The sequence below is a fragment of the Pollachius pollachius genome (assembly GCF_949987615.1).
Source record: "Pollachius pollachius genome assembly, chromosome: 16".
NCBI lineage: Eukaryota > Metazoa > Chordata > Actinopteri > Gadiformes > Gadidae > Pollachius > Pollachius pollachius.
The window spans coordinates 8837057-8895269 of record NC_136949.1 but is presented as its reverse complement, the minus strand read 5'-3'; the positions used below and the strand labels follow the sequence as shown (position 1 = coordinate 8895269).

The 58213-nt window shown below is 43.4% G+C and overlaps 2 protein-coding genes across 2 annotated transcripts; both read right to left on the bottom strand.

Moving 5' to 3' along the window:
• Positions 1–6490: 6490 nt before the first annotated feature.
• On the bottom strand, positions 6491–39318 carry LOC307088298 (low density lipoprotein receptor adapter protein 1; the record flags this gene model as incomplete). Its single annotated transcript, XM_079754150.1, has 9 exons — positions 6491–6536; positions 10086–10120; positions 12688–12815; positions 13300–13386; positions 14292–14364; positions 14708–14822; positions 21320–21432; positions 23941–24083; positions 39234–39318. The coding sequence occupies 9 exons, from the start codon at positions 39316–39318 to the stop codon at positions 6491–6493; spliced, it is 825 nt and encodes a 274-aa protein (XP_079610276.1).
• A 2693-nt stretch (positions 39319–42011) lies between these two features.
• On the bottom strand, positions 42012–53503 carry LOC307088045 (E3 ubiquitin-protein ligase RNF19A; the record flags this gene model as incomplete). Its single annotated transcript, XM_079753804.1, has 9 exons — positions 42012–42330; positions 42617–42890; positions 43306–43437; positions 45511–45625; positions 46043–46205; positions 48699–48846; positions 49967–50172; positions 51786–52279; positions 53351–53503. The coding sequence occupies 9 exons, from the start codon at positions 53501–53503 to the stop codon at positions 42012–42014; spliced, it is 2004 nt and encodes a 667-aa protein (XP_079609930.1).
• Between the last annotated feature and the right edge of the window lie 4710 nt (positions 53504–58213).

Genomic DNA, 58213 nt, shown 5'->3' with positions numbered 1-58213 from the left:
CTGTACAAACTAAAACAACTGTATTTTCTCTCATTTATCAATAAGCAGTTGCATGCTGTTTTGCAGATACCATGAGTTAAATTTTTATTTGATTAGTATTCTCTCTGATACACAAGTAGATAAATATGAAATACTTTCAGTCTGGCAAATATATTTATTTTACATTGTTTAACACTTTGATTCTTCTTTTACGCCGCTTTTGGAAATTGAATGTGCAAATAATTGATGAGGAATATACATTTTTTAATGTTTTGAATTAATTGATTGGATGATGGTTAGTGATTTTCCAACGACTGAAGTATCAAGATTGTATTGAATTTCAAATTGGTGACCGTGGTTTTAGGCAACAAGAACACTCTCACTCATTTAGGAACTTCATTTTCAGTGTGTGTCAGCCACAGCAGCAGCAGAAGTGGAACCGATGATAGAGTAGCCGCTCTTTCATTGCATGGTGTTGAATAGTTTTCCGAAGAATCATTTAATTGAATCTCAATCATTTCTTTTCTTGACTGTGAACCATTTTGCAAATATGACCCTGGTGGTACTAAAATAAATTGGGTTTAAAGAAACATACAACTTTGTATGCATATATATATTGGTATGCTTAAGATGTGATACGTTTATGAGATGAATGCTATAGTGTGTATATAGTGCATCTTTTATATTTTTTTGTAATCAAAAGTGATGTGGGCGATGACGGGATGAGTTGTGAAAAGCTATCATTGCGTACCTATTTGTTCACGAAAATAAACTTCATGCTTCAAAAATGAAAATGCGTTACAATGGTTTTTTTCGTTTATAAGCTCAAAAACCTTAAAAAAAAAGACAATTATTATACAGTCATATATACTATGACTATTTATGAGATTCTCAGCGGACTGAACTTAATCATCGTGTGCATAGTGACTACTTTTTTTTCATCGCTACAGCAGACACATTAATCTAAAGAGAATTTGGAGTAAGGGGCCAGCTTTGCTCCTACATTGGAGATGGTAATGGTCTTCAAAGAGCCCAAATTAATCTCCTGTGAGTTTTGGGCTTTTTGAAGACCATAACCACCTATGGAAGTCGTGTTATAGAGTAGTGGCTCCAGGCTGTTCAACTCCCAGCTGAAAGGCCCGGAGTTCAATCCCTCATGTCTGCAATCTGTCCATGTAGGAGCAAGGCTGGCCCATTACTCCACATTGATCAGATTTCACTAGGTCTCTTTGGATAAAAGTGTCTGCTGAAGTGAAGAAGTGTAAATATTATATGCACACACCACTTGACAGATCCCACTTTCTTCAGAATGATATATATAGAGAACAAAGTAAAGAATATTAAATATTAACTGAAATAGATGTTTAAGTTCAGTCCACTGAGAATCTCATGAAAGAGTCTGGAGCCTAGGAGTGCCTTTGTGGGAGCCAGGTTGGATGGAGGGTTAGTTTCAGTCTGCAGTCTCATCAGGGTTTAGCTTTTCTCACTCTTTGTTTAACCGGATTGTAAAATGGTTCTTAACTCCTAACGGGTGTATTAGCCATGTCTGCTTCATGCTTAACAGCCATTTAGCAATTAATGAGTCACTAATGAATCCAAAATTAGTAATTCAATCCCACATCCAGGGCCACAGCTGACAAATTTGACTTTGATACTTGACAATTTGCCCCATAACCAAATGAATGTTCCTGAATTAGAATAGACAGAATTTGTGCAGGGTTTCTTGTATGGTGTTCTGTATCCAATCCTATTATCACCATAATCATCATAATAAATGTAGTCGTGTCATCATGTCTTCATCATGGGTTTTATTATCATTACTACTGTAATGCTTTTGATGGCATGAATCCACTGACACAACAAGCCTGCGACCCAGAAATCTATTTTGGTCACATCGACATCAAGGTGACACCAAGCAATTCCACTGGTAGCTGCCGACCTGCATGTGAAAATAGTTCTTCATTTACAGGGTAACTTGAGACAAGGAAGAATAATAAGTAGAAAAGAAGGGAGTTGACTATCAATAGATATTTATAGAGGCCAGGAGTTACTGAACAATTGAGCTCCTGCAGGGCTATAGCTGCGTAGTTAAACCATGTTTACTAAAGATGAATTTGAGAACCATTTTAGACAAATGGTGCTTAAAATAACCAATTATTCTGAGCACAAATATCCTCAAAAATATTTGAGGTGAAGACTCGACAGTACGCATAATTCAATGAGCTGAAACGTGTGGGGGATCAGATTCCAATAAATGGAAAACATTTGAGTATATTCTGCAGAATTTTAAGATATTATTGTGACAGGCCAAAAAAGAGATGATGCAATACATAACAGAATGGAGGAGGAAATAAACAACGAAATGCTTCAATTGGTAGACGTAACAATCCACGGAGGGATCCACGCTTGACTGAACAGGAATACACTTAAAGGCAGGAGGAAGGATCCTTTCCCTGCAATGCATCTATACCAGCGTGTCTCAGGTGTGTGCTTCAGACTGCAGCAATACAGTTACTGTTGCTGATCCACTGAAGTTTGATGAAACATCCCAATGTATATGTAGCACAGAGACGTGTCTGTTATTCCCCTCCATCACCACAACAACAAGAAGGCTGGTGTTTGGATCTTCCATGACCATGAAGCATGAGCATTGAAGGTGGGTTCCATTCCTCATATGTTCTGGGTTTAATCCCCAGTGGGGACTGGATGTCCACAAGTATTTTATGCCCCAAACCCTACCTGCTATGGATGAAAGTGTCTACTAAATAGTTATTCCGTATGAAGCACTCTAGGAATCCTTTATCAATGCCGAAACCAGATCTCTTTAACACATCAGTCAAAAGTCTATCTGCATTCAGGGAATGTTATATCTGCCTCCCCCACTCACACAACCTGGTACTCATTTCCTTGTTACTTCAACTTTTGTTTCTCAGATTGGCTTGCTGCCATTGGGCCTATTTTGAGGCAACGATTGATCTACTCCATTTTCAGATAACACATTTACATTTCAGATAACAATTTAACCTGCAGCAGTTGGTCCTGAATAGTGCTTCAGCTTTTCGCATGCAGAAATTCAGACGTGAAATGTCTACCGACCTCTTTTGGTGTTTAATACATATTTTATGTTTTATAACGTTTTCCTCTCCTCTTGTGTTTGCAAGACATATTTTCAGAGACTTAAGATTCACATCCACGGGTTTTGTCCAGAATGTCCTTCCTTTGTATTTAGTCAGTGGGAGGGTGTAGGCCTACAGCATAACAACCAGATAATAACTTTTGTGTGCCAGTCGTCTGTATCTTGTTAATCCTATGTTTGCTTTTTTCATACTGACTAATACTTTGACTGGAAATTGCTTGTTAAAAGCACAGTCAAAATAAATTAGATGTGACTTCGGCATTGTGTGAAGAGAAAATAATGTATGTGTATGGAATAGGAAGGCAAACCAGTTTAAACGTCTTGCTTATCCTCCTTGAGATAATTGCCAGCCTCCGTTTGAACCTCGCTGGAAGCTTTTTACAAGGAAAATGTTTACAGAAAATAAATGAAAGGGAAGTACTCATGGAATATTTTATGTACACAGGAGGACACTTTCGGCTGAGAGCTACTGCTGATTGCACCGCAACTTGGTCAAATTCACAATCAAAGATGTTTGCTGAGGGCATCCATCTGCTCTTATAAAGGGAATAAAACTTAATGGCACATAATACTGAAATGAAGCTGCCCTATGCAGGGTGACAAGGCCAAGTAAAAGCAGCCCCAATAAGTGAATGCTAATGCATATACAAAGTGTTCAATTCAGCCTGTGACGTAACAATGAATTATTGTTATTTTCTTGATTGAATGTTAATTAACTCCCAAGTGCCTAATTTATTTATTAGTTATGCAAAACAACACAATGCATTGTTCCATTTAGCATCAGTGTTGGTGTAAGTGCAATGAAGTTATATTTATTAATAAATCAAGTCCATCTAGATATAACTACATTCATTCACAAAAATAGCCCTCTTCCCTTGGACAGTCCCACGGACAATAAATTTTGATCCGTTGATTTTTAAATGGTAAAATATAAGACCTTCAAAAACTCGATGACTATATCCAAGCTTTGACAGACAAAAACAGAGATTATTCTGTCTGTACATCAACTAAATATGTTTTATTCACAAACTGCTCTCATAATAGTTCACATATCCAACAGTTGCATAGGTATCAAATATCAAGCACCCTCTTTGACAAACGACAACATTGTTCTGTTGGTTAGCCAAGATGATTAAGAAATATAAACATTTTAAATAGTTGTTACTATAGTTTACATGGTTACCCAAAATGTATTTGCATTTCTTGACTTTGTATTGGTGTTTCCTAATATTGATTTGTACTGCATCTAAAGGAAAACAGATGCAATTTGAATATAAATAATTTACATATATTTAAATAAACAAAAATGTAAATAATGAACTCTTAAACAAGAAAAATAGATCATTTTTTCGGAATATAAAATGACATCTGAGTTTTTGTCTCCGGAAAGAAGTTGGACAAAATAAAATAGTTTTACAACATCCAATGATTTTGTTGAAATGTGTGTACTACTCATTTCACTTCTTTAACCTATCTTCCTTCAACGTGTTGTGTGGGTTAGTTGGAAGTCTTTAGTATATCAATAAAACCAAACTAGACAATATTAACATCCAGGCATTAACTGTAAATAAAAAAACTTAAATGATAGTGATTAAATAATCCCCCCCCCCCCCCCCCATAAAAAAAGATCATGGAGCAAATTTTGAGACAAAAACAAGTTAGATGATACCAAAATGGTACAGAAATTAAAATAGAATTTAGGTAAATCTCATAACAATACCAACAAAAAAGAATCTGGAATCCCACACATTCCCAAGTCCTCATTATAATCTAACAGGACTTCTGAATGTGAAGACAGTGGTGGTGGTGTCCCACCCTATCGTCTCTCTTTTCCTCTCGCTCTCTCTCGCTCTCTCTGGCATTTCCAATGGCGCAGAAATGAAATGCAATTAAGCCCCATGGTCTAACCTGATAAGCCATCCAATTATTCTAGTAGTGGGTGTCATGACGACGACACACTATTCTATTCCACACTATTCCAATATTCTATAACCCATAACCCATAATACAATTTGAGAAGAAAATAGTTCATAACATAATTATTAAATGTATAACCAAATGAAAAAAACAGGCATTCACGTTTTTATTTAAAAGAGTAATAAATGTTGATACAAAAAGTATAACCCTGATTGTATTCAGACTACTTACAATGCTATAATATGTACATAAATAAAAATACACATATTGAAAAAATACAGCATATGCAAATAGTGTGGGAGTTTTATCTCCAACGCTGTAATTAAATATTTCTACAACCCCTTAAATTACCCAGCATGTTCAACAGTATCATTCTATTTAGAGGCAAGTAATTTGATAAAGATCTAGAGACAGAGAAAATAGGGAAACAATTTAGTTGTTTTGATTTATAACCTTTATAGACGTTAATTGAATACCATTAGACAAATGAGTGCTGATTTGACATTTCAACTGACTGTTTTTTTAATAATGAATGCTGTAGAAGTATTAGTGCAACTCTTTGTTGCATTAGTTGGCTGATGTATTCAGTATTAATGGAGACCGTTTGGATAGGGACAGTAAATGGACACAAACAATGATAAAATGACCTACGATTTAATCTATGATGCCAATTTTTGAAAGTGTGATTTTAAATGTTTGAAAAATAAACCAACAAGATATTTTAAATAAGTTGATATTGGTGTTATAAAATATATTTGATATCACTGATTCTATACTGAATTTAAGATGTATATGAACCTTTGAGAAATGACTTCCCTCAGCTATATTGGTTTATCTTGACTGTATGCTTTCACATCATTCTGCCTGTTAGTCACACACTTGTATATTTCTAAACTCAAACTCAAATCGCCAACACACCACCAACACAAAGAACACAAAGGTTCTACAATTTCATTACACAACCGCCCTCTTGTTCTTGGCAAACAGCAGAATACTCATAATAATAACACAAAATATAAATCCATAACACAATCATGAACTGTGTCCAGTGACTGTGAGAGCATTTTCCACCGTTCAACGGATGACAACAGTGCATTAGATAACACATGTGCTTGAGGAGAGAATGGTGGACAGTTGTCCATGGATAGTTGAAGATGAAAAAGAGTAAGAAAGTCATAGTTTGAACAAGGTAAACATGGATAACAAGAATCGCTTTACAAATACTTAATGACTGACGGCTGGATGGTGTTTGATTATTGAGAAAAAATAAGACATTTCTTATCATGAAGGGCGATTTATCTTTGAGTAGTGTCTTATGTTGGGCCTAACATGGTCTGTTGTTGCACTATGTGTGCAGGACGTTGCGTATGGCAGGAGTTGTGTCCATGTTTCTGAGGACTGGGGCCATGCCAGACTATTGGTTCCGGTGTTGGGCTCCCGACCAAAAAGGTACTGGTTTCAAACGCACGACCAGACTGTCAGACGCTGTTGGCGTGAAGCCAGTCTGTGAAGAGACGGGGAGAGAGAGACAGGCAGAGACAGAGAGAGAGAGACAGACAGAGACAGAGAGAGAGAACGGTAAGAAAGGTGATGTCGACTAGATTACCGTGATGGATGAGGAGTCGTCTGAAGTCAGAGGATTTAACCTATAGGTCACTGCTCTGACCGCCAATCAGGACATTAATGAACAGACAACAGAGACAAGGCCAGCATTGTGATTGGTTACGCAGGTCAAACAACACAATCACCGGCTGACTATCGAACAGGGTATATTATGCACTCAGGACAGGAAGTCGATTTTTCAAACTGTTGTTCTCTGGCTCCAACACGGTATGTCGGACACACACACACACACACACACACACACACACACACACACACACACACACACACACACACACACACACACAGTAAAGACAAAGGAGAACTACTTCAAAGTGAATGTATAGTATGGCACCAGCCTCCATGCTTGTGATGCAGGGGTTCTCCCTGACTTTGATTCTCTTTTCCAGGGTGGCTTCCTTTGTTCCGAGACGGCTCAAGTCTTCATCAAAGTAAAACCAACACGCCTATGTTTTCCAGCACTACTAAGAGAGTAGGGCTTCATTCCGTGCAAAAGTTTGACCGTGGGGGGCTGGGGGCTCACCGGGTAGAGCGGGTACCACATAGGCTCGATCCTGAACACAGCGACACGGGTTCGAATCCTGCCCATGGTCATTTTTCGGCATGTCCTCCTCTCTCTCCCATACTATCTCTCTCTATAATAAAACATTAAAATGCCAAAATCTTTAACAAAAATAGCTGGGCCATTGACGTCATTTTTCGGAATACCACCGACGGACAACGACGATCCCGGACCGATGGCGTCAGCAGTCCGACTATCCTGCGATTGTGTTTTATTTGCAGAAGCAGAGCTGATATTGTTGACGTTTTGTTCTTTTTTTAACGAGACACGCATTCTCCTCTGTTACTAAATAAGCATAGCGGGACGACCCCCATTTAAATATTGGTACTATAAATATAACGGAGCTGAGCGGGGCGGAGTCCTAGAGACTTCCCTCGCTAGGTTCACTGTAGCGAATCGGAGGGGGTCTGAACCAATAGAGATCAGCTTTACGGGGGGGGGGGGGAAGCTGTCACAGCCGAGGTAAGACGCGACGCTGGGGAGCCCCTTGCCGATGGTATTGTTAGTAAGGTTGGAGAAATACATCGGAATAGACTCGTGGTAAAGCTTGAATATAGAGAACCCTGGAAAAAGTGACAAGGCTGTTCCGCCATGTTGGTTCTCCACAGCACCGCGGCAACAGGCCAAACGGCCAAAATATATCACTGGTTAAATCATAAGACAACAGAGAGAAGAGGAAAAATATGTACTAACAATGTTAAGTAGAGGGGGCTGGGACCATGATATGAACAAAATAAGAGTTTCATGACACATGTTGGACTAGAGCATGCAGTTTGCAGGACACACACATGTACATAAACACACACACTCTCACCTCATTTACTGTTGTCTAACTCCTCTACATCCATGCTGCTGTAAGGTAGGTGTGTATATAGATAGGAAGGAAGGAAGGAAGGAAGGAAGGAAGGAAGGAAGGAAGGAAGGAAGGGAGGAAGGAAAGAAGGAAGGAAGCAAGGAAGGAACAATATAAGAATATTGAGTGTTGGTACCACAAGGGTATACAAATAGCATTTCTTTATTTATAATAATGTAATGCAAAAAAAAACAGCAGACTCGTATTCAAATTTCTCAAAATCACTTCCAACAGTCTTAGGTTCCCTTCTAAGCTGCTTAAATCCTCATATTCAGAATATGATTAAAAATGACATTACAAGGATAGGATTGTTTACGTCCAATACGTTTGGTACTTGGTGGTTTACTGCAGTGCATGATGCAACAAACAAGATGTTCTTCACTGCATCCCATTAACTACGGATGTGCTTGTATGGTGTGTGTGTGTGTGTGTGTGTGTGTGTGTGTGTGTGTGTGTGTGTGTGTGTGTGTGTGTGTGTGTGTGTGTGTGTGTGTGCATGTGTCTCTGGGGACCAAGTGGAGTCGTGCGATGGGGGAGTGTTCAGAGGAAAATAACATTAAATTCGATTCATGCGTTTCTCTCCATTTTCAATGGAAATCACTCTCGGCAGAATTAATAATACTCGTTATACTGTACACGAGCATGTGACTATAAATGCATGAGTTGCAGGATGAGTTGACAGCACACACTATGGTACAAGTTACCAACTTATCATTCCCCAACCTAATTTTCGTAAGTATTCGTGAACGATTATAACCTTGGTATATGTGTGCGTGGCATTCTGCTCTATAAATCCATGTACGTCCGCCTCCAAGCATATTCATGAGGTGTCAACACATACAAATCAGGATATACATAATCACAGCACATATATATTGTGTTTATTAGAGTTAAATAACATCCTTCACTATAAAATCCTTCTATGGTGGAGAAGGTGCTTCTGGAAACAGCTGATTGCAGCGCAGAATCAGGCTTTATTGGAAAACCTGTAGCACGTTTGTTTTGAAAGGCTTTTAAATGGTTAGATGTTAACCTTTATATAATCTGTTTATTCAAAGAAGCCTGCCTTGTTTTTCTTTTCTGGATTAGATTTTGGTTATGAGAATTTATTATTATGCAACGATAAGGAGCAACAAAATGTGATAGATACACACATATTAGATATAAACACAATGCCAGAGCTGCCAAATCAATGCTCTTGATTGCATAACATCCACTACAACAGGTGTTCTCCACCCTGCCAATATGACTGCGCCAGGCAAATGAAAGCTAGATTGCAATACACCCACTGTGTGTGTGTGTGTGTGTGTGTGTGTGTGTGTGTGTGTGTGTGTGTGTGTGTGTGTGTGTGTGTGTGTGTGTGTGTATGACTCCGGGGTTTTGCAGGTGCTAGGGAATTGGACATTCATCATTTATGAGGTCAGAAGAGCACGGTGAATGTTGAAGACAAATCTCAAGAGTAGGTTAGCGGTCCTCTACGATTAGTATCAAGTGGGTGTTTTAATGTTTAGAGAAATATTTACACAGTGATATTGAAAAGGTAACCAGTGATACTGTACTTCATCATGATTCAGGTGGTCGAAGGTTTAATCTGTATTTGCAGACGAGAGAAAATTTATTTTGTGGTTGATATATTTATACATAATTACGCTCTTCAAATAAGTCAAACCACCTAATGTCATACAATGACAACGTTTTAAATAGTTACTTGCCAGTGTGTCAGATTAAGAAATCAACGGCATATAATATGGAAACTGGGCTTTCAATCATATAGCCTTAGAAACTTGAAAAACGCCAAATGACCAAAAACTGTTTAATCTTATACTGACTTAAATGCATGAGAAATTAAATGTCAGCCTATAGAAATCATTGAATATATTTTTTACAATATAAAAAATATAAAATCAGTTTGCACTGTACATCTACAGACTGTACTGGGTAGTGTTTGGGTAGTAGTAAGCTTTTATTTCCTAGAATAACACGCATACACACTACTACATTCTCACATACTCTACCTTGAGAATGCATCTTCAAGGCCATCCTCCACGTCCTGTGACACAAACAACAATCACCATCAAACTTTATTTAGTTTGCACTTTAAAGCAACAAAAAATGCTTAAATAAATAAATAAAATACATCTCAAGGAAACAATTGATTTTTATGATGAAAAATATTACAATCTACTGGATAACATAAATATTAAGATTAATTATTCACGTAACGTTTCTTGTGGCCAATTATAAATGCAAATAATGTAGAATATGTTACTTTGCATTATTGGCCCTTCCAGGGCCATACATCTCGTATCTCTCATGGTGAACATCGTGATCTAGTCTCCCTGCACCACCACTGTAACATCCGTCAAATGGGGCTGCTGAAAGTGTTTCAAGGAGAAACGTCTTCGCTTCAACGTTGAATCGATACTTCACACGCTGTTTCCACGGCGATGTTCCATCACTGCACTTGAGAAAACTGCATTGATCGAGATATAGACCGCTGACTAGCATTCTAGAACGAAACAGGAGGGGCCCGGATATCATTGCTAGGCATTGAAAAGAAGTGTCTGCTTCTCCTTCGGTAACCGAGCACACATGTAAGGAATATTCATTTAAAAAGGAAAACAAATCAATGGAGAGACTGCTGAGGAGGCTGTACACGCATGTACGATCTAGCTGATGAGCTCGGGCTTAATCAGAGCACATTGTCCCGAAGGAGTTTTAAACTACGCTACCTTACGCCTCACCATGTTCGGGAGATGGAGGGGAGTAGGTGATTTGAAAGGATATATGGCGCCACCTTGTGGTGTGCAGTTGTACATATAAAAACAATACTTTACAAGTCATAAGTTAACTTTACTATTAAAGCTAGGGTGGGTAATTTTGGAGAAAACAGCCGTTGAGATTCCGTTGTGTTCTCTCTGGTCCCTCCCTGCCACGCTCTACCTGCCGTAGCTCCTCCCTCCGAACGTCAGTTATGCGCGTTCATGTGAATTCAGTTACATTGATAGGAAGACGAAACACCATGTCAGATTCCGAGGTTATTAAACATTAGTGCAAGGCTGCTGCTAGCTTGCAACAACGTTATAACAATACATGGAATATCATATGCTACACTTCCCTCGCTGTGCTTATCTTGGCAGTTGTGTCAAAGTAGCTTTGACACAAACGTGACTCGGACATTATCCACAGTTGCGTTGAGGCCTAGGTGACGTGTGAGCACAATCTCTGTGTTATTCCGACAGGTTAGTGTGACCATAACTAACATATAAAACGGACCGGAAAAGAACCATGGGCCGATGCAAGACATCCTACGGAACCGTATTGAAACGGTTACATTACAGAACCGTAATGTAACAGTTATCGTGGCTCTGCCTAGCAAAAAAACATACCAGCCGACACTTTACATATTCTTCACAATATACCATGGAGAGATATCACTATTCCTTACCTGTCTATAAGAAATGTAGCCATCTCAGCGTCCGATTTTACGTTTCTCAGGTCACGTAACTCTCTCCATCGCTCATAAGCCACGCCAATGTTTACTCTGGTTTTATTTCGAGCTCTCTCCGCCTCCCTTTTAGTAGCTGTCCTTTCAACAAGTGTCTTTCCTCTTTTTTTCGCTTTCTTAGCGGTGTTAGTTGTTGGTATCCGGGGAATGGGAAATTTAGGGGCCGTTGATGAAGACATTGCTATTCATTTGTTGTCGCCGTAGTAGTGCAAAACTGTCAGACTGCTAGGCTCGTGAACGCTCACGCAGGGACGCACCAACGTCGTTGCCAAGGTGAACGGACAGTCCCACAGCCAATAAGAACGGAGAATCAGAGCCTCGCTCTGATTGGTCAAAGTGTACATGAGCGGTGGCAATTTTTGGGGGCGGCACACAGAGGCAGGGGAGAGCAAAGTAATGGGCAGATATTCTCAGAGCACTTCACCTACATATAGCTGCCAAATATTACAGTAAAAAAATTACCCACCCTAGCTTTAACAGTAAGAATAAAAAATTACAATTGATACAGTTTTAAACTGAACCCAAGCAATTAAATGTGATATCTTTACTAATAGCAAAATAGACATGAAATCCATGCAAAGAAAACCGAGCAGCATTTTCCACTGGGTGTGTAAACTTCACATATGTGAAAGTGCTTTGTTCAAGGTCATTAGTAAGCACAAACAGATCTCTTTATAGATCTTTACAGATCTCTCTATATATAGAATAAATAAAATACATACAAAAGGAAAAACAGCTCAAGAATAGCCATGTAGGTAGTTCCAGCCACCCATCAACTCGACCAAGTACTGTTCATAATTTTCTGATTCTTTCAACCAAAACAACCGATTGTGAATTGAGATGCATGTCGTCATTGAGCAGGCAGGGGTCAGGATGTCTACAGGGAGTATTGGGGATCAAACCCAGAACCTTTCACCTTGAGAGTCCAACACCCTTAACAACTAGATCATCCTGCCCCCTTCCCCCCTAACCCCACACACACCCCCACCCCCCAGCTCTAAATCAAATCGCCTGACACCTGGACTGTGAAATGAGACACAATCCCTAGAACCCAGGAACTCTGGGTCAGAACCAAGCCCCTGCCCCAGAGGGTTTTATGCCCTACATACCCAGGAGTCGTGTTTGATTGGCCGTCGCCGTGCAGGGTTGCTACGTGGTGAGAGCAGACTCAGCGAGGCGGAGAAGAATGGCCGGCGAATTCTCTCCTCAAGACTGGCTGGTTTGATGTTCTCTGGGTCTGAGAGAGAGAGAGACACAGAGGGGGAGCGAGAGAGAGAAACACAGAGATAGAAAGAGAGAGACACACACAGACAGACAGACAGCCAGACAGAGTGTGTGAGAAAACCTGTGCAGCAATACCCGAATGAGAGCATGGCAGTATAAATAGTGTGGGAAAAAATGCATGTCTTACGGATACGCACCACCTACCTAGAGATTATTCCAAGGTCATAACTGCATTAACTTTTACAACCGTGCCCGTAAATGGGTTAAGTCATTAGCGAGCCTCAAAATGTAATTAAAACAGACAATTTATTCAGCAGCATTTTCCACTGTGGTGGAAGGAAGGCGCCTTTAATCTGTATTTTCTACTGAAGCCAACCGACAAACAACCCACCATCCCTCCTTGTGTAGCTTTTGTCATTGTGGCGATTGATTTTTTCTTTCCGTATGCCTTGTGCTGATTGCGGTGACAACAACAACAACAACAACAGGGGGCCTACCTGCTGAAACACAGTGGGGTTCTGACGGCGCCATGGCGGCGTCACGGGCTGGACAGGAACAGCATGTTCTGGCCTTCTTGCTTTTGCCTACGCACAACAAACAGGGTGAGACAGGACAGCGCTCAGGCGATCCAACTGAAGCAGACTCAGATTCTTCTGAAGAAAACAGACATTTGGTCTTCGGAGCGTTTTCATTCTATTAAGAATGGTCTCGCGTGTGTGTCTCTCTCTAGTTCCCCACCTCTCTCTCTCTCCCTGCATCTCTATATGTCTGTCGCCCTCTCTCTCTCCCTCTCTGCATCTCTATATGTCTGTCACCCTCTCTCTCTCTCTCTCTCTCTCTCTCTCTCTCTCTCTCTCTCTCTCTCTCTCTCTCTCTCTCTCTCTCTCTCTCTCTCTCTCTCTCTCTCTCTCTCTCTCTCTCTCTCTCTCTCTCTCTCTCTCTCTCTCTCTCTCTCTCTCTCAAAGGGCTGTACAATTATTGTGTCAAGTTCACAGATTCAAACACACATCGACCTCAGAGACACCTCAACCTTCAGCTAGGAGGAGCCGGGGATCGAACCATCCAGACAGCCCGCTGTGCCTCATGAGCTACTGCGGCAGATGTAACTGATCTGTTTGTGGATTCTAAAGCTATGCCTGCATTCACACAGCTTAGCATCACCCTCCCATAGCACAGGTGTTAATAAACCCTTGTCTCACATTCATTCATAATTTAACAGGTTTAAATGTCAACTCCCGAAAGAAAGCTGATTTCAGAACCAGGGGTGATAAGGTAGCCATTAAAAGTAATTTCAAACCGCTACCTTCCAGCCTGTACCCAACAACAGACTGTATGACCTTGTAAGCTGATCGATCCATCGATACATCGGCGTTGCAGATGATCTCCCACTTGGGATCATGTCATAGGGTTCATTATAAAGTGTCTTGCAATCGTTATTCAGAATCACACCTGGTGGTAAAACAGGGGTCCATTAAGTGGTGGTACGCACCTTCCTGAGCGACTTCCCACAGATCGAGGGCCACTTTAAAAGCCTGGGCTACGGTTAGCGTCACAGCCTGAGCCTGGATGCCGCAACACAGAAAGAAGGAGAGGGGGAGGAGGGCGTGGTTTTGTTATATTGGTTTTAGTTAATTTGTACTAAATGTGTTATCATTGCCAATATATTATCAGGTAAAGCAGGCGGTTTGGATGGCACAATTTCAACTATGTTACTTTTATATTTATAGGGTTGAATCGTTTTTAAGTAACATCGATAGAACAAACACAAGGAGCTCCAAGACAGTAAAGCCCTAGTTCCACCAGATGGCGCCATAAACCATTAAAATAAATGGAACTTTTTTTGACCCCAGACCTTTTTGTATAGTGAGTAATTATAAAAAAAATGCATCACGCTAAAACACTTACAATCTTCCTCTTCTGGCAGAGGAAGGCGTGGCACTCCAGGGTTTCGTTAAACGGACTCTGAGAGACGTAGGCAAACACCTTGTCCTGAGTTTTATCTGCAGTGCAGTAGGAGATTCTGGAGCAGGGGGGGATAGAAGGCACAGAGGGGCTTGATCAGAAATCTATTGTACAGACACATTAAGGACTTCCGATTACCGGTTCAGATAGGAGGGTTTATCAGAGTATCGTAGTAGTTAAAAAAATATTAACTTAACAAAAAAATGATTATTAAAGAGCTAGGAAAAATTACTTGATTAGCATTTTCTTGGCACAGATAAATGTGAACCATTAATCATGTCAACCGATAAAATATGATGTTTTTATTGGATCCAACAAACAGTCTTTACTTCATCATATGACGAGAACCAATAATTACATCAGATCACGACTCAGTATTCAGCAATGATAAAGTAGGATAATAATGTGTACTTTATCATTACCACCAGGCAGGAAATTCATGGCGTGATCTAAACCTCTCAACGCATAATAATCAGGGATAAACGATAAGAACTCCACAAGCATTAGTAATTAGCATGCAGAGCCTGTTGCATTACTATATCCAGGAGCAAATATATTCAGAACAAGCTGTGGGGATAGGTTATGGATAGGACGCAGACTGAAGGAGGATGGACAGATGGACGGCACCAGAAGAACCGTCCCATCTTGGCCTTCTGAAGGGCTGATGCGTCAGCTTTCACTGACAACCGTTTGAAAGTTAATCAGTTCAGAAACCCACAAAAATCCCTGTTTAGAGATAAGAACAAATCTATAGATATGCCATTACATATGAACTATGTTCACGCCATTAAGGCAGACAAGTACATTTAAGGTATTTCTCCGACAACCTTATCAAAAGCATCTTAGTGATTTGAGATGCATGCGATAAAGTAGAAAGTAGAGGGCTGTTGCCTGCAGGGTAGTTGTGGACCTGAGGGATTAACTCCAATAGCATTCAGCTGGGGCGTCAAACACCCTATCCAGTACACTATCCTGCCCCGCGGATAAACAAATATGAACACTAAAACGGCCCACCGGTCTTTAATCATGTTTGGTGGGGGAAAGATTTTTGATGACATATCTGGTTGTTTACAGTCAGCTCCAAAATGGAATATGAGCCCCCCACCCCCGACACACACACACGCACACACATACAAACCCACTCACACGCAACCATGCCCAATATCCACAGTGAGAATCTAATATCTTCTGTTAAAGAAATCCAATTATGTGTATTGCCGCTGACAGCCGTGGCGGTCTGCGTGTCCAATAGCATTCTGAAAACCTAATCTCCACAAGGCCTCCTCCGCCAGGACAGCTGCAGGTGTACTGGCCACACAGAGAAGAAGAGACGCCATCTTTATCTATCACTGTCCTTCTCCGACAGGGCAGCTGCAGGTGTACTGACCACACACAGAGAAGAAGAGACCTCATCTTTATCTATCACTGTCCTTCCTATCACAAGGAGCCTTGGCAGAAACCTAGGTGTATTGAATCGGTGGTAAAACTCCACCTTTTGAGACCAGAAGAAGTTAAGAAATTGTTTTACTTAGTCGTTTTCTGTAGTTTTAAACAGGGAAACAGGTCATGGCATCACTGCCTGGAAAGGCGCTACAAAAAAAATTGCTCACCCTGTAATAAGGATTTGAATTATTATGTATCAAAGGGCATACTAAAAATAATGGTTAAATATTACTAATATAGATTCAACTCAAAATAAACAAACATAAAACATCAAAGCATCCAAGTCACAGGTGGTCTGGCTTCTCATTATTACAGTATAAATAATAGTTATTTTCATACTAATTCTACTGGGAGTTCGCCTGCCCTGGTTGGTTGCAAATCACATGCAAATAATCAAAACGGTGATTCATAGTCATATTCATCGATATACCAAAGCACTCACATTCAATGACCCTATTCATGTTTTGTGCCCAAACCACACTCAAATATTAAATACAAATCAAGTAAGATATTCTAATGAAGCCACTAGTGGGACACAACCAGCCCTCATATGTCGAATTATTAAATGCTGCTGGACTGCACAGTGTGTAGGATGCCTGACCCACATAGAATTTGAATACCCGTTCTAACACATCTCTGTTTTTAACCATGTCTGTCAAGTTAGCTTTTAAAAATGCTTTCATATTCCCACCCCCAAATAAGAGATAGGGCAAAGGGTGACCTATTTAAGCATTAGCTGTCGATTTTATATAACTTGGGAACTTTTTTCGCATACAAATAATATTGACTTGATAGACTTAAGGGTTATGTACAAGGCAATGCTTTGCAACTATAAGGCATTAAATGAAAAAGGGTCCTTTTTTTTATCAATTATATCCATATGGCCTGTGTTTTGCGACTGAAAAATTAACTTTCAGACTCAAATATCTACAGCTGTAACAAGGTGATGGTTTATGCCTTCATTCCTAAATGATTATGAAAGCCAAACCTCAAATGTATTATTATCAATATAATAGTGGCCATGAGAAGGTACAGCTGGCATCTGCAAATTTGGTCCAATCTAGAATCTGTCACATTTGAAATGTGTTGTATGAGAAGGGATATACTGTTGAATGGTATATTACACACGGGGCATGAAATACATTAACCCACATCATATTAAAGCATGGCAGGGTTGTCATGAATATGAAGTCACTGAAGAGTGGCTGTTAAACGGGTTGCTGAGCAAGCTTTTAGTGTGAATGGGGATTTTGAACGCAACTTTATATGGGTAACTTAGCTTATAACAGGGCTTTAATTGAGGGAATACATGGTGTGCTGTGTGTACAGCGAGGACATTTGGAAAGGAAAGAGATGAAAAATGTGCTTTTAAGACGTGACATTTTGCAAACTAACAAAAAAGAAAAAGACAATATTTACCGTTTGACAGTTTGGTTCCCCCCCATTTCTAGTGGCAATATTTCATGAATTCCGTGTGAAGTGTGTTCGCCCGAAGATAAAAACATACACACAAGCAGCAATTCAAAACACAACAGCGATTCTATTCACACCCGACGCCACTTCAATGGAATTTCGGGTGACCCGAGTTAAAACGCAATTATTCAAATCAATAAATATCATGAATTATTGATACGTGGGACAGCAGGAGTTGTAGCTCAGCTGGTGGAACGGAACATGAGCCGGTATTCATCATAACATGTGAAAGGAGGGCCCCTTTGATCTCAAATCTGAAGTGGGGGGGGGGGCTATGATCTCTTGACTGCATACAGTGAACACCAGTGACTGCCAAGCCAAGGGAAATCATTATTGTACCCCGTTTTTGATTTCAGAAAGGCAACCTTCTACTTCACAGAACTGAGGTAGAAGGATGCGAAACCAAATGGATGAGGATATAGATATTTTTTTGGGGACGTGTAGATGTTGTTGTTGTTGTCACTTTCGACCAAACAAAGAAGATTTGTTGTTGTTTTTCTGCTTCTCTCTGAAGTGACAGTGATGGAATGCATTATTCAAAAAGCCACACACAAACACACACACACACACACACACACACACACACACACACACAGACACACACACACATTGAAAAAGAAAAAGAAATACACTTCATAGATTAGAGCGCGAGAGAGACAGCCAGAGCTTTCTTTAATCCTGTTGGTCACACTGTAACACTGCTTATAATAATTGGGGGGAAAAAATAAGTTAGTACAGGCTGGGTCTGCTAGCCTATCCTGTGTGTGCGTGCCTTCCTATTATCACATAGGTCAAAGCTCAATTGAATTGATCTTCATGTTGGCCTCAGTTAATATTCAGAATACTCCAGAATACTATTCATATTCATAGTTCCCTGAAAATGTGTTCCATGGGCCTTATACGCCTAGTGGACATCTAGGTCCTTATTGGTGCTGGCCAAGATGGCCTCTCGGGGAATAAGGCCCATTCAACATTACTCACCATCACAGTACACCTCATATGGGCCTGGGCTTAGTGTGTTGTCAAACCACGCTGAAGTGCATCTCCCCGCTTCAATTACTGCACACATTTGATGTGCCGTGAAGACATTAAGAATGTGTGTGTACGTGTGCGTGTGTGCGTGTTGTTGGGGGGGGGGGGATCCTTCCCATTGGTTCTCTGTCCAATAATAAGCTCTAACCCTCTGAAGGAGGGTTCATCTGAGTGTGAACGTAGACGAGGCTAGGGCATAGGCACACATGCATGGCCCCCACCCACACACACACTCACACATACAGCTTCAGCCATGCATGGCCCCATGCTCACATTCTGTCTGATCAGATGTTCTCTTTTTAATACCCCATCCATCACATGTCGGATTCTATTGATCTCTCCATCCATCCCCCATCTGATTTTATTCATCGCTACATCTGTCCTATATCTGATATCCTAACACTGTGTCAGTGTAGGTGATTGATGTGTCTGTGCTTGAGGTGAGACTGAATCAAACTCCTAGTCCATCCAATCTTACTCTGTGGCTGTCTCGCACCATCCTATATAAAGGTGAAGCGTGTTTACTTATTCAGCAGGGCTTACAAGCACAAAGGCCAAAACCTCGCAAAGGAGATGGCATAAGACGGTCAGAGAGTAAATAAACCAGTGCAGACCTACATATTAATTGAAACATCTGCAGCAAGCAGAAAAGTTTTCAATACTGATTTAAAATGATTAAGTGCTGATGCAACTTCAGATGTTCCCGAAGCTTGTTCCAGATATTTGGTGCTTAAGAACTACAAGCCTGAAGCCCTGGGAATAGCAAGCAGCAGTGTTGCCAGATTGTGCCAGATTTCCCACCCAATCTGGCAACACCGGCTACAGCGCGCTGCAGCCGGTGTTGGGCGGGTAATCTGTCCCAATCTGGCCACACCGGCAAGCAGGCCGGGCCCTCATGAACCTGAGAGCTCTATAAATGGGTCCATACTTTGATGGAGAGAGAGAGAGAGAGAGAGAGAGAGAGAGAGAGAGAGAGAGAGAGAGAGAGAGAGAGAGAGAGAGAGATAGAGAGAAGCAGGAGTAGTGGGCAAGAATGAGAGAGAGCAGGGATAATGGGCGTGGACAACTCCCCTCGTTGATGGTCTGTTAGAACTGATAAGGTGGATCAGAAATGGGGCCCACGCACGCACGCACGCACGCACGCACACACACACAGACACATCTTTTTCTGAATAGCTTAGCCGCTAACACACACACCTCACATGAAAATTCATTAAGACCTACCCCACATACGAATACACACTCCCTTCTTATCATAAATGGCTTAGCTGCTTGCACAGACGCACACATCCTCACAAAATTCATTAAGACCTAGCCCACACACAAACACACACACACCACACACACCTTATTCTGAATGGCTTTACCAGACACACACACCTCACATCACGCACCTCACACCACACAAACCCCAACACGCACCTATACATGCACACACACATCAACTTTTTCTTATGTTACTATATTCAATACCACACACAGCACTATGTCGTCAGGACTGTAATCCTCACTGTATTGAAGTCTAATCTATATCACAGAATTGTGTCCTGCAGCAGCGAATCCTCCCCAAGGTCCACAAACACGCAAACACACTGGCACACACACACACGGGCACACACACGCACGCACGCACGCACGTACGCACGCACAGACGCACACCTCGATGTTCAAGGGGAATCCTATAGTGTGGGCTCCAGCAGAGTTTGATCATTCAAGTTATACAGCGAGAGAACAAAGAGGCGCCCTCACTGATCTACCAAGATGTGTTTGCTCACACTATTCTTACAGGTAACAGCAGAGCACAGCTTTGTTTTTTTCACAGTGGCCCAGATTGAACCAGAGTTGACAGAGCGCTACAGTGACTAACTGACTGACTCACTGACTGACTGAGTGACTGACTACTGTTGACAAGGTTATTATTTCATGGAGCACCATATCTTAGGTCATTAGGAGGATAACTACCATAGCGTTCCATTCACAATGACCGCTGCCTGACAGCTCCGTATATCATGTATATGTCACGAGAGGTAGCCAATGTCACACACAACTATATGTCATCATTAAGACATATTGACTCAAAAACTCTTACTCATCATTGCTTAGAAGGGCATGTCTTCACATTTCCAAGAAACTATTAAGATTGTCTATAAAATAGAAGGAATTGGAAATAAGGGTGAACAAAACTATTGAATTTCAATAATTTGTTTTAAAACAGATATTTTGAGGTGAAAATAAATTGTCACACTTGCGCTAAACCCCCCATCTGCTCCATAATGACCCGTTTCGTGTAAGTCGCTTGTGGTTAAAACTCGCTTCTAAATATATGGCTTATTACAAACTGCATCGTCTAAACAGCCAATATGTAGTGTTACTCAGTGTCTCCTGTACATAGAGATGTCCACTTGGGGTCTGTGTTCTCTGAGGTCTCACCTGTATATGGAGACGTCCTCTATGAGGTCTGTTGTCTCTGTTTCTCACCTGTATATGGAGACGTCTTCTATGAGGCCTGTGGACTCACCTGTATATGGAGACGTCCTCTATGAGGTCTGTTGTCTCTGTGGTCTCACCTGTATATGGAGACGTCTTCTATGAGGCCTGTGGACTCACCTGTATATGGAGACGTCCTCTATGAGGTCTGTGGTGTCCGTGTCGGTGAGGACGATGCCTTTGGGGGAGACGGTCAGAGTCACTTTACGAAACTTCTTGGCACTTGCTCTCGCCTGTGGATGATGAAAATACATGTAAAACACACACACATACATAGAAACTGATTTGCAGAGTTTTTTGTCTCGCACATCAGCAGACACACACACACACACACACACACACACACACACACACACACACACACACACACACACACACACACCCTTTCACGCATCAAATATGAAATATGTCAATTGATTCAGGCCGAAAAGGGCAGCCTGTCAACTCAAGTCAAGGCAGAGATGACATTACTTTGAAGAGGCGGGGGGGGCAAAATTCTTTTAATCACCGATTTCATTCGGGCGAAAAAATAAATAAATAACAGTTTTCTCTGGGAAACGTGCCCGGTAACGCTGCAAAAATTTGTCTGGGGAAGCGGCTGCGCAGGGGGTGTGCCGTAGAAGAAAAAAGGAGAGCAGGAATGCATAGCCCCAAACACCTCCCGCCCCCTCCATTCCCCTCCGTCCCCACCCCTTCTGAAGGCGCCTTGTGCAGTGAAACTGGCAGCAGGTGAATGTGCTGAGCTCGTGCTATGAGATAGCAGGTCCCTGGGGGGTTGGAGGGGGAACAATGGCACTTGACTTTCAGTCCCCCCCACCCCCCCAAACTGATTAGCCCCACTCGATGAAACCCACCCCTCACACTCCCCTCCCCCATTTTGTTTCCGTTCTGCTGACGCTCTCCTCTCTCCAATCAATTTATTCCTCAGAAGGCATCGAAGCGACACAGCGAGACATTAGTTACGTTTGGACTTGGACGTGGTGAAACAAAATTACAAAAAACACAAATCCTTACCTCGTGTGCGTGTGTTAGGGATTTGTGTTTTTTTTTTTTTCTGGCAGTTTTTTTCTCTCTGGTTTTTCGTACTTATTTTCCGGCAGTTTTTTCATAAATAGTTTTACTCCAGTTTTGTTTTCTTCTTCGATTTTTGTTGCTGCAGGGTTTTTTATGTTATTGCAGAGGGATCGACAGAAGGTTTGACGGATGAGAGAGTGACATAAAAAGGTGGCAGGGGAGAGAGAGAGTGAGGGGGGGGGGGAGGTCTTTCCAAGGACAAGAAAAACGGTGCCATGTCTTACTGGTGGAGCCTGAATGCCTTGGGGAGTGGAGTAGGGATGGAGCAGCAATATTCTGCCGTGCTCCCAACACACAAGCAGGGACTGACAATACAGCAAAATGAGCATGTGGAGGACTGAAGTGAGATTACTTTTTCATAAAAATATATCATAACATTATCTGCGTAAAACGGCAGCAGTCGCAGGGCAAAAAGAACAAGCCTGTGTGTGTGCGTGTGTGTGTGTGTTTTTCTGAGAGCGCAGGGGTATAGATACGTGTAAGCGCACGATGCTTCTTACAAAGCACCCAAGCAATTGCAAATTTACAAGCTCTTTTGTATTTCTATCCATAGGGGAGTTCAAATAATACTTTAATGTAACAACATGAGCCATTCCATCCATGAGGGACATCTCTCTATAAGACTCAAGGAGGTATTTATGCCTTTTAACCTTGGACATCCGAATAGGCTTATAGCTGTGATTGATACAGAATGGGGCATGATAAATACAAAGATAAATCTTCCAAACGGCAGATTCTCGAAACAAGCTATTCTCGAAACAAAACTGATTTGGTTCGCAATTAAAAAGCAAATAAAAGGGAAAATGAAACGAGATATTTCAGCAAACCCCTAGCAAATTAAAGAACGGAGAACGTAATAAAAGCATAAATAAGCAGACCGCACCATGCGCTGTCATGGACCGACAAGGAAAAAGGCGGAGCTTGGTTGCGGGTTCTCCTCTTGGGATCGGTCCTAGTGCACGTGTACCGTCGACGCACTGATAGTGGCACTTTCACACTCTCTAGCCCTCCCACGGATGGGTGAACAACAGCATTATCTGTTATCTCAAATGGCCACACGGCTGTAAGTAATGGAATGAGGAGAAACACCTCACGGTCCATATACAGAGCCTTAAGAGACCTGGAACAAATCTGCCAGGCCGGAGGTGTACTCAAACGCTCTGTTGCTTTCACTGAGCAGTGCGGACTTGAGTCCAAATCCTACTTCGGTGAAGAAGAGCTTCAGAAGGTAGGCCGTGGGTCTCCGTCTACCGACATACATGGCTGTTCTGCCATTTAGGTCGACCTGTTTTGTTATTTTCTAATCTTAATCCTTTTTTCGGTGTATAATGTTGCTGTCATTTGTTCGTACATGTCATGTACTTTTTGTGATTTGTGCGGATGTCTGGTCTCTCTTGGATAGGAGGTGGCCACAACCTCAATGAGACTTATTGAATAAAGGTGAAATATTATAATAAAAATAACTTGTTTAATAACGATTCCTACATGGGTGGTGACCATCCTCCAGAGTTACTCGACCCATAACTTCATTCTAAAAATAGTACAGAATAAAACACAAAGATTACTTTTTAGTGACACTTTTTCAAACCACGTCAGTATGGAGCAGGGTACAGCGAGGCATCTGGCCCTCGGATGATAGCTGACTGCTGACGGGGGGGGCGGCTCACCGTAGCAACGATCCTGCGTATGGCGGTGGCGGCCATGTCCTCCCCCTTGGGCTGGCCCACCAGGGTCATGCCCAGGTACTTGACGTTGAACACCATACCCTCCAGCAGAGTCTCCTTGGTATCGGTCCAGTTCTCCGGCAGCTCTGAGAGACAGACGCAGAGAGGAGAGGGAGGGGAAGAGAAGGGAAAGAGAGAGAGACACAGAGAGACAGAGACAGACGCAGAGAAGAGAGGGAGGGGAAGAGAAGGGAAAGAGAGAGAGACACAGAGAAGAGAGGGAGGAGAAGAGAAGGGAAAGAGACAGAGAGAGACACAGAGAAGAGAGGGAGGAGAAGAAAGGGAAAGAGAGAGAGAGAGACACAGAGAGACACAGAGAAGAGAAGGAGGCGAAGAGAAAATAAAGAGAAAGCAAGAGGAAGAAAGAGACAGAGATATAGAAGAGAAGAGAAGGGAAAGAGACAGAGACAGAGACAGAAGTTATCTTTATTTTTTGGTTTAAAGAGCACATTGAGAACACTGAAATATATTTGAGCAGACATGATGTGTTCTTGGTTGCCAGAATTTGTTTGAATTGTGTTACGCAATGCCTGTTTGCCCCAGTAATATATGAACCCAAGTACTTTAAAAGTGCCTGATGGAACATGATAGAATATGCATTTGCTTTGGCTCATTGACTTCTACACAACCATCATCCACAGGGCTTTATGCACAAGCAGACCTTTGCAGGCTAAGGTACTGGTGGCTTCCAGCTCAACCCACACCGTGATTATCCACCGCTGCAGTGCCACACATGATGCTGCAGGTTTCATCCATCACCCCCCGCCCCCACAGGTACCAGCTTACTCATGCGCTTGCTGCCTAAAGGGCATGTTTAATAGAGTTGGGAGGGGAGGGGGGGGGGTGGATGGGTAAGAACTCTGCCAATGTGGAAACCTTCCAAACATCCCTCCCCATGTGACAAAGAAGCCCTGCAGGGGAGGAATGCGCTGCACCTGTACCCGAGGTCATGCCACCATATGTATCCATGCATACGTGTGTTTAATGTGACTGCAACAGTCCAAATTTTGTTGTTGTTGTTGTTGCCAAAGCAACAAGCATCTTGTTGGTGCAACTTTGTCATGAATGCAGTCAGGACAGCTATTCAGAAAAACATTCAGACATAGAGTGTTTTGTGAGAGAGACAGACAGACAGAGAGAGAGAGAAAATGGGGAGAAAAAGAGGGATGGGCACAGGCTGAGAGGAAGAGAGAGATGAGTAAGAATGAGTATGGAAGAGGGATGCGCAAAGAGTGAGTGAGGAAGAGAGAGAAGGGTGAAGGGTGACAGAGAGGGAGAGAGCGATGGGTAAAGTGTGAGCGGAAGAGAGAGACGTGCAAAGGGTGAGAGGAATTGAGAGACGTGCAAAGAGAGAGAGGAAGAGAGATGAGTAAAGAGTGAGAGAGGAAGAGAGAGACGGGCAAAGGGTGAGGGGAATTGAGAGACGTGCAAAGAGAGAGAGGAAGAGAGATGAGTAAAGAGTGAGAGAGGAAGAGGGAGAGGTACAAAGAGTGAGCGGGCAGGAGAGAGAGATGTGTGTAAAGAGAGAGGGAGGAAGAGAGAGAGATGAGGGTTGTCCAACATTCTGTTGCAGTGTTCTGGCAGCAGCAGGTTCTCTGCCCGGGCCGAGCCATCTGTTGCTGGGGGGAGGGGGGGAGGACGACGGAGAACCACCACCACTAACTGCACCCCCCCCCCCCCCCCCCCCCCCCCCCTTCTACGACTAAATTATTCAATCTGAAACAACAACTGCTGCTAACAGGCGGCTTCCGAGGCCTGCCTCTGGTGTGGTTCAGCAGGAAACGCCCGCCCCTCTGAAGGACACTCGGAGAGGCGGAGCTCCGTTTGGACTCTGAGCAGGCGGGGGCCTCGGAAGTCCTCCCACGTTGGATGGTTGAGAATGATCCTGAAGAGTTTGAATAATCGACTTTATGTCATTTCTTGATAGCTCTAGTGACGCATAGTGGAATTTTACTATTTTTCTTTTTGTTCATTTTGCAAGGCAACTGAAAGAGTTTTTATTTTTGCCTTCCTGTCATTAATGAGCAGATAGGCATCGAGGCATCTTGCTCTAGGGCGCCTATATGGAGAAGGCAGACACAGGGGTCTGAACCCAGAACGGTTTGGCTGGGAGTTAAACGTCAAACACCCTAAGCCGCCCGTTGGCCTGTCCTGAACTACATTTTGAGAAATGTAATTGCGTTTCTCTACAGTACTCATCCTCGGGGTAGAAAACAGCTTGATACAGAGCTTTGTCCCACTCAAAGGGAGATAATCCTGGCACTCTGAGCATGAAATGACGCCTTCCGGCTGTAAGGTGCACCTTCCGCAGCCCATACAGACACAGACTCCTTCTCATAACAACGTCTGAGGCTCTGCCTTTACACCTTTATGAAGTGGGCCATAGTGTGGTGTCCATGGGGTTTGCTTCCCAGCCAAGAGATTGTGGGTTCAGTCCCAAATGTCTGTAAGACCTACCTTTCGGCCTTCTAGAGCAGGGTACCCTAACATCCTACCTAACATGACATGGAATTTTGAATTCACTGGAAGTCGCATTGGAAATATAAATCAGTTAAATAAAAAAAATACCCAAATGTAATTAACAAGGCCATGCCATTCTCTGGGTCAAAAGTCTCCCTCTGTTCTTCCTCCACAAAAGGATTCGGCCCAAAACAGATAAAACGACTGCTGGGGTCGGTATCTGTGCCTGGTGACGCCTCACATTAATATCACATTATTATTTAGAAAAAGGCCTTTTGTTGATGCTCCAGGCTTTCTATAGCACCCAAGACCCCACCCCCACCCTGCAACTCCTCCAGGAAATAAGGGACAAAATATGAAATATTTAATAAATCCCCATCTCTGCGTCAACACTGGACTACAGAGGGTAGCGTGGCAGATACAAGCGCCAGCGACGAGCGGAGCGCGACTAATAGGATTTTTTGGCTGTTGAAGCGCAAAACACCAGCCTGGAAATATGGTTGACCTCACTGTTTTTTTCTTTTCCCCCTCTCGCACTGATACACACTGAGCCACTACTACTACTGTGATAGATTAGCCTTTCTTTGAAGGACACGCAGTGTTTTGTGTGTGTGTGTGTGCGCGTGCGTGCGTGCGTGCGTGCGTGCGTGCGTGCGTGCGTGCGTGTCCGAAAGGAAAGTGGGTCTTCATGTATGGCTCACCTTAGAAGCCTGGGTTCAAGGCAACTTAAGCTCTCTCTTTTTGTGTCATTCTGTCTCTTGTGTTATTCCAGCAGCCTAATGGTCTCTATCTCAGCACTCACACACTCCACTACCCCATACATTTGCTGCTCCATAACTAATATCCAACATGTTTTCAGACATGCATGTCTTTCACTGGGTTTTCAATTATTTATGGTGGTTCAGAAAAAAGGAAAGCATGACGAACTTTTGACTCAAGACTTCTGCGTGAACCCCCCGTTTTTTTTTTTCAGTGACATGAACCAGTTTGTGACAAGTGGAATTGATGTTGAGCAGCGACACTTTCACACCCTGTTCCTCAGAGAAGTACTCTGCACAGCAAGCAACTACAAGGAAAACCACGTTTTAAGTTCTGGTTGTTCGGCATCCACGGAATAGACTCGTATCAAATCAAAGCACTGGGGCCCTTTGACGCTTTCAATAAACAATGAGGCGCTGAGCGGGGTTGGACTACACAGCCGTTTAGATGGGGGGCTCGTTAAATGACTCCATCATCAACGTATAAAAAATACAACGCCCTGCTCCAATTTGTTCCGAACGCGGCACACACACAGCGTGGACTCGTGAAAAAAGAAAAACACAATGAACTCCTAAGCATGCATTTGCCGACCACGCACACACACACACACACACACACACAGCCACAGCGACCCACCCACACCATTACTATTAATCTCAGAGGGTTGCCAGACAAGCAATTTGCCCTTGCAGCACCCAGCGCATCATTCCCTGCTCCCCCCTCTTGTTATGCCTCCCGCTGGACCCTAATTAGGCCAGAGATTCAATGGGGTTTACACACACACACACACACACACACACTGCCTTTTAAAAACAGAACATCCATTTCAAAAGGAGAGAGTCGAACCAATGCCTCCATCCGTTCTGTCGCTGTCTTCAGATCCGACGTGTAATCACCTTTATCGTGCCTTTATTCATATCCCGAAGAGCTGGAACAATGTAGGACACACACCCTGAGATGGGAAATAGGCCACATATGCAAGAGAAGGAGGAAGGTGCACGGGACTGTGTGTGTGTGTGGTGTGTGTGTGTGTGTGTGTGTGTGTGTGTGTGTGTGTGTGTGTGTGTGTGTGTGTGTGTGTGTGTGTGTGTGTGTGTGTGTGTGTGTGTGTGTGTGTGTGTGTGTGTGTGTGTGTGTGTGTTCCAGATAATGCCTGAAGGAAAAAGGAAAGTGAGGCCAAGTTGCCATCCTGCTGTCTGACAGACAGTATATCTTCTCTACTATAGGGCTTGTACATCAGAATGCATTATGGATGTATTATTGGCGATACTGCCATATTCAGGACTCAAAAGGTGTACTGCTGTCAGACCTTAACATACACACACACACACACACACACACACACACACACACACGATGTGTGTGTGTGCAACGAATGTGTCTCTTGACAAAACTCCCTATGTTTCAAACACCCGATGGACGTGACTGCTGCCGCACACCGCTGCATGCTTCTCTCCAGCACAATTTAAACAACAACAACAACAAAGGCGACAAGATAGCGGCCCGGCATTATCGAGCCAGCTGATGTCGCTAGGCAACCACGGCAATTATACCCAACAACAAGCATCCAAATTAAATGTCTTCTTGTGCCGCGGTGCACTTAGGCTGAGCTCGGGCGGCAGTGACAACAAACATTTCAAAATGCCAACAAGCATGGCAATCATGTCAAGATTGCTAGACATCTGCATATTTTAAATAACACAATAAACATTTCCATGTTTAAGGACAGTGAGGATGGCTGGCATGTCTATTTATTCTGTGTTCTTGTTGGTCTGTTACACTGAGCTACACTTTGGTGTTTCACACTGCACACTTGTGCTGCAGTCTGTGGTATTAACGTGTGTAAATGTGCATACACACACACACACACACACACACACACACACACATCTGACCTGTTAAAGGTCAGTTTAATGTCAGTGTTCAGCCTCCAGAAAATTGAAATGACAACACCAGTAATATTGTATATGGGGAGCAAGTTAAGCATTCAAATTCATGTTCCAAAAATGCAAGTCTCTTTACGAATGAATAGATACTTTAGCAAGCCAATGAATACAGCTAAATAAAGTACACAAATAAAAAAAAGATTCCAAAAATATTTTGTGTGTGCATGCATACACAGATGTCAAAACTGATTTCGGAATTTTAATGAAGAAGTTAGTGCACATATACTCTGGAACTTTTGACAGGAGCCTTACTAATAACCTCTAGAAATACATCTTACTCACGAAGACTTCAAGTGCTGTCACATTAATGGGAAAATAAAACCTCCTGCCCTGATATATGATGCAACTTATCACCAGGTATATGCCCCGGTGAGCTCAAAAGACCTCCTCGGCCAATCAACAACGCTGTGTGGGTGGGGGGTGGGGGCTGCGTCGGCAATATAAAGAGGCAGCGAATGTGTTTTTTTTGAGTGACAGTTTTGACAACGCCCTTCTGCTTCTGACACGTCGCACACGTTGTGATGCACCACACTCACTCCTGGCAGAGAGCACTTCAAACAAATACCTCAAAGTATGTCAACAAATGACTTTGCTCTAATTGACAGGCGAGTTGAATTCCCTGCCTCGGGTTTCAGCACTTGAAGTAGTAGAGTGTGGGTGTGCATGCCTTGAAGATGTCAAATGTAAAAACACACAGTAACGGAAATAACACCCCAAAGAATACGAACCAGTCGCCGTTGTTACAATAACAATGAGAAGAAAAGGACTGTTGTAATGTGGACACATCTTCTGGGATACTTAACAGAACATGAAAGCGGCTCCAGTATTGCATTATGTGTTAATTTGCCCCATGGCTTGAGTCATTATGCTAATCATAGGCCGTGACATACCCTCTGTGAGTCTCTCCCACCGGCGAGCACGCACACTCATTAGAGCCGTGGTTCCCGACCTCCGGGTCAGGCCCCGCCCGGGGTCACATGTTATGCATATGGGGTCACGGGAGATTGAGGACCTATGATACACTTTTGGCCAAAAAGTGATGGCAGGGTTTGAAAGGTCTCAAGTGATGGCCCTGCGTATAAGAAGAGACTGCCTAATGGTTCAACAGACAGTCCTGTATATACGCGCACGGACTGGCTAATTCCATGAAATGTCATCATACTAATGATTCGTAGCCATGAGAGGAACTCATACTTATCTCTTGCACGAGGAAAGCATTCACATCACTGCAAGCAGTACATTATTATCTCCATTCACAACAGTATGATGGTGGACCATAAAAAAGAGTGCCGTCATAGTGGACTACAGAAGTCTACTTTTCTCTCGTCTAATGATCTAAACGCACAGGAGAGGCGATGGATGTTTTCGCATATCCCACAATGCGAAAACAAACCGATCTATTAAGATAACATGAAACCTGTCCGGGGCATCTGTTATTCCATACGTGTTGTATTATTTAGTAGGTTTGCCTTGTGTCTCCATAATAGCAATGCTTTAATAACTGTCTGTGAGCTCTTGAAGATCGAGGTTGATCCGGCAATCCAATTAATAGTTAATGAGTAATAATAGAACTGGGATTCAGTTCAGCATACACTTTATATATATTTGATGGGTTTGCTTCTTTGTGATGGTTATTCATGGTTCTGTATGATAAATCTGGGGAACATTTTAGTCTCTCCAGCTGGGGAGGGTAGGCATTTGGCATTTGATTAACTCACCTTGGCTCACGCCTTTGTTTTGATCCCCAATGCCACCTACCTGCTTGCTTCCTTCAGCAAGATGTCTCAGCCTCTCACCTGCTCCTTAATTGCCTGTATTTACTGCTAAGGTGCCTCAGATCTGTCTCTCCTTGCTGCTTTGTATGCACACTCTGTGGGACTGTACACAAAACAAGTGCAGCATATGCTCAGTGCGATACTTTGCCCCATGACACTCCTGAATATTCTGTGACACAATATTGTATAACAAAGAACAATGCAGGCAACAACAGCGCTCTCCGACTGGGGTGAATAAAGCATTGCTGGTGGCTGTTTGCTCATAAAGCACACGGCGCACGGCAGAAAGATGGTTTTCATTAGCAATTCAAACAGTTGGTGTTTGTTTTTGTACTCGCCCTCGTTTCCGCTGATAAGATCAGTGGCTCCTGGGACCTTCTTTCATCTCAGCTCTCTTTGTCAGCGATGTACACGCTTTTCTCATTTCATTAGGCACGCCATTCATGAAATAATTAGCGAACTTAACCTTGGTGCGGTCGTAAGCGCGGAAATACGGTTAGCAACACCAATGGGGATAAGCGCCTTCTTTTATTATTAATTAATTATTAATATTAAATATTATTATGAATATACTTTTTATTAGATTACATATAAATATATATTATATTATTCTAAAGGAGCTGGCACAACAACACTTTGTTTTGACAGTTGGAGAGCTAACAGACAACATAAGCTTCTAAATCTATTACCATGCAGCGCAGTTTGGAGCTAACCTTTCCCTATGACATCCGGCTGATCTGATCTAAGAGAGTGTGTGTGTGTTTGTGGGTCAGTGTCGATCAGAGGCTTCCCGCAGGAATATCCTTCCTAATACGATGGAACCAAGGATGTTTGTGGATGAAACAGTCCACACCGCTCACTCGACCCTAGTGATTGATTGGCTAATGTTTGGATGGAGGGAGATACAGCCTGCGGCGACACACAGCGTCTGACGGCCTCTCTCTGGGATGACTCAAGCGTTCACTTTTTGTTTACACTTATAAAGGTGTTGTTGCGTCATCGCAGTGCATGCTGGGTAGTTGTGACTTGAATAGGTAAACGGGTGTATATAAACATAGTGATCCATCACATTAAGAAGGAAAGCCAGAGAACAAAATATACACAACAAGATAACAACATACAGGAACAAATCATACAGCCACTGAGACAATTAAACTACATCAACCGATTTAAATAAAACTATTAATCTATGACAGGTGGTGGGGGAGTGGGGTGGGAGGTTTTGATTAACCTACCTTGTCAGAACTGCTCTTCCGTTGGCCGAAAGCTTATTCATATGGTTTTACAAATCAATTAGTGCTGTTTATGGGAGAGGCTTATGAAAGAACAGGGTGTTGTGATCTTTACTGAAGGGAGTCGCTGCTCAGCGGAGGGTTGGAAGGATGGGGGGGGGGGGGAAGTGTTTAGTTTGTGAAGGTCAACGATTTTACAATTGAGCGATGAACAACTTTAACTTTAGATACATGTCATCAAGGAGGAGGTAGGTAGGGTAGCCAGTGCATCTTGCTCCAGGATGGCTCTAGGTAAGGCTGCAGACATTGGGGATCAAAGCCTGTACCTGTGGGCGGGTGGGGGTCGAACACCCTAGCCAAGACACAACATCCTTCCCCATTTGATGCATGAGGGGATGAATGCATGGATGTGTGCTTCGACAGCAGAAAAGGAGAGTGTGGGAGGATAAGAACAGAGGTATAGATACTGCACAGTACCTTTACCCATAGGACAGGGAGAGAGTACGTGTCACTGTGTTTAAATCGCATCATAATTTGTGTGGCTTTGGTCTCGAAGCAAGGCTCACATCAGATGTGTCACATGTGGTGGAGGAAGTGTTATATTTGTGTTAGTGTTGTATTTGTTGAGGTGTTTTTCTTCCTAGGAGGAAGGTAAATATGTTTAGCAGTCCCCCCGATGGTGGAGGATAAGGTCCTGCTGACACAAACACACACACGCACACACACACACACACACACACACACACACACACACACACACACACACACACACACACACACACACACACAGGGGGACATCTGCTGTTCTTCCTCTGACGATCTTGCGGCATCTCTATTTGTGTCGCTCTTATTGGATCCTTTTCACACACACACACACACACACACAAACACTAAAGTAACAGCAGAAAATACCTCTTCTAAAACAGTGTTGTATCAGAGGCTCATAATATACCTTTTCACAGCTGCCCCACAAGCATCACGACACACTGCCGCATGCAACAACAGCTGTGTGTTTTACAGGAGAGAAGGTGTGTGTGTGTGTGTGTGTGTGTGTGTGTGTGTGTGTGTGTGTGTGTGTGTGTGTGTGTGTGTGTGTGTGTGTGTGTCTGCAATGCGATGCAACGAATGTGTCTCTTGACAAAACTCCCTATGTTGCAAATTTCACTGCAGGTCTGAGAAACGACCGGATCTGAGAAAAAAAAAAAAGAAGTAAAAAACACATGTGAGGGAGAAGGCACACGATTTATAAACATAAAGGGCCAGAACACAAAGGAGTGGTGCTTAAAGGGTAGTGTAGATAGAAGAAAGAGAGAGGGTATGACAAGTAGAGACCATCAACTGAGGGTGGAGGAAAGGGGTGTGGTGGTGGTGGGGGTGGTGTACACACAATAAAAATCAATAATCACAACTATTAGAGGGCCACTCATAGATCTTCACATCGATACCCCCGACAGACAGCCAGCACCTCTCTTCCAGTCCTGTCTTAGATAAGGCTCCCTTCCAAAAGGTTCTGGGTCAAAACCATGACTACCTGCTAGAAGCCCTTGAACAAGTGTTTATTAATTCCTACTGGCTTATTGACAACGTATCAGAAAAAAGTAGAAGTCGATTTGGATAAGGGTGTATGCAAAAACAAACAATGTTAAAAGGGGTTAAATGTTGGGATGCAACCCAACATCAGCCTCAATTCATTCTGCGGGCGTGGAACTCTCCAAAGGCCTCACGAAAGATAATCAATCCATAAGTGAACAGATTGGTTCTGTTCAGCATCAAAGTGACGTGCTCCAGTTTTAATAACATGAGCAGTAAGCAGTTTTGCTAATCAATATTCTGTTAGACGCAGCCGCACACAACACAAGTGTTCCGGGTGAACCCTGGCCAATAGGTGCCAACATGTTACGGAGAAAAGAGAGATATTATCGACCATCTGTGGTAGAAATGAAATTGTTGTTTGAGAATCCATTTGCTCTCAAGGTTGAAACAGAATCAATTTACAGGTTGACCATGAAGTCGGTTTTTTCCGTGTTCAGAAATGGTTTTCAAGCATTTTCAAGAAGTAGGTCTACTCCAGCAAGAAAATCCAAAATGATAATATAAATACCTTTTATTAAGTCAGAACGCTTTTTTCCATTTGACATTTTGTCATTTTGTCATTTACCAGATACTGTCATACAAAATGACTGACAATGACTACAGATAATAGAAGATAAGTAGCATCCAGAAAGAGTGAGTCCCAAGCTGAGCACTGCCTCGGGTACAGACATTATGTGACACAGAGTATGAGGGGTAAAACGTTGAAGGGGTAACGTGTTTATAAAAAAATAATAGCTTCCCTTTTGGCCAACAATATGTGAATATTAGGCTCTCTATGGCCCGGAATTTACTACAGAAACCTTCACTTGGATAGCAAATGGCATTTAACAATCCAGACAAATGGTTGTATAACGCAAGTTAGAATTGTGCAGTGGGGTTGAAATGCACCGAAGTACAGAAATCCTGTAGTGGGGGGGAAGCGAGAGGAAACACTGAAATTAACGAGTATGGAGGGGAGAACAGAGAATGAGCAGAGCTGTCACAGGAGAACATCTCCCTTTGACACTAGGCCGACCTAAGTAGTATCTTCAGGGAGCAGAAAGGGAGTGAAAGCGGGGCTGCGGGAGCTTTGTTCTCTCAGACATGTTCTTTCCGCAGCAAATGAGTAATACACATTTTAGATTCCGGCAAACAAATGCAACTCAGGCCACTCAATTGTGGTTTTGATGAATGTTTGGTTGAAACAGTCAAATAGCATCTATAAATAGCAGTTATAAAGTACAAATTTATGCAGTTGCTAATGGAACAGTTGCTAACAGAGTTGAATAGTTCATATATTCACCAATTCTGTATATGCGTGGCTGGCTACACTATTGAGTAGCCAGCCATGCAGACACAGACACACACACACACACAGACACAGACACACACTCACACACACACACACACACACACACACACACACACACACACACACACACACACACACACACACACACACACACTATTGCAACAAAAAGGTTTATTCAAATACCAATATGAATGTCAATGCTGGCAAAGCCTACCTGTGAATTTGAGACAGAGGATGCAATGGCATTAAGCATAACTGCTGGACCTGCTGACCCCTAAACAGGCCTACTTCGTGCATTAGCATGCCAACGTTTGCTAATAGAGGTCAAATGGGCAAGTGAATGGGCTAATTGGGTACATGCTACCATGAAACCTTGACCTCTGCACGCGCTCCCTTACCTATGGAGACTTTCAGCTGAGTCGGCAGAAGACAGAAGGACAATAGTAAGCACTAAGCACAATAACAAGGGATGCTTTGAAATCCCAATCCCCACTCCTACTAAGCTTCAATTTCACACCACGCGACGATTCCTTCTGCTATTCACACTGTAAAAACCCAGCAGTCTCTGGACAGTGAAGTGACATCCTGTTCACAATACCTCAGAATCAGCTCTTTCCAAACCACCATCCTACCCACGCGCACTCAAGCTGTCGAGAATTGGGACGGTATTTAAATGCTGCAAAACTAGGCAAAAAAAAAGGTAAACCATAATGACCAGCCCATAAGACAACCAGTAGACCAAGAGATGAGCCTAATTCATTGGTTACGAAAAAGAACAGAAATACTACAATTGACCACATAGTCATTCAGCAGACACTTTTATCCAAAGCATCTTCAAGGTCTTTAAGGAGCATGCAGGGCAGGGCGATTAGGGCAATGAGGCTGAGGACATGGGGGATCAAACCCAGTAGCCTTTGAGCTGGGAGTCAACCAACGCTGACAACCCCATTACCCTTACCCTACATCATGCATACCCTACATTATACTATGCTTTCTTTCCAATGCATTCCATTCTCTTCACCCCCCACCTCCATTCCATTCCTCAGCCTTTACCTTTCCTCCTCCTCCTCCTCCTCCTCCTCACCCATGTGTTCCACTGTATTTATTACTGGAGGATATTGTTCCTGCTCCCCCATCCAAACCTCATTCTGAGGGGAGTGGGACTAACGGCTTCGGGGGGCTTCATTTGCGGAGTTGGAGGGAAGATAATTGGCCTCACCAACTGCCACTGCAGCATCCGTACGTCACTCAGTTTGTGTGGTTCCTGCGCTCCCAGGGAAGGGTTTGATAGCTGCACATGGGCGTACGCTGCTCCCACTCACAGTTCAATCTACCTGGGTCTCGTTATCGCTGTGCTCTGCACTGCCGGTGTCCTCAGTGTCCTTGAAGGGGGATATGATGCTATATATATTTGTATCCCAATAGGATAGGATATAAATAGGAAAGAACTAAAAGATATGTTCAACAGATCAAGCTAAGAATATGAATAATATTGTACTTACTTCAGTGTACTTGCTGTAAATTATATAATGTATACGTGTAACGACAAAGACAAGCCACAGTTCTGAGACCACATTGAGGCTTCACTGCTTGCATTAAATGTGTATTAAAAATTCATAACGAGTACTTGAGTGAGGTTAAAGTTAATCAAGTAAAAAATATAGTTGGTCTTAAAGTGGAATGCAAAGTCCTCTTAAACAGCATGAATAGACATTAACAGCACTAAAGTTTCAATGTTTTTTTCAGCCGGGCCTTAAACCATTTTCCAGTTGAATAACTCCACACAGCATCCCCATGCCACCCAACATGTGTGCAGTTGTCCTCAGCACCCAGGGCACATGCCCCTGTCCGTCTCTCTCTTCATGACCTCAGCCTCAGAAAGTATGCTACTGAGGAAGAAGCCCCATTTGATTTATTTATGTATCCCAACTTCTACCCAATCCTTTATCTATTCCTGTTTGATTAAGACTGATGTGTTTTGTGAACAGCAGTGGCGGCCTGTGGATGTTGGCCGTCAGGGTTTGAATGAAGGGGCATTGAAAGGATCCAGGGGTTATTGAACAGATGTTGACCTAATTGGTGAGGGAGGAGGAATCGGAGCATCCAAATTTGTGGCTGCATATATTTTCCTCAAATTCAGCCAATACACACACCGTCCAGAATGCTAATTCAACTTTATGCAAAACAGCCCCCATGACACACCAGCCACAATCACACCTGATGTGTCCGAAAGTCTGGCAGGCCAGGAAGCCATGCGACTTGGAAAGCCTCTTCTGCATTCTGCCGCTCTGAAGCCACTGCTCCACATGTTTGGCATGGAGATGTGCTCTTGATCCACTAGGACCGCCTGCTAGGCAGCTTCTCCACATCAGCTGTCACTTCCAGATCGACTTCTGTGAGGCGCGTGCGCTTCATTGGAGTGAGTGCTTGCGTGCGTGTGTGTGCCTCACAGTTGTGAACGGTTTCTGTCATTAGTCATCACCAGCCGGCTTTGGAAGGGGGATAACTACGCAACACTGACTTGTCTCTGTTCTCCTGGCTGTCTTCAAACAAGCCAGAAACCTTTTCTTCTAGAAGCAATAACAACCACGGATGAACCACCACAATACATGGCTGCTCCTTCCTAACAATGACAATGCAGCTCAGTCTTAACTTTGACAGCAAATGAAAACCGACTTGGAATTACAAAAATATAGATTGTGGATGTTGCAATGAGGGGAAACGGTTGTATGCGTACTAGACCACGAATGACACTGCATACAGAGGGGAAAGTTATTTCACAAGTATTCTATTATGTTCTCGGTAATACTTTATAGTACGATTTACGATTATTTATCGATAGGTAATGCAGTAATAAGCATCAACTAAAAATGAATTAACAGTTTACTAATGTCTAGTAAGCGTCTTTGAGTATTTAGAAAAGCGCTATAAAAAACTGATCAATAATTATTATTATTATTAGTAATCATTTGCCAATGGTGTTCATGTTTACTAATGATGATGGTGTTAGCTACGGTAGGCTGGAGTTGGCTAAAATATTATTTAGTATGGTAAGGGGTTTAACTCTAACCCATCTTAAAGCTTACCCAATGCTTATGCTATATAATAATGCCTATTACTGCATTAAATAATATATGAAATAAAGTGTTACCATGTTCTCCTTTCTGTGTGACAATTGATCACGCAAATGATACGCCATAATCAAAAACCTGTGAACCAAACACCAATCATCATGCATTGTATGTAAATATGAATAAATATGTCTCAATACAGCCAGGCTTCATTAAAAACCCTTATCCAAAAGAAAACAGATCTAAATCCCAGCAGATTCAAAGCTCCCACTTGACTTAAATCATTGATTCATGGAGTGTATTCCCTGGCGAGTGTCAAGTCTTTTGGCACATGTTATGAATTGTGAGATTTCACACGTCGCAGTGTGAACGACGAGTGACAGTGAGCTTCCCAAATCAATAAGCCAGGACTTGACACGCATGTCTGTGAATTGATACTGGTCATTATGTGTCTACTTGTAAATTGCTGGTGTCGCCATGGCATTCAAAAACAAAAATTAAATCTTTGACCACCAAGTAGCAGAGCACACACACACACACACACACACACACACACTTATTTCCATGCATGGATGTGAGCATACATAGCCAAGGGACCTCATTGTGTTTATAGGGAATCATAAAGACATCACCCTAGTATGCACAAGACAGATCGTATACTGCCAATAATTAATGTGCGGCGATATTATTTTTTGTGAAATAATTAAATATAAATGTTTGCCTGGGGGAAAACAAATATCTAGAGTTATTGTCATTGTCTGACTTATTTAGGTTTTATACAGTCTATATGCTTTAAGTTATTGTAGCTTCAGGAGGATGTAGAGAAATGGGGTAATATTGAATTAACTTTCTTATTTTGGCAGTCCACACAAAAGCAGCTTAATAAAAAAAAATAAAAAAAGGTTTCACTGTCAATCAACATGTGTGAAGATTATGTAGGCTACTATATAATGAAAAACTGCAGCTCAATGCCCCAGTTGTAAACACTTGTAGGACAAGCTGGTGCCATGGATTGTCAGCCTTCTCAATTGAGGGAGAGCTTCGTTGCATGCCACTGTTTGACTAAACAAACCAAGCATCTGAATCACAAGGTGAAGGTATACACTTACTTTCGTGCTTTGAAGTTCCCCATGTATGTCGCGGGACTCCTGGGCTCTTTATGATTGCTCTCCCCGCTGATTTCAGAGCATCCATACTGAGGTGTGTGCTTCGGCAGGTGGGTACCACTTTCCTTGCCTTGGACACAGACAGACTAAATAAGTGGAATGGGCTAAACTACGTCGTCGGGTGAAGCACACAGACAAACACACACACACACACACACACACACACACACACACACACACACACTTCGAAACGTTAAAAGAAAGAATAAGTGTCCTTACTATGGGCAATCAGTGTCCCTCCCTCCGGAATATCGTACGGGCAAACACAACGAACATCGCACGCTTCTACTTTTGCAGCACCACACTGACTGCCCATCTACAGAGGGCGTGTCATCCTAAGATAGACCCGCCCTCTTCAATGGCGTACACGCCCCCTTCAGTGGTGACCACACCCTTTTCCATTGTGGCTCAAGGGTCGAATCTTTGGTCATTTAACATAATTGGCAATTAACTACTAAACTAATGAACTGCTAAATACAGTTCAAGAAGATGGGGCTCATTTTAAAAAAAAGGGCCACATTTTATCATTTGTATTGAATTAATGTTAAATTAGATAAGCCAGACAAATTCGTTTTTAATGTGATTGGTTGCTCTGTATACTGTAAGAATTTATCATTGTTGAAGAAAATGCTATTTAATTATTAATAAGGATTGGCAGAATTCTTTGTTAATACATTGTCAGGACATTGGAAAATTAATAGAACAGGAAAAATTACCTGTATACTGGCGCCCCCTGCTGTTTAAATAAGTCAATACTTGCGCGGCGCCTTAATGGAATCTCATGACAGAAGGTTGCAGAGAAATAGTATACAGTATAACTAAATCAAGGACACATTGACGTCTTTCATCGTGAATCCATACACACATTGACACATAGAAAAGAAAAATGCAACAGGAGAATTATGTCATTCACGTGACACATAACACATGGTAATCAACCTTCATGGTGAAATCTTTATTTCAGCACATCTCTGTCTGTTGAGATCATTTCACACACAGGAAGCTTAACAAATCATGTGTTTTCCCATGATTCCACTAGAAGGGGGTTATACAGAATAGCCTGGAATGGCATGCTGTTGTAGTAGTAGTAGTATTAGAAGTACTAGTTTGGTGCTCCGTGAGTATTTAAGAGGCTTTTTCTTTAGATTTTTGCACTTTTAGGTACTGCTAGCAGGGTTAGCCTACTACTTGTGTCTGCTTTATGTTTCTGTGTGTGCGTGTGTCTGTGTGTCTTTGTGTGCGTGTGCTGCATATATGGGTTAACCTGGATACACAGCAAGTAAATCATGCAGCTGTTTTGTTTGAAAAAAAGTTTGCAGCTCTTGCTGCATCTAACTTCAGTAATATACTGCAATGGGTTTTGCGCTTTTTGACCCACAAAAAAAAGGAGAAAGCGAATCCTGTCTCCCAGAATTAAAAAAATAAAGAAAACAAAATGGACACTGCTGTGGGTCTCTTTCCGGGAACACTGTAAATAGATTCATAGCGCCATAGTCAAAACTCTAGCCTTCTCCCCGTGTGTGGAAGACGTTGGGTCTGGATCAGAGACCCGATCGTGATGTTTCATGAACACAAAAGCCCTCATGTCCCCTCCTACCAACAGTCACCATCAGACAATGATACAGAACTCACTGTAAATAATGCTTATGGAGCCATAACTGTCTGTGAGTGTATGGCATGGCTGAATGTTTGATATATATGTATATATAAATATAAGGAAAATTCACACCGGTGCTAGGTGTTTCAACCTGGAACGCTAGGATATGTACTCATTGTTATCTCACAACAATACTGTGAGAACTGGCAGTTCACCCTTTCTAACTGTTTGACCTTGCACTGACCTTGGTTGCATACCAGTGGATTCTCATAGGTCTTATTATGGGATGCATTCAGATCAAACCAAACAAAACATCGGTTTATATGTCCTCATGTGATTTGAAACGTGTTGTTGTGATGAGTTTAATGAACATTCCCGTCATGCTTTCGGTCGACTCACCTCCCATTTGGCCTGTTTTTAATCAATTCAGTAGGGTTGGGATGGCAACAGGGATGAGGATAACATAGCGCGAGGAGCAGAGATTAAATGGATTAGTATTATGGGATGCCGGGTAAGGTAGTACCTTTTTAAAAGAGCGGACATTAGGAAATAAATCGACAACAGGCATATACCCACTGCACTAGTCTGCTTACATGCTTTCAGGGATATCTTTTTAATGTCATGTTCCACGTTCTTCCTGCAGAGGTTCGGCAGACGAAGTCACTGCCCAGTTCTCCCCTCTGTCCAATTACACACACACACGCACACACACACACGCACACACACGCACGCACACACACAAACACACGCTCGTAAACACATGCACATACACGCTCAGACTCACACACGCACACACACACACACACACACACACACACACACACACACACACACACACAGACACGCAGACACAAACACACACGCACGCTCATAAACACATGGAGACTCACACATACACACACACACACACACACACACACACACACGCTCAAGCTCCTTCTTCACACTTTCCTTTCCTTCATAGGCCAAGGATAAAAAAGGCAACGGGTGGGAGGGCCGATGCTACGAGCTCCTCTCAGGCCAAGCCAGGCTAGGTTACACCGGTCCAGTGGTAGCCACAAAGACCCTTTGTTTCTCCGCAAAAAAACCCAGTCGAGTATTCAACCCAGTGGGGCTGGGAGCCCTCACACTGCGTCAAGCTCAAAGACGGGCCAAAAAGTCCCCTCCGTCTCCCCTGCCTCCAACTTTTTGACTCCTCCTCCTCCTTCTTCTCCTCCTCCTCCTCCTCCTCCTCCTCCACTTCCTCCTCTGCCTCCTCCTGCTCCTTTCTTGTCTGCAGGTTCTGAGGCACACGGGTAGTCCTGGGACAGCGACTGGGGCCGGGAGTGTCCCAGGGACTCCACAGAGAGGCTGTGGCCCGACAGCACACTGCTCAGGCTGGTCTGCCGCGCCCCCCTGGGGTGGCTCTCAATCTCCACCCGCACCTTGATACTGGTCCCATCTCTGTGGGGGGAGGGGGGGCAACCGAACCAACACCAGAAACGGAAGACACATAGAATTAGGGTTTAGGGTTAAGGTGTTGGGTTTAGGGGGTAGGGGTTAGGGTGAAGGGTTCAGGGTTCAAGGTTTAGGATTTAGGGTTCAGGGTTACACATCATTGTTTAGTTCACATGAAATATTACTAGCACTATCTAAACAGGCAAACTGTTCTTTTTATTATTATTGGCTGTGTAAATACAGTTGAACTTGCAGATTATTCTCCAGAGGAGACTGAAGAGGTGAATCTTACCTTAAAGAGAAGGCTTGAGTGTCGCTCAGCTTGCCATCGGGCACCACAACCAACTCGCAATCTGATTGGCTATCCTTCTGCAAGTATCCAGGACTTTCCGTGGCTTCCTCCAATCCTGTGCAGGTATTCACCTCGGGCGGTGCCGTGCTCGTACTAGGGAGCACACCCACTTCCTGTACACTGACTTTAACTTCCTGCAAGTGGGTGTTGCCAGGATTGCCCGGATTGTTTTGACCCGTCCAGTGGTCACTGACTACGTGAGAGAACAGAAGATCTTCAAGGGAAGTTGAAACGCAGATCAGATCAGGCCGACATATCACATTGCAACAGTCACATAATGCTGAACACGCTTAAAGGTGACATATTATACCGCCATGTGTGAGTGTGATTAGCCGTTACAAGCCGTTTTGAAAATCCGCCTCTTCTGACATCACAAGTATGCGTGTCCACCTAGAAGCGTGCTGGATAGATCAGTCTACCAGCCTACCTGGTGGACCGTGGCAAACGTTGCTCATCTATCCGTCGTACATCTAGTTGGACATGCCCACTTGTGATGTCACAAGAGGCACATTTTCAAAACGGCTTGTAACGGCTAATCACACTCCCACCTGATGGTATAATATATCACCTTTAAGAAGACATTGTAGGAGCTGAGCTGAGCTACAGGGTGTGTGGGGCGCTGTACTCACAGCTAGCTAGGTCTTCCAGCTGGATCTTGTGTGAGTCGGGGGGTTCACCCTGAGGCCGGCACCAGCCGTTCCTACAGAGGGACATGGGGACCACCCCATAGACATACGTCAGCATGAGTGGCACCCCCATACCTGGAAGAAAACACACGCGGTCAGCAACGCTGCTGACACAATGGCATTGTTGAATACTTTATTCTGATTGATCGAAAACGTTCCATGGGTTTGCATTATTTTTCCGGATTAATAGTTAAGAATCGATACAAGATGAACTATCGACCAGTTGCAGCTTTGACACACAAAAACTCAAAGCGCTGTGGAAGAATATATAATTAGAGCTGATTAAGTTGATGAAAATAACGTTATAGAGTAAGGTAACTCATACGAAATCGTTGCTTTACTGTGGTATCAGGGGAATATACAACTCCTGGGTGTCTCGTTGTTAATCCATATGATGCATCCAACACACAACACTCACAACAGAAGGCCCCCCCAAAGGAACATCTTAAACTTCAAAGCATCATTCTATAATAACCAAAATGTCTCTCGCTGATCTGTCACCAGTTAGATTGTTGATGTCGTTTATATATCCCAGGTTGGAAATTCGGGAAATCAGTCTAAATTGAATCAGAACTCCATGTTGTAGTAGGGAATGACATTTGTATACTGATATAATATCAGTTGAAAAGTGTTAAAGAATGAAAACAATGTCTGTGCTATACACACTTTCGAGGGAGAGCGATCCCAGAGGAACTTCTCTTCTTTCCACTCTCATAACCTTCACCAATTTATTATCAGCAAAAAGTCACACAACTAGGTCTCACACTATCCCTCCCACCACCCACCTCCCTGGGATGGGGTGGCTTGTGAATGAGCTGGGAATGTGGGAACGCAGTGTAGTATACAGACCAAACAAACAAAAAGAGCTCATTAAGGCCGCTGGAGCTGGGGCGAAAGGCTGGGGCAACTATCTGAGGGCGACAAAAGAACAAGACACAGGACGAGGTGTGTGTCTGTGTATGTGTATGTGTGTGTGTGTTTGTGTGTGTGTGTGTGTGTGTGCGCACTATAGTGTGTGGGCGCAATTGTGTGTGTATGTGTGTGTATGTATGTGCTAGTATGTGTGTGTGTGTGTGTCTATGTTAGTGTGTGTGTGTGTGTGTGTGTGTGTGTGTGTGTGTGTGTGTGTGTGTGTGTTTGGTTGAGAGGTTGGGCGTTCATACAGACACAATGTCTCTCTCACCCCATGTCTGTTTACGAATAGTGGCCAATCACTGCAGCCATCGTTTAGTATCGCAAAGCATTGGTAATAAGGGCCGGATTAAATAATAACAAATAAAACCCAGCTACCATAAGCACTAACATCCCCCAAATGTGGCCTGCAGACGAAAACGGCAACAACCAGACATGTTTAATAAAATCATGTTCACATTTTGTGAAGCTAAGAAGATTATACAGTGTGTGTGTGTGTGTGTTTGTGTCTGTGTGTGTATGTGAATGTGTATGTGATTGTTTGTGTGTGTGTGTGTGTGTGTCCGTTTGTCTGTGTGTGTTTGTGTGTGTGTGTGTGTGTGTGTGTGTGTGTGTGTGTGTGTGTGTGTGTGTGTGTGTGTGTGTGTCCGGAATCCTGCACAGATGGAGCGCGGTCAGTGGTAGCTGAACTGAGAGGTACTTTCTTTGGTTTACCTACAAAACCCCTGACTCATCTCTTCTCAGAGCCTGGAGCATCCCTTCCACCTCCCAGCCAGATGCTAGGCTAACGGCTAGCTCAGAGTGTTCCCGCCACCTCCAAGCTAGATGCTAGGCTAACGGCTAGCTCGAAGTGCCCCTGCCACCTCCCAGTTAGACTCTATGCTAACGGCTAGCTCCGAGTCACCCTGCCACCTCCCAGCTAGACGCCATGCTAACGGCTAGCTGGGAGTGTCCCTTCCACCTCCCTGCTAGATGCTAGGCTAACGGCTTACTCTGAGTGCCCCTGCCAACTCCCAGCTTGCCACTAGACACAAGACCATATTTTGTAACATATATTCTTTATATATACTTTATACTATGTCATTAACTAGGGGGGAGGGTTTTCTCCCCAGACTGTCATCTACAAGTAGACATTCGGGTTCAGAACCTTTCAGCTGGAAGTTGACCAAAAGGCTAACCCATAGCTATAGCAACACAATTCATTAGGTTATCGCTGTTGCTATGTATTTCTCTTACCCACGGTGATGGCTGCTATGACCGGCGACACAAACACTGACATCATCACGCCACTTGCCACGGTCAAATAATGCTTACTTCCTGAGATGTTGTTTTTTTTACAGCGACCATGAACCTGGAGAAAATAACATAAAAATATAGATATTTCATCATTCAGGCTTATTATTTATACAATTAAGTGTAATAAGGCTTATTGAGATGCAGTTTACAAGTTTTTAAGTTTTGGTTAATAACATTAAATACAAAACCTATATCAAACAGGTAAATCAAAACCTACCGACAAACATATGTAAACAATGTTTCACAATGAATCAATCCAACTTCATGTCCCACACTTTTCGTGAAAAACTACAATACAGAGTGCAACATAACAATAAAAAATCTGCGCAATAGGGACCCATTGGAACGGTCAATTTACAACAAAGCATGCACTGCATGTTTACTAAAAAGTGTCAAAGTTCAACCATGAGTGAATGTCTACTGGACCGTCGACTGTCTACCAGACAGTGAGACAGCTCCAGACAATTTGTACCTTGCGGCCCATGTAGATGGGTATGCCCACTATGATGACTGGTATGGCTATCCCTGCGATCAGGGAGATGACCACCGGGGCCCCCAGCAGCATGCCCACCTGCCAGAGGACCTTACGTGTCTGTGACCAAGGCTTCTTCCCCCAGAAGGTACAGCCTGAGGGACTGAGAGAGGACAGACGGAGGAGGAGGAGGAGGAGGAGGAGGAGGGGCAGGAGGAGGAGGAGGAGGAGGAGGGGCAGGAGGAGGAGGAGGAGGAGGGGGAGGAGGAGGAGGAGGAGGGGGAAAAGGAGTAGGAGGAGGAGGGGCAGGAGGAGGAGGAGGAGGGGCAGGAGGAGGAGGAGGAGGAGGGGGAGGAGGAGGAGGAGGAGGGGGAAAAGGAGGAGGAGGAGGGGCAGGAGGAGGAGGAGGGGGAGGAGGAGGAGGGGGAGGAGGAGGAAGAGGAGGAGGAGGAGGAGGAGGGGGAGGGGCAGGAGGAGGAGGAGGAGGAGGGGGAGGAGGAGGAGGAGGAGGAGGAGGAGGGGGAGGGGCAGGAGGAGGAGGAGGAGGAGGGGGAGGGGCAGGAGGGGGAGGAGGAGGAGGGGGAGGGGGGGAGGAGGAGGAGGGGGAGGGGCAGGAGGAGGAGGAGGGGGAGGGGCAGGAGGAGGAGGAGGAGGGGGAGGGGCAGGAGGAGGAGGAGGGGGAGGAGGAGGGGGAGGGGCAGGAGGAGGAGGAGGAGGAGAGAAGAAGACGAAGAAGAAGAAGAAGAAGAAGAAGAGAGAGATGGAGGCGGGAGATAGAGTGAGAGTGGGAGAGGGAGAGGGAGAGGGAGAGGGGGAGAGAGCGAAAGAGGGAAAGAGATGGAGAATAAGTTGGAGGGAAAGAGAGATCGAGAAAAATTGAACGTCCATGTGTACAAATACGAAAACACAGGCACAATTAAACCAGTTTTAATTAAGAATCTAAAATTGAAAGTGAGATGAGGGTGAAAATCACAGCTCGTACTCATGAGAACAGCACCCTTGGGCCAAATTATCTGGCTGGCCTCCATAAGAAAATATCTAACCCATAGTCGATGTCTTCCACTGTGTGATCTCATCCACATATGACCTGTTAAGCTTTTTCCATCTGCTTGCTTGATCATGGATTCCCTAGACTTAATGTCACTTTGAGACCCTAAGAGCTAAGTGTTCAGAATAATGCTTCTGTATGGCTCTGCTTCCTGCCTCTCAGATGGCAGATTTACTGTTTACATCTACGTTTCATGGAGATAAAAAGAGCCCTCAGGACATTTGTGGTAATCTATAGGGCACAGCTCTCCTTCTAATGTACTGGCAACTGTTGGGCCGTGTGTCTCCATTCATGTTTTGGTAACATATAAGCATAAAACATAATAACCAAAAGTAAAATTGTGAATGTAAAGATTTTTTAATTCTTTAATTCGTATGGTTGAACCATTTTTATTCAAGGTAAGTCAAAAAAACGTAGAAACATGAAAAATAGATGTAATATTTTAAATGCTATCTATTATGCTATTCATCATTTATCAATTTAACCTTTTCATAAGCTCATATTAAGAAATGGCAGGCTAAAACGTGAAAAGTGATTCCAAATGAGCAAACTTTTCACCTATTCACTTTCACCTTTTCAGATGTTTTTGATTTTACATCGGTAGACATTTATTTTTCTATGAGCTACTTCTGCTCACAAAGACAACCATCTCGAAAAGCTTGGGTTACATTTGCTGCTGCAGCATGGAAATGTTGGGTCCGACAGAGCAAATTAATTGATTAGTCAGCAGAAGCTCTTGTGTCCGTGACTGGAAAAATCAATGTGTGTCTAGCTGAACCCGGTCGCTTTGAAGCCATGCAGTTTGAAAAAAGATTACATACACATGACGAATCGCTAAGAGGCTCTTTGTTAAGCCATCACACAGTGCCAATCTTCATCCGTTTGGGATTTTGATGTTTAAGATGATTAATTTAATGTAAACACCTGCATTTTGTATGTACTGAATGCTATCTGGGTTTCTCGGTTCTGAGAAAAACATTCAATATCTGCCTTTCAAGAAGCCCAGGTTACAGAAAATGTCCATGGGTAAGACTAGATAAGAAGGCTAGATAAGCTTCTCGTCAATGAAGAAATCTGTCTTTTACAAAAATATATATATTATTAATAACATTAAAATGATCTATTTCCCATTTAAACCTCAGTGTGTTTGATGGGCACTATATTAATTACTTTCCCTTGCCTGTTCTGAAACATCTTTGTTTTTTAATTGTTTTATGAGTGATTGGGAGTTGAATCTGTTTCTATGGATGTGGCGTTTATCTGTTTATGTCAACAGGCTCTGGGAACAACGACAACAGCAACATCTCCTTAATGGAGGATAGCGAAGACATCCATCTGAGTCCTGAGACAAGTACGGCCAGGGCCATGGATATCTTAGGTAGTGCAGGTCGGTGACCTGCTACATTAAACAGCCTCCAGATCTGATACCTAAGGTAGTGCAGGTTGGTGATCTCTTGCATGCACAGCCAGCAGCACTGCTACCTGGGGTAGCGCACCTTGGTGATCTCCTGAACTGATACCTGAGATAGTGCACGTGACTTATACCTGAGGTAGTGCACGTCGGTGATCTCCTGAACTGGTACCTGAGGTAGTGCACGTGACTTATACCTGAGGTAGTGCACGTCGGTGATCTCCTGCATGCACAGCCAGCAGAACTGGCAGGCGCACACGGTGCAGTTCATGCGGTTGCAGCTGCCATCGTTGGTCTTCATGATGTAAGCGCCGCAGCGCGGGCACGCCTTGATCTCCTCCGCGTCTATGGTAACAGACGGGGGAGGAGGGAGGGGGGAGGGAGACATGTGCTGTTACATTATGGTTCAACACTTAGCTTTTGGTTAACATGCTATGTCTTTACTGGTGTTTTTATTCTTTGTATGTAAACATGTGTTGACTATTATTTTACATTCCTTGTTTAAATTATTTTCCTCTTTTGTCTTTTAGTGATTCTGAATGGCGTTTATGCTTAAAGGAGGCTTTATAAATACATTTGCCTTGCCTTATTAGACAGTGGGGCATACTGTATGTGAATGAAAATGAAAGGCAGCTTTGCATTGTACAGACTTCCTTCCTACAATGTTATTCCTTATAGTCTGCATGTGAATAATAAAGGAGCCACTTTGTGAATGGGAGGACTAGAGAGGGTTCCACCATGCATGTAGGCACAGGGTCATCTTTCAGCTTTATTCTCCTGCACATTGATTGGAAAAAGAGCAGCATCTGTCGCTGATGGCAATGGCATGGTTGAGTCTTAGGTTTCTTCAACAGCACAAGCAAGTAGACTGATAATTTAAGGTAATAATAGGTACATTGTAAAAAAAAGAATAAGAAAATGTCTCTTTCCTGTGTGTCTTTACTTTCCTGACTATAAAGGCCTGTGAAACTGATTAAAGAAATTGATTATGAATGCGTAACTAACTAATAATAATATATTCCAACTTGCAATGATTTGTTAATCATAATAGCGGACAGGGTGTGATACTAAATATAGGCATACATACATTGTTCAATTAATTGTTAGCATTAATGCGCCAACAATTTCAAAGTATGCCTGTGTTGCTTGGCAACCTTTTAGTAACCGTTTAGTAACTATAGTGAGTTACAGCTGTTCTCAAATCACTGTAAACCACGTCCTCCGCTGTCTTCTACCCTAGTTCATCATGTCTGCCCTTATAATTCATAGATTCAAATAACTTCTCATTTCCATCCCACACCACTGAAAACCGTCTGATATGATCTAAATCTGCCTTGACATGTTACACGTTGTGTCGGCGTGAACCTTTTCAAGTTGGATATTTTCCTTTGTCCGCTGCCATCTCCTCATTGAATTTGCACGGCCCTCTTTGACATCTTGACAACAATTCAGTGTGAAGGGCTACCTCCGCTGGGGTCCTCATTGAACACGTAGAGCGTGGAGCCGTCATGGCCGCCTGACGTGTGGCGGGCGCGCTGGCGCCTGGCCTGGTCACACGTCTGGTCGGGGTGCCACAGCTGGCGGCAGTGGTAGCAGAACTCTGTGTCGCATCCCTCGCGCCCGCAGCTCAGCTTGGGACACTCGGCGCATCCGTAGGCGATCACCGCGTAGCTGCGGACGGGCGCGGAGGGAGCAGCGGGGAGAGGTCAGAATGGCTGGCGTATGTTTGGGCTGGTTCTGGTGTCATATGGGTCAGGACTTCCGTGACCTCAGACTGAAGGGATACTTGTTTGAGAACAACCAGAACTGATGTGTTTTTTGTTTTTTTTCTAAATGTCGCTCAAACAATCGACCTCATTCACATTGATAAATAATTAATGCACACAAACAAACAAGCATACAAACACACAAGAAGTATTTACCATAACACCAAGAAAAACAACACATTCTAGATTATTCGGAGAGCCAACGTAATCCGTGGCTAAGCTTCTGTCACTAAGACCTCGAGGAATGTGTGTTAGAGACATATCGGGGCTGTGATTTAGTAGCTTACGCAACACACAGACACTTCAAACGCTGTGCATGTGTGTGTGTGTGTGTGTGTGTGTGAGTGTGTGTATGTGCGTGTCTCAAGTCAAGACCCAAACTAAGACCTGATGGCATGCATTCTAATTTGGATTTTAATCATTTAGAAGCACTCTGTGATTTAATAAAAAAAGAAGATAACAAATAAACAAAAATAAGTACTGCACTGTGAAAGTTTTTTAGGTACACACGATGAGTGACACGTTGGAGGTCTGTGTATATTTAGTCAGCTGATGTTTCAGATGGATTAGCATATAGGCTGGGACTACAAAATGCATGACATCATCATGAGTACTGAGGAGCAGTGGAGACAGCCAGTCTACTGTTCCCGACTCCAAACTGTCTCGCAGACACAAATATACACACACACTCACACACACACAATAACACAAAGAGGCACAGACACACAAACACACACCCTCAAACACAGATGCACAGACACACACACACAGCATCGCATACATGACACACACACACATGCACACATTCAAACACACCCACAGATATTGGAGTTTCCAGTCATGCTGATGATCGCACACAATCTCTTATTAAGATCAGCACATCAGTATAAGCTTCAGAACAAAGCTTCCATATTATCAAAGATTTCCCCTCCACAGCCTTGAATATAGTGCTGTATTTGTGTCTCAAGTTCTCATAAATATTTGTGGATTTCTTCATTTATTTAATTGCATATTTATCGTCCGTGTGTGCTTCTTACGTGAAAGCCAAGATTAATGTTCCTGCTTCAAGATGATTCAAATTATAGGGTAGGGATCGTAAATTAACTATGAATAATTGATGAGTTGCTTTTACAGGCAACTCACATGTCATTAAGGAGCAGGTAGGGTGAGTGAATATTAACTAGTTATAGGCTGCGGACATTGTGGAGGGATTGAAACCCAGAACCTTTAATATCTCATCTCAAGTGAAGAGCCCATGCTGCTTTCACACTCAACCTCTTGACCAGATACCAAATAGCACTATCCTTGTTACGAGGGTGTAGCAAAAAATCCTTGCAGGCCTTTCATTGGCAAATTGCAATCCTTAGGAAGCTAACAACTGGACACGACTGCTCCGACATTGGATAGTATGACACAATAACAAACATCATAAACATTGTTAAAACTCTCCTCCTCCTCAAGCTCTCCTGATCCTTCAGAACCAGATGGATCCGGCCCACGGTTCTGCGAGGGACTCACCTGCAGTCGGGCGCCGGGCACCAGCGCGTGTCGGGGTCGTTGGCCAGGAAGCGCCTCAGCTGGTACTCCTCAAAGCGCTCCAGCAGTGCCCGGTCGTCGAGGACGGCGCGCACGTCCGACGGCGCCAGCGGCTCCGCGCACTGCGGGCAGGCGATGCCCACGCGGCTCTCCGAGATCTCGATGCGCAGGTACTGCCGCAGGCAGTCGGAGCAGGCCCGGTGCGAGCAGGACGAGAGGCGGGGGAAGTGGCGGCGCGGCTGGCTGAGCAGGCACAGCGGGCACTCCTCCAGGTGCTCGTCCAGCAGCTGCTCCTGGCCGGAGGAGGACAGGGACAGGACGTCCGCCGAGCCGCCGCCGCCGTCTGAGCAGCACCCCCCCGCGGGGAACACTTCCTCGCCGCTCCCATCGTCGGCTTTTGTATTGACTCTCACGTCTGCTCCATCCGTCACCGGAACGCCGAGTTCAACGGCGGTGCTTGTTGTGAGGTTCTCCTCCTTTAAAACAAAAGCGTAATTTTAACATCTACAAATCATAAGAAAACATCTCATGCAAAGCTTATTTAGCTTTAGCCAAAACAATAGCCAAGCATATAGTATCTTTGGTATTGACTCCACAAAACTTTTGCTTTAATTGTAACATGTATAGAGGGCGTGAGTAAAATAGGAAAACAGACAAGTCGTACAATAACAGCAAGCTAAGCTGAGTGCAAAGGGGGACATGTAGTTAGTTGCTACTCTGTTTCTTGGCAACAGAATTGGTATAAATTGCTCTGTAATTAGGACCAACACTAATGGATGGGAGGTAGGCTGCTGTATGGGAGGAATCGTGCTGGAGGCCTGCATGCTAACAATGTACCGGTTAATCATCTACAAATTGCCTCAGACGTTACAGAACCATCACGCAAGAGGACCACTTGTTTTTCATTTTTTGAAAACTTAAAAGTTATCCTGGTATACATTCAGTGCACTATTGTGTGGAAATACTTTAAAACACTGTAATATCTGCCAAAGGAAGAAAATACCAAAATACACCTGGTTGCCAGAAAGGGGAGAAAATGAACTTCCTTATGTAGTTCACAGCCCACATTTCTTTTGAGATTCCTCGCATATTTGATCCTCCTCCCCCTAGAAAGTACTAGTACCTTCTGTCTTTCCCTCGGTACTCATTCTACTTCATTGTTTGCCAATCCTGGGATTGCCTGAAATGCAAGTGAGTTTGCAAGAGATGTCTGGCTTATAAACCGAAGATATCTGAAGGTACATTTTTGTATCCAAAGGTTTTGAACAATAAAGGTCCCTTGCATGCCAACCACCTGTCTAATGATTCATAGCCACGAGAAAACTACAACTACTACCTTCTTCACTCAGACATCGATATTACAAGCATATTCGGTTTCATATTCCCGGTTCAAAACGGGAGCAAAAGCTCAACACTGCACGAAGTTGGTGTCGCCAGAACATAAAGCGAGGTCACAGCCAAAAGAAAGTGTGTGTGAACCAGTGCTTTAGTCTATATCCCTTCACCAACCAACAACACTACTACACATTAATAAAAGCCAGGCCTACCAGCGGTGGATGGTCGCTGGGTGTGAGGGTGATGACCACCTCATCCTTTGGCCAGACTTCCACTGGCTTTTCTGGCCCGGGCTCTGGCTTGGGCTTCCGGCTGAAGAAGTTGAGGAAGCTAAGGTGCCCCGTCTGCTGCTTGGGTCTCCTCATGTTCTGGAGCGGGGGCCCGGGGTGCTGTGGTGAGGCGGTTCTGAGACCATGAACACAACGCCACCATGTGTGTGTGTGTGTGTGTGTGTGTGTGTGTCTGATGCCGCCTGGGTTGTCAAGTGTGTTTGATTGTGTGTGTTTATCTTGGTGTCTTCTGGCACATATTCTTCTCCAAGTTTGTGTTTGTGTGTATGCGTGTTTGGTTGTGTGTGTGTGTGTGTGTGTGTGGCCGTGTCAACTCAACCTTGGCACAGCTCAGCGTTGGAGGACGGACGTCGGCTGTGCCGTACAAGGGAGGGCGAGCGAGAGAGAAAGAGAGAGAGAGTCGACCGCGAACAGGAGAACATCTCCGGAGAGCGATTGGAGTCTCGTTTGGTGTTTGTCCTCCTTCTTCTTCTTCTTCTTCTTCTTCTTCTTCTTCTTCTTCTTCTTCGCCCTCTCTCTTTTTGTCTCTTGCTCTTCCTCCCCCGCCTTCACCAAAGGTCTCTCAAGTCGTCCAAAGTGTTAGGCCGAGAGATGGCACCTCTTCCTCACTGGTCTCTGACGGGTTAGCAGTGTCTTTGCCCGCAACTGAAAACAAAAATAAATATATATATAAATATATATATATATATGTTACAGCTCGTTACAGATTGGGGTTTCACTTGCCAAACTGCAAGAGAGATGACATTATTGTGTTATACACAATAGGCAAAATGGAATACCATTTAGGAATGTTTCACTGTAGGATACTAGTCAAAGTAACATACAACATTTGGAAAACATTCATCTTGAATGTTGAAAGTGGCCAATGAAACATGAAAGGACCCCTGCACTCTTGACATTCTGCCATGGCTCTATTATACAGCTTGATGCAAACTAAAGAGAATTGCAGTAAATTGAGATCCATGTCATTCAGGAGCAGGTAGGTGGTTAGCCATCTTGCTTACAGGTAGTGTTGACATAGACATTAAAACCACTAGCTTTAGGCTTGGTAATGAAGCCTAAAGGAATAAGTTATTTAAACGTGTTAGAAAGGGACCTGATAATAACACCTGATCTTACAGTTTATTCTCATAGCCTCACATTCAACTGTGTTATGTTTAAAGTAATTTGTTCATGCAGTAGTTTTTCAGTTTTTTAAGCCTCAAGTGTAGTTACAAGTGTATAAGGGTTTGAAACCTGTAACCTTTAATTCATAATCAAACTATATACAGAAACAAATGATGACCTTCAACAATTGTCGTGAACAAAGGATATTTGCTTTAAGAGATATGACGGCTATGCCCACTGCCCTTCAAACTACAATGCTGTGTGATGCACTACAGGTGCAGCCCTGACTGGAGCAACAGATGTCAACAACATCACTTAACGCTGCTTTCTACTTCGGCGGTGGAGCACAACAAACGATTTTGACGTTGGCAACATTACAGACAGTCAAATGTGTTGAAGCAGCCTACAGGTAGACTGTAAACCGGGTCAGAGCCAGAACCCTTCAGTTCAGGAGTCCAGCACCCTCACCAATAGACTAAAAGGTCAGGCGGTCGATACAGAGAGACGAGCAATGAGCCAAACAAAGGCTAAAAGGTGTTTGAGGCTTAGATTAGGAGGCACAGAAAAAGATGAATGGGGCAAGTAGACAGCACGACAGTGAGCCCCTTCTGGTTCCACTAGCAACATGCTTGACTAATGACGTCTTCCATTCAGAAAGACCCCCAAGCGATTAATACTGTGACAAAGACATTACCAAGTGTGAACTACAATTCAAAGGATTCTTCTTCATTGTCTCATTGATTATAAAGCACACCATCACAGGAGGAATAAGAGAGCATGTGACAAATTGAACCAACCCCATGTCAAATAAAAATGATGGGGAGTGATGATGTGCAAAGGGGATGCAGTCTTCAGCCATTTTTGGATAGGTCTCCCAAATATAACTGCACGCAGCCTACACACAATGTTGAAGCGACAAGGAATGTCATAATTATGTTCGTGTTGTTCTTGGTTTCCCTGAACGGATCATTTTCGCTGAACATCCAGATTTCCCGGAGGAAGCTTGTTCCACACCACAAACGTCTGCGTTTTGGAAAAAAGTTCCAGCACAGGATCCTTAAGACACCGACCAAGGGAGGAAAGCATAAAATAATGTGGTGTGTATTTATAGAAAGAAAACCTCCCACGCGTTCACATCAAGGGACTGCCCAGGCAACACACATACACGTGCAATTATATACTGTGGACATGGACCAAAGTATTTATGTTGTGAATCTGAAAACATGCTTGTTTTGTGAACAGTAGAGCAGAACTAGGCCTTCACACGTTGACCAACATCACTTTCACACGTTTGACTGTGAAATAAATATGACAAATCTGAAAATGACGTAACCGGTGTTACAATTCCAAAATCATAACCAACACGGCTTGCAGGATTACTGAGGTTTAAAGGGCGAACACAAAATCCACCCTCAAACTTTGTCCTAATAACAACTGTATGTCATTGAAAAAAATTCAAACAAAAAGCAAAGGACAGCTACTCGTTTTACTGTGAAATTGACACAGATAAGGTACATTTTCTGGAATAAAAGTAAAATCGACCTTGTGGTTACAGTAAGTGCCTGTGAAACACTGCACGAGGAGAATGGCAGATATAAGGCTGGTGTTTTGTTTGTCGCAGAACGGGGCCAAGGGTAGAGGTCTATGGAGTATTAGGTAACCATGCTAGCAAATAGGAGGTAAAAGCCAGTTAATGTGGAATTAGGGCCCATGGGACAAACCCTTTCTGGAGGCCAGGGGATATTTTGTGGATATTTACCAGCCACCATTTGTCAGATGAGGGTTTAAAGCAAGCTTCTTCTATTTGTGTCATCAGGCTGCATGTTGTAGGCCTAGCTGGGTCTTTCTACATAAATACATATTTATTACTAATTTAGTACATTCGCTATAGTTAAACCCAAACTGCTATTTTGAGTTATCCAGGACTATGTAAAAGCAGTTTATGTTATAATTAACACTATGATTTAAATAAATAATTGCGCCACCTTAAAAATTGTTAATAATAATAAATAAATTAAATATCTTTCTGGGATGACAGGAAAGCTAATACACAGGAGCAGTAAGGGGCCATAAAGGGAGATAAGACTGCACTAGGACAAGAGCAAGATGGACACTGAATAGAAACCAATGACCCACTAACCTCAGCCTGAAGATGTGGCAACAGCACAGCCAACGTCAATACAAGACTCTGTGGATAAACTATATTTGTTTTGGAACACTTTTTTTTTTACCACATTTTTCTAGTTTGTTCTTGCCTCTTCCCTTTCTTTCTTTCCCAGCATCCAGAACCCTTTAATTCACACTCAACAATATGTTTCTACAATAACTCATTCACAAATAGCAACACAGCAAAACACAAGAACAAGAAAAGAAGAATAGTCTACCTGATTCATAGAATATAACTCAAAATAAATAAAAGCGAAATGTTCACAAAATCTGTTATCAGGCCTACATGATATAATGCATGAATACGGTTATAAATAAATAAACGAATGTTTCAGGCATGTGCTTCATTTTCCCGTGGACGTATATATAAAAGGACGAGACACAACTGCAAGCTGTTGCTATGCAATCCGATGACCAAAGGTCAGTTTTCACGATGAGTTCTTCCGTCTCGGGGAGAGGGGGAGAGGAGGAGGAGGAGGAAGAGGAGGAGGAGGTGGATGGGGGGGCATGGCGATACACCATATTAAATATCTCTTCACTGGACAGCAGCCCACATCAGCAATGCGGCTTTCAGGAACCGTGAAAAGCGACCTCAAACTCAGAAGCCACACAGACCTCGTGTGGGCTATGAGTCCCGCAGCATCCTTATGCAATTCTCATCACTTTGACTCCATCGTGCAATAAAATATAGGCTTATTCCCTAATATGATAAATACCGCGCATATAGGTTTTCCAACGATTAAGGTGCATTGGGTAGATTTAAAACCCTCTTTATAAACAAAATACATTTTACAGCCTTCACGTTTGCCTACCTACAACTTAATTCGGAATCTAAAATAAACGACGGTTTCTGCAACGCTCTCGGACTTATGAAGGGAAACATCCTCTTCAATTATTCAAAGGAGGGTTTGGGGTCTGTTCAGGGCATCAGTGGGCTATTGCAGGGGAGTGGCAAGGTTAACAAGCTATGGACATTGTTGTCAATTTCCAGAAAACATTGTCGGCTAACAGCTACAAACAAGGCGTGCAGCGCAGTGCATGAGCGCAAGACCGCTCACAAAGCGTGAACGTATTTTTTTAAGGAACGCACAATTGTAAAAACCCATCTTGTTACGTAAACAGTGCCTTACCTCTTCCCTGGCGCGTTGTGTCTCTGTGTGTGTGTTCAGTGTGTTGAATCGACCACTGGCTCCTCCCCCTTCAGCACCACGGCACGGTGACAGAATCCCCTGCCTTTAATATCCGAGCAGAAACGAGCAGCGAGGTGGATTCGGTAGGGTGGCACCGCCACGACCAGAGAGAGACGGGCCTGCGTGACGTCCTCCCCCTCCACTGTAATAAAGCAGTGCGCGACATGAGAGGAGGCTCACTGCAGAGACTCCAACCAATAGGATGACGCAGAAATGAAGGATCCCCCACAAAACATAAATAGGAACGCTCCAGTGTGAGAAAAAAAAAGGCATTTGCTAAAACATAAAGCATTCTTGGGTGTATTTTCTCATGTCTTTCTTT